At 41.4% G+C, this 72,089-nt stretch overlaps 4 protein-coding genes across 4 annotated transcripts; all 4 read left to right on the top strand.

Moving 5' to 3' along the window:
- Positions 1–12,465: 12,465 nt before the first annotated feature.
- Positions 12,466–13,548, top strand: LOC127213662 (speckle-type POZ protein). The gene has a single exon (XM_051174119.1). It carries the CDS (start codon positions 12,466–12,468, stop codon positions 13,546–13,548), a length of 1,083 nt encoding a protein of 360 aa, XP_051030076.1.
- A 3,825-nt stretch (positions 13,549–17,373) lies between these two features.
- Positions 17,374–18,456, top strand: LOC127213659 (speckle-type POZ protein-like). Its single transcript, XM_051174118.1, has one exon. The coding sequence runs from the start codon at positions 17,374–17,376 to the stop codon at positions 18,454–18,456; it is 1,083 nt and encodes a 360-aa protein (XP_051030075.1).
- A 3,821-nt stretch (positions 18,457–22,277) lies between these two features.
- Positions 22,278–23,360, top strand: LOC127213658 (speckle-type POZ protein-like). Its single transcript, XM_051174117.1, has one exon. It carries the CDS (start codon positions 22,278–22,280, stop codon positions 23,358–23,360), a length of 1,083 nt encoding a protein of 360 aa, XP_051030074.1.
- A 3,819-nt stretch (positions 23,361–27,179) lies between these two features.
- On the top strand, positions 27,180–28,263 carry LOC127213657 (speckle-type POZ protein-like). Its single transcript, XM_051174116.1, is given in 2 exon segments — positions 27,180–27,353; positions 27,355–28,263. Coding segments are annotated over 2 exon segments (1,083 nt in total).
- The last annotated feature ends 43,826 nt before the right edge of the window (positions 28,264–72,089 follow it).

The raw sequence follows: 72,089 nt of genomic DNA, 5'->3' as shown, positions 1-72,089 counted from the left end.
TTGTGTTTGGAAAGAATGTTATATAGATGTCTGTTAAGCCCAGTTGAGACATAATTTCTGTTAGTTCTTTTGTTTCTTTGTTGTGTTTCTGATTTGTGGTCCTGTCTAGTGTTTAGAGTGGTGTTTTGAAGTTCCCCACTATAAGTGTGTGAGGTTTTATGTGAGCTTTGAAGTTTAGTAGGGTTTCTTTTACGAATGTGGGTGCCTTTGTATTTGGGGTGTAGATGTTCAGAACTGAGACTTTGTGTTGATGGATTTCTCCAGCAATGAATACGAAATGACTGTCTTCATCTCTTTTGATTAATTTTGGTTTGAAGTCTAACTTGTTAGCTATTAGGATAGCCATGCCTGCTTGCTTCTTGGTTCCATTTGATTGGAAATTCTTTTCCCAACCCTTTACCCTTAGGTAATATCTATCTTTGAAGCTTAGATATGTTTCGTGTATGCAGCAGAAGGATCGATTCTGTCTTCGTATTCATTCTGTTAGCCTGTGTCTTTTTATAGGTGAGTTAAGACCATTAATGTTGAGGGTGAGTAAGTACCATTGATTGTTGATGGTTGTTTGTATTAGGTTTGTTGTTGGCAGTGGTATTGTGAATATATTTGGACTGCTTTACCCTTGGTTTCTGATGTAGTGGAATTATCTCTTGCCTACATTTTTGTGGGCATAGTTACCTTACTTGGGTTGTACTTTTCCTTCCAATACTTTCTGTAGGGCTGGACTGTAGATAAGTACTGGGAAAATCTGGTTTTGTCATTAAATATCTTGTGTTTTCCGTCTATATTTATTGGGAGTTTTTCTGGATATAGTTGCCTAGGGAAGTATCCATGTTCTCTTAATACATGTAGAACATCTATCCAGGATCTTCTGGCCTTGAGTGTTTCCATGGAGAAGTCAGGTGTAATTTTGATAGTCTGCCTTTTATGTTACCTGTCCTTTTTCCTTCACTAATCTTAACATTCTTTCTTTATTTTGTATGCTACATGTTTTGATTATTATATGTTGAGGAGGTCTTTTTTCTTTGTTCCAGCCTATTTGGGGTTCTTTCTGCTTCTTGTACGTTCAGGGGCATATTCTTCTTCAGATTGGAAAAGTTTTCCTGGATGATTTTGTTGAATATGTTTTCGACACCTTTGAGCTGGGCTTCCTCACCTTCCTCTATGCCTATTATTCTTACGTTTGACCTTTTAACGGTGTCCCACATTTCCTGGATGTTTTGTGTTCAGGATTTGTTGGATTTATAATTTTCTTTGGTTGATGAATCTATTTCTTCTAGTTTATCTTCTGCACCTGATATTCTCTCTTCAATCTCTTGAATTCTGTTGGTTATGTTTGCGTCTGTAGTTCCTGATCATTTGCCCAGTTTTTCTATTTCCAGTATTCAGTTTGTGTTGCCTTTATTTTCTCTATTTCAGTTTTCAAGTCTTGAACCATTTCCTTCATCTGATTAATTGTTTTTTCTTGGCTTTCTCTACTTTGTTTATGTTCCTTAAGGAATTTTTTCATTTCTTCCACTTTTTTGTGTGTTTTTTCTTCCATTTCTTCAAGGGATTTCCTCACATCTTCTTTGAGGGCCTCTATCATTTTTATGATGATAATTTTTAAGTCATTCCATTCTATATCCTCTCCTTTGTTGTTGTGTTCTGTTCTAGTTGGTGTAGATTCCCTAGATTCTGGTTGTGTCATGCTTGTCATTCTGTTTTTAGGTGATTTCTTGTATTGCAGTCTTCTTATAGCTTCTTCCAGTAGGTGTTGGTGGGGTCTCCCCCTCTCTCTATGGTACTTCCCCTGTGGTATTATGTGGGTCAGAGATTCAATATCTGTAGCTCTGTATGGTCCAAGTTCTATAGGAGGTCTCTCTGCAAAGAGGACCCAGGGATGGAGTCAGGGCTGAGAATCCAGTAGAAGATGCCACTAGCTGGTGGAAGAGGACAAAGGCTGAGCTGAAAGTTGGGAAGTTTCTGCATGATAGTCTGATCTCACTGGAAAATGGCACTCTCCAGCTGAGGTCTCTTTCTTTAGCATAGGCCCTGCTTTGGGGGTCAAAGATCTTGCCGGCAGGAACTTAGAGTAGACCCGTAGAGATAGACAGATACCTGTGAGGGTCCGAACTCCAGCAGAGGACTGCAGGTGGGGTCAGAGACCAAGCAGGTTGAAATTACGGGTGGTCCAGTGTAGATAGGCAGGTCTCCTTTGTTCAGATTTGGTCCAAGTAGTCTTGAAGTAGAGTGGACTGTTGGCTCTACCCTCTGTCCCAGTGCGCAACCAGAGCGGGTAGGGTACAGGGTATGGGGACAGGTTCACATTGGGGATGGGTGGGGGTATATCAGAGCTCCAAGGGTGCTCTGGATGGGGACAGAACACAGGAGCAGTGGGATCAGGGGCCAATCCAGGGAGTTCGGGGTTGGGAGAGATTGTCTGGGAGCAGCCACCCCGATTGGGCCCAGACTCACCTCTCCTGGAAAAGATTTTCACCAATCCTGTTACTGACAAAGGGCTGATCTTCAAAATATACAAAAAAAAATTCTAGAAAGTAGTCAGCAGAAAATCAAATAACCTTATTAAAAAATGGGGTATGGAACTGAAGAATAACTTCTCAATAGAGGAAATCAAAGAGGCTGAAAAACACTTAAGAAAGTGTTCAACATCCTAAGCGATCACGTAAATGGAAATAAAAACTACTTTGAGATACCATCCTACTCCTGCCAGAATGACTAAAAATTAGAAACACCAATGACAATTTATGCTGAATACTTAGTTGAGAAAGGGGAACACTCCTTCACTGCTGGTGGGAGTGCAAACTTGTACAGCCATTTTGGAGGTCAGTATGGTGGTTCCCCAGAAAAATGGGAATTAATTTACCACAGGAACCAGCACTCCCCGTCTTCATCATATACTCTAATGATTCATATCCATGCAACAAAGACACCTTTTCAATATGTTTATAGCAACATTATTTGTAATAGCAAGAACCTGACAGCAACTTAGATTCCCCTCATCTGAAGAATGGATAAAGATTTGGTACACCTACACAATGGAATAATACTGTGCAGAAAAAAAAAAAACAATGGAATCTTGAAATTCCCAGGCAATTGGAAAGGCTACCATAAATGCCATTCCCAGATAGTGAGGTCACCAACTAACTCATCCACCATCATGGAGCCCTCATCTAGTACTTGTTGGAAACAGAAGCAAACACCCATATCTAAACACTGAGTCAAACTAGAATCCAGATGCAGAGGGAGAGGACATACTAGGTTGAAGAAACACAGAGACAGGTGACCTGAACAAGGAGGAGCTAATGGGCCGCCAGACTGATAGGTGGGAATCTGGCATGGGACTCTGAATATGGGTCTCAGCCTTTAACTGAGCAGTCTAAGGGACCTCAGACAGGGGAACCAGGATGTATTCCTGGTGCACAAAAGGACATTGCAGACACATCTCCTCACCTGCTTTACTATTGCCCTAATGACTTCCTTCCCTTACGGGAGGAAAGGGACTGCTATCCCCTCCCTAGGCAGTGCAGAGAGCCTATTTCTGCCCTCATCATCTCTCTTCTCCTCACCCTAGGTGACATTTGAGCTAGGACAGGCATTTATTCCCTTGTTTTATCCAGCAAAAGGTATTCTGAACTATGCTTCTCTATCAACGAAGATGTCCAGCGACTTCAAGATGGTATAGATTACCTTGCAGTCTCCCTTGATTCCCTTCCCGAAGTTATCCTCCAAAATAGGAAGGGACTTGATCTCTTGTTGTTGCTGCAGGGAGTTGTCTGTGCTGCCCTTAAGGAGGAATGCTGATTTTATACCAGAAAGACAGGAGAAGTAAAGGACAGTATGAGAAAATTAGAGAAGGTTTAGAAAAAAAGAAAAAGAGAGAGCAAGCAACAAGAAAGCTGTTACAAAAATGGTTTCTCTACCTCCTCTTGGTTATCCACTTCATTGCCTAGTATTCTGGTCCCCTTTGTGGGTCATATATTGCTTTTTTTCTTTTGTCGCATGGGCTGTTAGGCATTGGACAGATCTTATCTAGCAACAGATAGATAGCCTTGCCACAAATCCAATTCAAATTCACTATCAGAGGCTTGCCATGAGTGAAGGTGACAATGGGGAAGGTTACATTCGCCTGATGCTCCCAGTTAACCCTTAGCTTAAACAAGCATTATTGTTCCCCTGAATCAAAATGGCCTTCAGACCAAGACCCTTGAGCAGCCCCAGCTGGGGACTTAGGAAGGAACCTTCTCACATAAAAATGAAGATCTTTGTCCCAGGGGAAGCTCGCAAAACACGGGTACATTTCTCAGCCTCCACCCAATTAAGACAGGAACTTTGAAGGCTGTCAAAGATATCCAGAGACAGTTAGTTGGAAAAATATAGCTTAACTCGCCAATGACCACAGGAAGCTAAAAGTTTAGAAATATTATCTAAAAAGCCCTAAAATATTCAAATTCCAGACCCTGTCCTCTGCCAGGAAATAGGCAAGTTCACGCTCCTTGCTGTTTACACAGACAAGCCCTTGAGTACATAATCATATCCTAGTAAGATAACAGAAGATCAGCTACCTAACTGCTTACCTGAATGCATGAACTGCTTGTGAAACCACTACCCGAGGGACCTATGTGTGGGATTTGTTGTAAACTTATGAAAACTGTATCAATTCTGCCCTGGAGGTCCTCAGTCTTATGACTGTGCACTCCAGTGCACTTGGAATAAAAATTCCTCATGCTATTTGCATCAAGACCACTTCTAGTGAGTGATTTCTGGTATTGCCTTTCCTGAGTGTGACATTCAAGGTATGCTCTGTGTGTCTTTCAGATGTATCTCTGTTAACCAACGACAATATGCAGTGTGTAAAATTTTAACAGTTATTTTATTAATTCAATGGTGTTTTTCTTTGATGAAGCCTTTTGTACTCCATCCACCTCTGCTCTGCTTTGGGGGTTTAGGCAACATCCTCAGTGCCTCACCGGTCTACAGAGCCATTACTCCTCTGTCATTGCAGTTACAGTTTGCATAGCAGATGACATCCACCCCACATGCTCATGTGGAAAAGGAGATGTGGATGTCAACGGGGAAGAAGGTTCTTGCATCTGACTGTGTCATTTATAATCTGTACTTTGGAAAAGATTTTGTAAAAGAGAAGCAAAGTGATTAATTGGGAATCATTATTTTCTCCCCCTGAACTGTGGGTCTGACTTTAGATATTGGAAAAATTATTCTTTCCTCAACCCCACCATGGTCATAACAGATTCAATGGCTTGGTCTTTGTCTTTCTTCACGTATCCTCCTCTCTGACTCTTTTGGTTCTCCTTTGACAACTCCTTACATTTTACAGTGGAGTCATAGATGTAGATGTTATTCTCAACCAAGATTCCCAGTTGATTTAGGCCCCAAAGATTGATCTCCATGTGTGTACTATAAATATTATAAATATTATAGTGGTTGGGTAATAAGTCCTTTAGGCCTACTCCAGGTGCTACATTGTCAAATTATTAGAGATGATTGGAGGTTACCACAGTGTAATCTATGTATATGAGAAAGACACAATTAGACCAGGAATGAGGCACATAACACAACTGGAGTAAGAGAGCCAAAATGGGTAGGACACTTAGTGAAGGAGAGTAAGGCCTCCACCCCTATAATTTGAATCAAATTATGAAAATTAATTTTCCACCACATTTGTGGTTTGAGGGAAATCAAGAATATGGGAATCTTGGGGTTTTAATAACCCCCAAAATATAAAGCTAAGTGTTTACCAAGGATTGTGGTTATTCTAGGGGTGATTTGTTAATGTAAGAACTTGGCTGAACTTTCTGACCAGGAGCCAATGAAAACCAGTAATTCTGTTTTACAGGTGCCTGACTGAGCAGATTGAGAAAGCAAAGATTACCTGTCAGTTCATTAATGTTGATCAGAACTCCAAAGACTTACATTTGGGGAAAGACTCTGGCTACAGTAGTGTCATGTAGCCAGACACAATCCTCACAGCAGTCAGAAACCATATGTCACGCTGTTCCCAGGGGCAGCACAGGCCTCTTAGAATGGCATGGATCCTGTATGTAGATTTGAGTCTTCCCATTTGATTCATGCCAACACCATGATATTTTATTATGTTTATCATATCTTTGAATTACAATTTTAGTGGGGAATGATGTGACCTACAGAGTTCCTTTTATTGTTGAGGAGTGTTGTATCCATCCAGGGCTGCTGGCAGCTGTAGAATAATATTTTAGTGTGTATTACTATTGTTTAAGTTGCATATGTTTAACTTTGTGAAGGTTTTTTTTTTCTGTCTAAACACCTGGTCTTCTAACAAAGAGTTGAACAGCCAATAGTGAGACAGAAGACAGAGATAGGTTGTGTTGGTAGGCAGAGAGTATAAATAACAGAAGAAGAAATCTGCAAGAGGGTAGGAACAAGAGAAAAAGGAAAGGTGGTAGGCAGGGGCCAGCTACCCTTCTATACAGCCACCCAATTAAACTACCATGTATAGCGTACCAGGGAAAGTAAGATACACAGAAGTAAGAGAAATATCAAAGTCTAGAGACTAAAAGTAGATGTGAAAATTATGTCAAGAATGCTTGTCTAGGAACAACCCAAGCTAAGGCTGGACAGTTGTAAAAAAATTACACTCTGTATGATTCATTTGGTAGCAGATTGCCAGACGCTCCTAAAAGAATGAATGAAAATAACATGATTATTTAATTGCAAATGAAGCTGAGGATGGACTTTAAAAGATATGTAAAAAAAATATGTTTAAAAATCTAAGCAGAATGCTTTTAAACCAGGTTGCTTTTAGAAAATGTCCTTTTTTAGATGTTGTTATGTTTGTGTGTTTATGTGTTCCCCTACTTTTTCATTTATTGCTCTGAGATTATTTATTCCCTGCATTATTTATGGTTGTATTGAATCCCCTTAGTATGGAGTTTTCTTTCTAACATTTGCTGTAGACCTGGAGTAATACTTATATTAGCCTTTATTGTGGAATGTCGTCAATATCAATATTGAAAATATTGATGGGCATAGTAGTCTAGGTATGCATCGGTGGACGCTTATAGTCTACTGCACATCCGCATAGGCTCTTTTGACTTTTAAAGTATCCTCTACACCAGACGACATCAGGCTGCCTGAAAATAGTTTTGTAGTTTTTAGTAAGATTGCAGAGAGAAGACCTTGAGACACCAGTGTTCTCAGTGCATTTCAAAAAAAAAAAAATGAGATTTTCTTTAGTGAACTTTAGGAATGGCACCACCTGAGTTTCAGGTCCATAAGACAAACTCTGCTCAGTTTCTGCATGATGCTTTGGAGTAATTTGATACCAACACCTGGTCTGTCACCTCTGAATGAGGAATCTCATTGACTATTTGATAAGTAAAAAGATCCTCTTGTAGAGAGCAACTCTGGTGATATAATAAGCCAATCAAGCCTAATGGAAGCACAGGTTTCAAATTGAGTAAAGCATTTTGGTGTAGTCTCAGGAAGGAGAGGAAGTCATGAGCCTGATTTTCAGGAGGTACCCTTGATTGCCCTCTGGGAGAAGAGTTCCTACTTGATGGGCTTTCCCAGTGGTAGGATCTGGAAAGAGACAGAGAAATGGAGCAGATTTCGGGCTTCGAACTAAACATTACTTACTTCATATATTTATAGGAACATGTTCAAGTCTGGATATTACTGTGGGTGTAGGATGTGGTGGCAATGGGTATTCAGGAATCATGAGTCATTGGGCTCATGCTCAGAGGGCGGTATGGGTGAAGGAGCAGTTGGTTAGCTGCTGTTCTGGAGACATCAGACATCTATTCATTGAGGGAATAGAGAAGACAAGTTGCCAAGACCAAAAATGTAACAAACAAAAAGACCCAGATTATTCACCTATGAGCAGGTCTAACCTTGGGGAAAGTAATGGCTGCCAGAAAGAAGGAAAAGGGGATGTGCACTGGATACTCAAATAGACAAGGGTGAATTAGGAAGATTTGAGAGCAGATGTGCCCTTCATTGGGACATATTGAAAAGCATGACTCAGTTGCTGTATAGGTGCCCACTTGAGCCTATAGCTTGTGTGGATGGGACACCAAAAGGAGGGATGATATGTTTCAGGAGTACAGGATACATGACAGCTGTTCTTTTTCTGGAGATGGGAAATGTCACACTTTCTAAACTGTAAAAGTGTCCACAAGTAATAAGAGATGATGGAATATATGCTTGAGTAAAGTCAACAGCCAATTCTTACAAAGTTGATTTCCTTGAAGCTAGAGCAGGGGCTAGCATATCTGGAGGGTCTTTTGCAGGTTCAGCTTGACACCCTCATCCCAGAAAAATTCAGGTAATTTTAAGTTGTTGACATAAATTTTTACTTAGGTATCATAACAAAAGGCTATGGCTTTAGTTCAAAAGTGCATATTTCCGAAGTTCAGGGTTTATTTTAATGAAACACAACTTTAAATCTATGCTTAGAAGAAAACCTGGGGAAATTGACCGAATTGAAGAGGTTGAGTGAGTGAAGGCAGAGGTGAGAACTGAACACACCTGCAGCCTTCTATCCTCTTCATAATGGTTTCCTGTCTCAAAAAGCTGGGACCAGTGAATTCCACAGAATTTTAAAGGCTCTTGAAAACTCTTCACAGACAGACATACATCAGTTCATTAAAAGTGCATTCATTAATGCTAAATTCTGAATCTCTGAAGTAACATCTTAAACATGTTTATCTGGTACTATGATGCTTGTGAACAAAGCATAACTTTCTGTGTCATTAACAGGGAATTTAAGGATTAACCAATGATCTCAAAGGCTGTGTTACTGGTGTTATGTTCAGGAAGTGGTCTCCTATAAATTTTTTCTCCCACTTTCTCTTCTTAGAGGTTTAATGTGGCTGGAGTTTTGTTGATGTCTATGATCAATTTGGACTTAGTTTTGTGCTCTTTTTACAAGGCTGCAATTACATTAGTTCCCAAGTTACAGAAAGACATAACTAAGAAGGAGAACTACAGACCAATATCCCTCATGAATATTGATGCTAAAATACTCCACAAAATACTGGCAAATTGAATCCAAGGTCACATCCAAAAAATCATCCCTCATGACAAATTAGGCTTCATCCCAGAGGTGCAGAGATGGATCAACATAAGAAAATTCATCAATTTAATTCACCAGGTAATACCCTAATTCCGGGGTCCTGTTGGGTAAATGGGAGTGCCCCGTGACACAAACACAAAAACCAGGAGATGCAACAAGCAAGAGGTGTTTATTGAACGAGTGTGCACTTTGGTGTCAGCAATCTTGGGGAAAGCTGCACACCCCTCAAAGGGTTCAGGCTCTTTTTATAGAGAAAGACTGCAAATCAGCATACATGCATGGGTACAAGGTGATTGAGTACAAAGTATGATATTATGTTTGAGATATCACCCAGGTGTGTCATGTTCTTCAAAGGATTAACATAGAATGTACCTTGGAAAGTCTCCAGACTGTCAGTTGGCCAGGTGTGACCTAGAAAGTGCTGTTTATCTGGAACCATTTGTTCCAAGGTTGTGGCCTATTTCCTTGTAGTGGGACAAGACCTGTGAGAAACTTCTTATCCCTTTTATTCTTTGCAAGCTAAAGTCTTTTATATTCTGGCTTTCTCTCAGCTCTACATTTAGAGACCTCAGGTATTCCACGAAGGTGTGATGATTCAGTAATCAGCCCCATTTAACAAGATCAGCCTACCATATAACCACTAGCCCCATCACCATAGTAATAGTTCTTGTTCTCATAATTCCTGATCTTTCCACACATGTCAACGTACATTCTTTGTGAATTTCTATATTCTGCTTGTAAGAACTATTCTCCTGCCCCTTTCCTACATCCTTGCTCTGCAAACTAAAGTCTTTCAGATTACTTCTGTGATCTCCAAATTTTGAACTTGAAGTCATATGTTGCATTCTATAAAATTGATGGAGTTTTTTTTCTTCCAGTAGAATTAATGAACAGTTATTGAAGGGGCAATTTTAGATGTTTCTTCTTCAAAATATGTCCTGTAAAATGTCATAATCTTTCAACTCTCTCCTGTTCATCATGCCTGAAGGTTGCCACTAAGCATAGAGGACATGATTCAATCAACTGAGCAATTCCAAGCCTACTTATCCAGAAAGATTCTCTCTTGTGGTGCTTCTCTCTCACATGGGAATAAAACATGACCATATTCCTAGAGAGTGTACTCAGTGTCTCACAAGAGACCTGAGATTCCCAATAGCAAGATCACTGTTTTTTTTTCATACAATTCTCATTTTAGAAATAATAGAGTTAGAGCCTTCATTTGGGGTAGGTAATTCTGTGGTTAATCTAACAGATTATCGAAGTTATTCAAGTACCCAACACCAGTTGCTACAGGATTTTGTTAGCAAAAGTGTCCTCATAATAGGGAACGCTACTGGTCATCACAGGAAAACAAATGGACAAGATCACATAAGAACAGGTGAAGGCAAACAAATACATACAAATATGTGGAACAACTTAGGTAATTACATAGAAAGAGACAGACGAAGAACAATGGAAAAGAAAGGACAGAGAACGAGAGACAGAAAGACAGGCACATAGGCCAAGACAAAGATAGATGGAGAAAGTGAGAGAATTACAAAGAATCAGAGGGAGACAGAGACTGAGAGACAGAGATAATTAGACAGAATAAGACCGTCAGAATTGGCCACCACCACATATTCATATACCTGAATAGACAAAAGAATTTAAATCTCTCAATAAAAATGCTTGTGGCTCATTATTAGAGTGACTTACACCATGTGATCCAGCTAATCCATCAATTACTGGTTGTACAAAGAAATTCCATAACCCTAATATTGCACAGTTTATAATTTGTGTTGCCTCAGGTGTTCTTGAGTAAATACTGGATTCCTAAAGGACAAGCCTATAGTTCCAATGAAGGCAAGCATGCCTGCAAATTTACTAACAAGACATAAGCAAGTAGCAAAAATTTATCTTCCATGCTTTTCTTTTTTCTTTTTTTATATTTATTTATATTCTTAGTTTGCACATCATATCCAGTTCCCTCTCCATACTTCCATCCCGCTCGCCCTCTATACATTCTTCTATCACTCCCTCTCTCAATACCCCAAGTACCCACTTGCCCTTTCATCCCATATTATCCCCACTCACCTGACTTCATGTGCAATAAACTAACATCTTGACATTGAGATCATTGCACTGGGAAATACTCTGCTGCAGGTGAATTAGGTAGCTAAACTTGCAGCAGGAACATTGGAGACCCAGGGACAGACCCACCCTAACCCTCATCTTGAGGCCAGAAGACCGATAATCCTCTAATCCTCTCCTTGGGCTTTAATGAGGCCACGCCCTCTGGGAGGAGCCCATAAAGGGACTTACACAGAGGAAGGTCTTCCTCTTTGCCCAGTGTTCTGCGCCTTGAAGGAAGTCTTTTCCCTCACTGGCATTAGCTACTAATTTTCTGAATTCCTGCAAATACTGAAGACCAGCAGACAAGGTAGGTCTACCCCAGCCTTACTGAGTAAGGACTGCATTTTAGACTTACAGCCCGGGGTCCTCTTAATGAATCCCTTTTCTTCATGCAGGCAGAGATCCCTTCTATATATAACCTCCTGCCCTAGAGAAGCTCTGTACAACACATTTGATTTATGAAATGCTAGGAGCCATTCAAAGCCGAGTATGACCCAAGATTCAATATAGACAAGAAAATGGAGAGATGTGACTCTCCCAAGTAGCTTAAAGTGTCTTCTCTGAATCAAACTTTGGGGTCCGGGCAGAAAATTTCAGACATCCCCGACTCTCCAGCCCCAAGGTGGTGGGAACAGAGAGGGAAGCAGAAAACAGAAATCTGAAAGCTATCTGTGGCGATAAGTGGTGGAGGATTTACTGAAGCCATGCAGGTAGTTTACGGATTCCTAGAGCGATGAAAATGGCAAAGCAGCTGTACTAGTGAGGCATGGAAGCCAAGCAGACCACATTCATCTGAACACTCGGGAGACAAAGCAGATAGATGGTTCTCTCTTTGTTCAAGTACAAGCAGGGCTACGCCCGAGATGGAACGTGTCTAAAAGGGTAGGAGAGCTCTTGTGCTTCATCACTGAACTAGAGTTGTAGAAAACATAGGAGCGGTGTCTTGTTTTTTCAGTCTCAGTCTCAGGATTATCTCCAGGGTCTGAGGAGAGGAAGCATTCTGATGCTTGGGGAGAGCTCAGAGAGACTGAGGTAGGCAAGGGATAGTGGCTTGGTGGCTTTGTCTCCCCTGCTTTACGCTCGAAGCTCAAAACCCAATATCAGTGTCTAGCTCTTTTATTTATTTATTTTGTTTGTTTGTGTGTGTGTGTGTGTGTGTGTGTGTGTTGTAGATATGTGTATTTGTGACTTCCCACACCACAGCTTGAAGACGAAAAGTCGTACTTCTTCATTTCGTATCTAGGTTAACCTTCAAAGGACCACAAGCAAATAAGTCCGCGGACATGGCAGCCGAGTGCCAGAGCTGGGGCTACACAGAAATCAGCTTCCTGGAATTCTGCTACAGTTGGACCATAAGCAACTTCCGTTTCTTCCTGCGGGAAAGCAGCGAAGCCATTAAAAGCCCAACCTTCTCCTCGGGAGCCAGTGACAAAAACCAGTGGTGTCTGAAATTACACCCGAACGGGGTCGATGAAGAAAGCCAGGATTACTTGTCGGTTTACCTATCGTTGCTCAGCTGCCCAAAGAGCCCAGTATGGGCAAAATTCCACTTTTGGATCATCAATTCCGAAGGAGAGCAAACCCAAGGTATGACGAGCCTAAGATTCTATATGTTCCAGCAACATCAACACTGGGGATTCAAAAAGTTCGTCCGTCGAGATTTCCTTCTTTCCAGGGAGCCTTGGCTCCTGGAAGACAATGAGCTGAGCCTCCGGTGCCGGGTGACTGTGGTCAAAGACACCTTCGACATCCCTGATGAGGGCACGAAGCCAGAGTTCCAGACGCCAAGGTGCACGTTGGCAGATGAGTTAGGAGAGCTGTGGGAGAAATCCCTCTTCACAGACTGCTGCCTGGTGGTAGCTGGCCAGGAGTTCCAGGCTCACAAGGCCATCTTAGCAGCTCGCTCTGCGGTTTTCAGAGCCATGTTTCAACATGACTTGGAGGAGAGGAGAACAAACCGCGTTGAGATCCACGATCTGGAGCCCCAAGTCTTCGAGGCAATGATGGGATTCATGTACACCGGAAAGGCACCAGCCCTCCAAGGCATGGCAGAAGCTGTGCTGGCAGCTGCAGACAAGTACGGCCTGGATCGGTTGAAGGTCATGTGCGAGGATGCCTTGGGCAGGGACCTCTGCGTGGAGAATGCTGCCCAGACTCTCATCCTGGCTGACCAGCACACTGCAGGGCAGCTGAAAACCCAGGCACTGCATTTCATTACAGCTCATGCTTCCGAGGTCTCTGAGACCTCAAGCTGGAAGACAATGGTGGGCTCATTTCCCCATTTAGTGGCTGAAGCATACAGCTCCCTGGCTTCAGCTCACTGCTCCTCACTGGAGCCCCCTCTCAAACGCCTCAAGCAATCTTAGGATCCACTCCGCAGTGACCTACAGGTGCATTGGAGAAGCAGCAGCCAGAGTTGGTACCAAGGACACCCGGGTAGAGCTCGGGACATCTGTAGCATTCACTGACAATCTTGGGAAAGACAGCATGTGGGATCAGGACTTTAATACCGCACTACATGATTTCAAAGGCAGGTTGTGTAAGGGGGGAGCACCGTATTCTTGCATACTCTACCCACTTGCTGTACTGCTTTGCTTTGTCTTCAACATTTCCATACTGGGGTTTTGCTAAGTTCCTGACCCCCACCCCCCTCCCAATCAGTGTCCTTGGAATACACCTGTGTGGGCTACAGTTTACAGAACATGTGATCTAGGATTTAGAGGAAAGGAGGAAGCAAATGTGAACATTTGCTCATAAGAGACATGGATGAGCAAGAAGACACTTTTTCTTTTTCTTTTTCTTTTCTTTTCATTTCATTTCATTTCTTTTCTTTTCTTTTCTTTTCTTTTCTTCTTCTTCTTCTTCTTCTTCTTCTTCTTCTTCTTCTTCTTCTTCTTCTTCTTCTTCTCTCTCTCTCTCTCTTTTGTTCTTGTTTAAATTCAGGCGATCAGACCAGAGGTTTTAGTAGGCTGCCCAAGCAATTGACTCTGCTGCAGAGGAGTAGTTCATGAGTTCAGCTCTCGATATACATGGTTGACTTCTCAGTGATCTCCAACTGGGGACCCAGAGGATTGAAGCCCTCTCTCTATCTGTGTGGTTGTATGCATCACTGTTCACCAAAGGGCTATATATATTGTGAATAAAAATTGTACAATCAGTATGTGTTTTCCATGCTGTTTCTGTTAGCTAACGGCCGCTTTAGTCCATTCAACTGTGCTAGGTAGTGGCAGTTTGGGAAGCATCCTAAGAGTCACACCAGGCTCCAAAGTGCCCATTCCCCTTCCATTGCACTTAAAGTTTCCCACTGAGGGTCACTCCATTGTTTACATGTACCACATTTTCCCAGTCCATTCTTCCCTTGAGGGGCAATTAGGTTGTTTTCGGGGTCTGGCTTTTACACATGCTGATGCTGTATGGTGTGTCTGTGCATCCTGTGGGCATATGCCCAAGAGCACTACTGCTATGCCTTGAGTTAGATCCATTTCCCCTTCTCCAGAAATGCTTATCCAGACTTCCACAGTGGCAGTACAAGTTTGTGCTCCCACCAGCAGTGGAGCAGTGCTCACCTTACTGCACAACCTCTCCAGCGTAAGTGTACGATGATATCTGAGAGGACGTTTGATTTGGATTTCTCTGATGGCTCAGGATCTTGGATCCTGATCGCTTCCTTATTGGCCTTTTGGTCCTCTGAGGTTCTTGTGTTGGAATTCTCTGCTTAGCTCTGTATCTCGTGAATTCACTCACAAGAGGACAAGCCAAGGCCAAGCAGCCTATACTCCACAAACACAGAGAAGCCAGGAAAGTAGGAGGGCCTTAAGACAGCCCTACTTGTACACTCCCTGCCCAGAATGTGGAAATGGACAAGATCTCCTGAGTGAAATAGGCCCAAGGGTGTTAGGGGAGTGCACAGGGGAAAGGGGGAGCAGAGTGTAGATCAGGAGGGTCTGGGGATTTCAACTTGGGGCAAGGCAAGAGAGGAACTGAGCAAGAGAAGGGATACCTCGATAGAAGGAGGGAGATGTTTTGGGGTGAAACCGAGCCCAGGCTCTCGGGAAATTCCAATGAATCCACAATGCAGAGCCCTGCTCAGAACCTAAGCCTCAGGGGATAGGGTGTCTTAACTGCCCTTGCCTTGTAATCAGCTTGATGACTCCCTTCTTTGTCAATGTCGAAACTTCATCCAGTACCTGATGGGATCTGATGAAGAGAAGCACAGCTAAGCACAGGCCAATCTCCTGCAGTCCAGTCTTACAGAAGGAGGAGGAGAGATAAAGTGAGCAAGGCGGGTAAAGAAAGGCCTTGGCCTGGATACACAAAGAAACAGCAGACCCAAGCAAGATTCGAGTGGGAGGTCACTGCCTAAGGGCTGCCAGCTGGAGAGCTTCCTAAAACTGAAGACTGAACTTGGCCTCGGGAGTATGTATGACATTTGGGTGTCTTGGGCAGTTTTGGGCACCACAGCTGGCAGGAAACAGAGCCAATTCCCTGTGGAGAGATCCCTTCCTAAGCCTAGGTATAGGAGGGAAACTCTTTATCTGGTCTCAAGTGATGTCAATTACTATGCTGATTCCCCATGTGGGAATTCCCCATCCAGATGAGTGAATTGGGCTTGGGGTTGGGAGAATGTGGGCATTCCTGCGGGATTGAGAGGCAACTGGGATTGGGATGTAAAATGACATAGGTGTAAAAAAAAATTTAAAGACAATATGAGAACAATAACTTAGAGGAAAACAAGTGAAATGCCCAGTATTTGGCGAGTAATTGAGAAACGGGAATCTACTCTGTCAGCATGAACGGATCGAGAAGAGTTTCGGATCTTCGTTTCTTCACTTGACACAATAGATACTCCCGGTTCCTCACCTGACTTCATGTGCAATAAACTAACATCTTGACATTGAGATCATTGCACTGGGAAATACTCCGCTGCAGGTGAATTAGGTAGCTAATCTTGCAGCAGGAACATTGGAGACCCAGGGACAGACCCACCCTAACCCTCATCTTGAGGCCAGAAGACCGATAATCCTCTAATCCTCTCCTTGGGCTTTAATGAGGCCATGCCCTCTGGGAGGAGCCCATAAAGGGACTTACACAGAGGAAGGTCTTCCTCTTTGCCCACTGTTCTGCGCCTTGAAGGAAGTCTTTTCCCTCACTGGCATTAGCTACCAATTTTCTGATTTTCTGAATTCCTGCAAATACTGAAGACCAGCAGACAAGGTAGGTCCACCCCAGCCTTACTGAGTAAGGACTGCATTTTAGACTTACAGCCCGGGGTCCTCTTAATGAATCCCTTTTCTTCATGCAGGCAGAGATCCCTTCTATATATAACCTCCTGCCCTAGAGAAGCTCTGTACAACACATTTGATTTATGAAATGCTAGGAGCCATTCAACAGCTGAGTATGACCCAAGATTCAATATAGACAAGAAAATGGAGAGATGTGACTCTCCCAAGTAGCTTAAAGTGTCTTCTCTGAATCAAACTTTGGGGTCCGGGCAGAAAATTTCAGACATCCCCGACTCTCCAGCCCCAAGGTGGTGGGAACAGAGAGGGAAGCAGAAAACAGAAATCTGAAAGCTATCTGTGGCGATAAGTGGTGGAGGATTTATTGAAGCCATGCTGGTAGTTTACGGATTCCTAGAGCGATGAAAATGGCAAAGCAGCTGTACTAGTGAGGCATGGAAGCCAAGCAGACCACATTCATCTGAACACTCGGGAGACAAAGCAGATAGATGGTTCTCTCTTTGTTCAAGTACAAGCAGGGCTACGCCCGAGATGGAACGTGTCTAAAAGGGTAGGAGAGCTCTTGTGCTTCATCACTGAACTAGAGTTGTAGAAAACATAGGAGCGGTGTCTTGTTTTTTCAGTCTCAGTCTCAGGATTATCTCCAGGGTCTGAGGAGAGGAAGCATTCTGATGCTTGGGGAGAGCTCAGAGAGACTGAGGTAGGCAAGGGATAGTGGCTTGGTGGCTTTGTCTCCCCTGCTTTACGCTCGAAGCTCAAAACCCAATATCAGTGTCTAGCTCTTTTATTTATTTATTTTGTTTGTTTGTGTGTGTGTGTGTGTGTGTGTGTGTGTTGTAGATATGTGTATTTGTGACTTCCCACACCACAGCTTGAAGACGAAAAGTCGTACTTCTTCATTTCGTATCTAGGTTAACCTTCAAAGGACCACAAGCAAATAAGTCCGCGGACATGGCAGCCGAGTGCCAGAGCTGGGGCTACACAGAAATCAGCTTCCTGGAATTCTGCTACAGTTGGACCATAAGCAACTTCCGTTTCTTCCTGCGGGAAAGCAGCGAAGCCATTAAAAGCCCAACCTTCTCCTCGGGAGCCAGTGACAAAAACCAGTGGTGTCTGAAATTACACCCGAACGGGGTCGATGAAGAAAGCCAGGATTACTTGTCGGTTTACCTATCGTTGCTCAGCTGCCCAAAGAGCCCAGTATGGGCAAAATTCCACTTTTGGATCATCAATTCCGAAGGAGAGCAAACCCAAGGTATGACGAGCCTAAGATTCTATATGTTCCAGCAACATCAACACTGGGGATTCAAAAAGTTCGTCCGTCGAGATTTCCTTCTTTCCAGGGAGCCTTGGCTCCTGGAAGACAATGAGCTGAGCCTCCGGTGCCGGGTGACTGTGGTCAAAGACACCTTCGACATCCCTGATGAGGGCACGAAGCCAGAGTTCCAGACGCCAAGGTGCACGTTGGCAGATGAGTTAGGAGAGCTGTGGGAGAAATCCCTCTTCACAGACTGCTGCCTGGTGGTAGCTGGCCAGGAGTTCCAGGCTCACAAGGCCATCTTAGCAGCTCGCTCTGCGGTTTTCAGAGCCATGTTTCAACATGACTTGGAGGAGAGGAGAACAAACCGCGTTGAGATCCACGATCTGGAGCCCCAAGTCTTCGAGGCAATGATGGGATTCATGTACACCGGAAAGGCACCAGCCCTCCAAGGCATGGCAGAAGCTGTGCTGGCAGCTGCAGACAAGTACGGCCTGGATCGGTTGAAGGTCATGTGCGAGGATGCCTTGGGCAGGGACCTCTGCGTGGAGAATGCTGCCCAGACTCTCATCCTGGCTGACCAGCACACTGCAGGGCAGCTGAAAACCCAGGCACTGCATTTCATTACAGCTCATGCTTCCGAGGTCTCTGAGACCTCAAGCTGGAAGACAATGGTGGGCTCATTTCCCCATTTAGTGGCTGAAGCATACAGCTCCCTGGCTTCAGCTCACTGCTCCTCACTGGAGCCCCCTCTCAAACGCCTCAAGCAATCTTAGGATCCACTCCGCAGTGACCTACAGGTGCATTGGAGAAGCAGCAGCCAGAGTTGGTACCAAGGACACCCGGGTAGAGCTCGGGACATCTGTAGCATTCACTGACAATCTTGGGAAAGACAGCATGTGGGATCAGGACTTTAATACCGCACTACATGATTTCAAAGGCAGGTTGTGTAAGGGGGGAGCACCGTATTCTTGCATACTCTACCCACTTGCTGTACTGCTTTGCTTTGTCTTCAACATTTCCATACTGGGGTTTTGCTAAGTTCCTGACCCCACCCCCCTCCCAATCAGTGTCCTTGGAATACACCTGTGTGGGCTACAGTTTACAGAACATGTGATCTAGGATTTAGAGGAAAGGAGGAAGCAAATGTGAACATTTGCTCATAAGAGACATGGATGAGCAAGAAGACACTTTTTCTTTTTCTTTTTCTTTTCTTTTCATTTCATTTCATTTCTTTTCTTTTCTTTTCTTTTCTTTTCTTCTTCTTCTTCTTCTTCTTCTTCTTCTTCTTCTTCTTCTTCTTCTTCTTCTTCTCTCTCTCTCTCTCTTTTGTTCTTGTTTAAATTCAGGCGATCAGACCAGAGGTTTTAGTAGGCTGCCCAAGCAATTGACTCTGCTGCAGAGGAGTAGTTCATGAGTTCAGCTCTCGATATACATGGTTGACTTCTCAGTGATCTCCAACTGGGGACCCAGAGGATTGAAGCCCTCTCTCTATCTGTGTGGTTGTATGCATCACTGTTCACCAAAGGGCTATATATATTGTGAATAAAAATTGTACAATCAGTATGTGTTTTCCATGCTGTTTCTGTTAGCTAACGGCCGCTTTAGTCCATTCAACTGTGCTAGGTAGTGGCAGTTTGGGAAGCATCCTAAGAGTCACACCAGGCTCCAAAGTGCCCATTCCCCTTCCATTGCACTTAAAGTTTCCCACTGAGGGTCACTCCATTGTTTACATGTACCACATTTTCCCAGTCCATTCTTCCCTTGAGGGGCAATTAGGTTGTTTTCGGGGTCTGGCTTTTACACATGCTGATGCTGTATGGTGTGTCTGTGCATCCTGTGGGCATATGCCCAAGAGCACTACTGCTATGCCTTGAGTTAGATCCATTTCCCCTTCTCCAGAAATGCTTATCCAGACTTCCACAGTGGCAGTACAAGTTTGTGCTCCCACCAGCAGTGGAGCAGTGCTCACCTTACTGCACAACCTCTCCAGCGTAAGTGTACGATGATATCTGAGAGGACGTTTGATTTGGATTTCTCTGATGGCTCAGGATCTTGGATCCTGATCGCTTCCTTATTGGCCTTTTGGTCCTCTGAGGTTCTTGTGTTGGAATTCTCTGCTTAGCTCTGTATCTCGTGAATTCACTCACAAGAGGACAAGCCAAGGCCAAGCAGCCTATACTCCACAAACACAGAGAAGCCAGGAAAGTAGGAGGGCCTTAAGACAGCCCTACTTGTACACTCCCTGCCCAGAATGTGGAAATGGACAAGATCTCCTGAGTGAAATAGGCCCAAGGGTGTTAGGGGAGTGCACAGGGGAAAGGGGGAGCAGAGTGTAGATCAGGAGGGTCTGGGGATTTCAACTTGGGGCAAGGCAAGAGAGGAACTGAGCAAGAGAAGGGATACCTCGATAGAAGGAGGGAGATGTTTTGGGGTGAAACCGAGCCCAGGCTCTCGGGAAATTCCAATGAATCCACAATGCAGAGCCCTGCTCAGAACCTAAGCCTCAGGGGATAGGGTGTCTTAACTGCCCTTGCCTTGTAATCAGCTTGATGACTCCCTTCTTTGTCAATGTCGAAACTTCATCCAGTACCTGATGGGATCTGATGAAGAGAAGCACAGCTAAGCACAGGCCAATCTCCTGCAGTCCAGTCTTACAGAAGGAGGAGGAGAGATAAAGTGAGCAAGGCGGGTAAAGAAAGGCCTTGGCCTGGATACACAAAGAAACAGCAGACCCAAGCAAGATTCGAGTGGGAGGTCACTGCCTAAGGGCTGCCAGCTGGAGAGCTTCCTAAAACTGAAGACTGAACTTGGCCTCGGGAGTATGTATGACATTTGGGTGTCTTGGGCAGTTTTGGGCACCACAGCTGGCAGGAAACAGAGCCAATTCCCTGTGGAGAGATCCCTTCCTAAGCCTAGGTATAGGAGGGAAACTCTTTATCTGGTCTCAAGTGATGTCAATTACTATGCTGATTCCCCATGTGGGAATTCCCCATCCAGATGAGTGAATTGGGCTTGGGGTTGGGAGAATGTGGGCATTCCTGCGGGATTGAGAGGCAACTGGGATTGGGATGTAAAATGACATAGGTGTAAAAAAAAATTTAAAGACAATATGAGAACAATAACTTAGAGGAAAACAAGTGAAATGCCCAGTATTTGGCGAGTAATTGAGAAACGGGAATCTACTCTGTCAGCATGAACGGATCGAGAAGAGTTTCGGATCTTCGTTTCTTCACTTGACACAATAGATACTCCCGGTTCCTCACCTGACTTCATGTGCAATAAACTAACATCTTGACATTGAGATCATTGCACTGGGAAATACTCCGCTGCAGGTGAATTAGGTAGCTAATCTTGCAGCAGGAACATTGGAGACCCAGGGACAGACCCACCCTAACCCTCATCTTGAGGCCAGAAGACCGATAATCCTCTAATCCTCTCCTTGGGCTTTAATGAGGCCATGCCCTCTGGGAGGAGCCCATAAAGGGACTTACACAGAGGAAGGTCTTCCTCTTTGCCCACTGTTCTGCGCCTTGAAGGAAGTCTTTTCCCTCACTGGCATTAGCTACCAATTTTCTGATTTTCTGAATTCCTGCAAATACTGAAGACCAGCAGACAAGGTAGGTCCACCCCAGCCTTACTGAGTAAGGACTGCATTTTAGACTTACAGCCCGGGGTCCTCTTAATGAATCCCTTTTCTTCATGCAGGCAGAGATCCCTTCTATATATAACCTCCTGCCCTAGAGAAGCTCTGTACAACACATTTGATTTATGAAATGCTAGGAGCCATTCAACAGCTGAGTATGACCCAAGATTCAATATAGACAAGAAAATGGAGAGATGTGACTCTCCCAAGTAGCTTAAAGTGTCTTCTCTGAATCAAACTTTGGGGTCCGGGCAGAAAATTTCAGACATCCCCGACTCTCCAGCCCCAAGGTGGTGGGAACAGAGAGGGAAGCAGAAAACAGAAATCTGAAAGCTATCTGTGGCGATAAGTGGTGGAGGATTTATTGAAGCCATGCTGGTAGTTTACGGATTCCTAGAGCGATGAAAATGGCAAAGCAGCTGTACTAGTGAGGCATGGAAGCCAAGCAGACCACATTCATCTGAACACTCGGGAGACAAAGCAGATAGATGGTTCTCTCTTTGTTCAAGTACAAGCAGGGCTACGCCCGAGATGGAACGTGTCTAAAAGGGTAGGAGAGCTCTTGTGCTTCATCACTGAACTAGAGTTGTAGAAAACATAGGAGCGGTGTCTTGTTTTTTCAGTCTCAGTCTCAGGATTATCTCCAGGGTCTGAGGAGAGGAAGCATTCTGATGCTTGGGGAGAGCTCAGAGAGACTGAGGTAGGCAAGGGATAGTGGCTTGGTGGCTTTGTCTCCCCTGCTTTACGCTCGAAGCTCAAAACCCAATATCAGTGTCTAGCTCTTTTATTTATTTATTTTGTTTGTTTGTGTGTGTGTGTGTGTGTGTGTGTGTGTTGTAGATATGTGTATTTGTGACTTCCCACACCACAGCTTGAAGACGAAAAGTCGTACTTCTTCATTTCGTATCTAGGTTAACCTTCAAAGGACCACAAGCAAATAAGTCCGCGGACATGGCAGCCGAGTGCCAGAGCTGGGGCTACACAGAAATCAGCTTCCTGGAATTCTGCTACAGTTGGACCATAAGCAACTTCCGTTTCTTCCTGCGGGAAAGCAGCGAAGCCATTAAAAGCCCAACCTTCTCCTCGGGAGCCAGTGACAAAAACCAGTGGTGTCTGAAATTACACCCGAACGGGGTCGATGAAGAAAGCCAGGATTACTTGTCGGTTTACCTATCGTTGCTCAGCTGCCCAAAGAGCCCAGTATGGGCAAAATTCCACTTTTGGATCATCAATTCCGAAGGAGAGCAAACCCAAGGTATGACGAGCCTAAGATTCTATATGTTCCAGCAACATCAACACTGGGGATTCAAAAAGTTCGTCCGTCGAGATTTCTTTCTTTCCAGGGAGCCTTGGCTCCTGGAAGACAATGAGCTGAGCCTCCGGTGCCGGGTGACTGTGGTCAAAGACACCTTCGACATCCCTGATGAGGGCACGAAGCCAGAGTTCCAGACGCCAAGGTGCACGTTGGCAGATGAGTTAGGAGAGCTGTGGGAGAAATCCCTCTTCACAGACTGCTGCCTGGTGGTAGCTGGCCAGGAGTTCCAGGCTCACAAGGCCATCTTAGCAGCTCGCTCTGCGGTTTTCAGAGCCATGTTTCAACATGACTTGGAGGAGAGGAGAACAAACCGCGTTGAGATCCACGATCTGGAGCCCCAAGTCTTCGAGGCAATGATGGGATTCATGTACACCGGAAAGGCACCAGCCCTCCAAGGCATGGCAGAAGCTGTGCTGGCAGCTGCAGACAAGTACGGCCTGGATCGGTTGAAGGTCATGTGCGAGGATGCCTTGGGCAGGGACCTCTGCGTGGAGAATGCTGCCCAGACTCTCATCCTGGCTGACCAGCACACTGCAGGGCAGCTGAAAACCCAGGCACTGCATTTCATTACAGCTCATGCTTCCGAGGTCTCTGAGACCTCAAGCTGGAAGACAATGGTGGGCTCATTTCCCCATTTAGTGGCTGAAGCATACAGCTCCCTGGCTTCAGCTCACTGCTCCTCACTGGAGCCCCCTCTCAAACGCCTCAAGCAATCTTAGGATCCACTCCGCAGTGACCTACAGGTGCATTGGAGAAGCAGCAGCCAGAGTTGGTACCAAGGACACCCGGGTAGAGCTCGGGACATCTGTAGCATTCACTGACAATCTTGGGAAAGACAGCATGTGGGATCAGGACTTTAATACCGCACTACATGATTTCAAAGGCAGGTTGTGTAAGGGGGAGCACCGTATTCTTGCATACTCTACCCACTTGCTGTACTGCTTTGCTTTGTCTTCAACATTTCCATACTGGGGTTTTGCTAAGTTCCTGACCCCACCCCCCTCCCAATCAGTGTCCTTGGAATACACCTGTGTGGGCTACAGTTTACAGAACATGTGATCTAGGATTTAGAGGAAAGGAGGAAGCAAATGTGAACATTTGCTCATAAGAGACATGGATGAGCAAGAAGACACTTTTTCTTTTTCTTTTCTCTCTTCTTTTCATTTCATTTCATTTCTTTTCTTTTCTTTTCTTTTCTTTTCTTCTTCTTCTTCTTCTTCTTCTTCTTCTTCTTCTTCTTCTTCTTCTTCTTCTTCTCTCTCTCTCTCTTTTGTTCTTGTTTAAATTCAGGCGATCAGACCAGAGGTTTTAGTAGGCTGCCCAAGCAATTGACTCTGCTGCAGAGGAGTAGTTCATGAGTTCAGCTCTCGATATACATGGTTGACTTCTCAGTGATCTCCAACTGGGGACCCAGAGGATTGAAGCCCTCTCTCTATCTGTGTGGTTGTATGCATCACTGTTCACCAAAGGGCTATATATATTGTGAATAAAAATTGTACAATCAGTATGTGTTTTCCATGCTGTTTCTGTTAGCTAACGGCCGCTTTAGTCCATTCAACTGTGCTAGGTAGTGGCAGTTTGGGAAGCATCCTAAGAGTCACACCAGGCTCCAAAGTGCCCATTCCCCTTCCATTGCACTTAAAGTTTCCCACTGAGGGTCACTCCATTGTTTACATGTACCACATTTTCCCAGTCCATTCTTCCCTTGAGGGGCAATTAGGTTGTTTTCGGGGTCTGGCTTTTACACATGCTGATGCTGTATGGTGTGTCTGTGCATCCTGTGGGCATATGCCCAAGAGCACTACTGCTATGCCTTCAGTTAGATCCATTTCCCCTTCTCCAGAAATGCTTATCCAGACTTCCACAGTGGCAGTACAAGTTTGTGCTCCCACCAGCAGTGGAGCAGTGCTCACCTTACTGCACAACCTCTCCAGCGTAAGTGTACGATGATATCTGAGAGGACGTTTGATTTGGATTTCTCTGATGGCTCAGGATCTTGGATCCTGATCGCTTCCTTATTGGCCTTTTGGTCCTCTGAGGTTCTTGTGTTGGAATTCTCTGCTTAGCTCTGTATCTCGTGAATTCACTCACAAGAGGACAAGCCAAGGCCAAGCAGCCTATACTCCACAAACACAGAGAAGCCAGGAAAGTAGGAGGGCCTTAAGACAGCCCTACTTGTACACTCCCTGCCCAGAATGTGGAAATGGACAAGATCTCCTGAGTGAAATAGGCCCAAGGGTGTTAGGGGAGTGCACAGGGGAAAGGGGGAGCAGAGTGTAGATCAGGAGGGTCTGGGGATTTCAACTTGGGGCAAGGCAAGAGAGGAACTGAGCAAGAGAAGGGATACCTCGATAGAAGGAGGGAGATGTTTTGGGGTGAAACCGAGCCCAGGCTCTCGGGAAATTCCAATGAATCCACAATGCAGAGCCCTGCTCAGAACCTAAGCCTCAGGGGATAGGGTGTCTTAACTGCCCTTGCCTTGTAATCAGCTTGATGACTCCCTTCTTTGTCAATGTCGAAACTTCATCCAGTACCTGATGGGATCTGATGAAGAGAAGCACAGCTAAGCACAGGCCAATCTCCTGCAGTCCAGTCTTACAGAAGGAGGAGGAGAGATAAAGTGAGCAAGGCGGGTAAAGAAAGGCCTTGGCCTGGATACACAAAGAAACAGCAGACCCAAGCAAGATTCGAGTGGGAGGTCACTGCCTAAGGGCTGCCAGCTGGAGAGCTTCCTAAAACTGAAGACTGAACTTGGCCTCGGGAGTATGTATGACATTTGGGTGTCTTGGGCAGTTTTGGGCACCACAGCTGGCAGGAAACAGAGCCAATTCCCTGTGGAGAGATCCCTTCCTAAGCCTAGGTATAGGAGGGAAACTCTTTATCTGGTCTCAAGTGATGTCAATTACTATGCTGATTCCCCATGTGGGAATTCCCCATCCAGATGAGTGAATTGGGCTTGGGGTTGGGAGAATGTGGGCATTCCTGCGGGATTGAGAGGCAACTGGGATTGGGATGTAAAATGACATAGGTGTAAAAAAAAATTTAAAGACAATATGAGAACAATAACTTAGAGGAAAACAAGTGAAATGCCCAGTATTTGGCGAGTAATTGAGAAACGGGAATCTACTCTGTCAGCATGAACGGATCGAGAAGAGTTTCGGATCTTCGTTTCTTCACTTGACACAATAGATACTCCCGGTTCCTCACCTGACTTCATGTGCAATAAACTAACATCTTGACATTGAGATCATTGCACTGGGAAATACTCCGCTGCAGGTGAATTAGGTAGCTAATCTTGCAGCAGGAACATTGGAGACCCAGGGACAGACCCACCCTAACCCTCATCTTGAGGCCAGAAGACCGATAATCCTCTAATCCTCTCCTTGGGCTTTAATGAGGCCATGCCCTCTGGGAGGAGCCCATAAAGGGACTTACACAGAGGAAGGTCTTCCTCTTTGCCCACTGTTCTGCGCCTTGAAGGAAGTCTTTTCCCTCACTGGCATTAGCTACCAATTTTCTGATTTTCTGAATTCCTGCAAATACTGAAGACCAGCAGACAAGGTAGGTCCACCCCAGCCTTACTGAGTAAGGACTGCATTTTAGACTTACAGCCCGGGGTCCTCTTAATGAATCCCTTTTCTTCATGCAGGCAGAGATCCCTTCTATATATAACCTCCTGCCCTAGAGAAGCTCTGTACAACACATTTGATTTATGAAATGCTAGGAGCCATTCAACAGCTGAGTATGACCCAAGATTCAATATAGACAAGAAAATGGAGAGATGTGACTCTCCCAAGTAGCTTAAAGTGTCTTCTCTGAATCAAACTTTGGGGTCCGGGCAGAAAATTTCAGACATCCCCGACTCTCCAGCCCCAAGGTGGTGGGAACAGAGAGGGAAGCAGAAAACAGAAATCTGAAAGCTATCTGTGGCGATAAGTGGTGGAGGATTTATTGAAGCCATGCTGGTAGTTTACGGATTCCTAGAGCGATGAAAATGGCAAAGCAGCTGTACTAGTGAGGCATGGAAGCCAAGCAGACCACATTCATCTGAACACTCGGGAGACAAAGCAGATAGATGGTTCTCTCTTTGTTCAAGTACAAGCAGGGCTACGCCCGAGATGGAACGTGTCTAAAAGGGTAGGAGAGCTCTTGTGCTTCATCACTGAACTAGAGTTGTAGAAAACATAGGAGCGGTGTCTTGTTTTTTCAGTCTCAGTCTCAGGATTATCTCCAGGGTCTGAGGAGAGGAAGCATTCTGATGCTTGGGGAGAGCTCAGAGAGACTGAGGTAGGCAAGGGATAGTGGCTTGGTGGCTTTGTCTCCCCTGCTTTACGCTCGAAGCTCAAAACCCAATATCAGTGTCTAGCTCTTTTATTTATTTATTTTGTTTGTTTGTGTGTGTGTGTGTGTGTGTGTGTGTGTTGTAGATATGTGTATTTGTGACTTCCCACACCACAGCTTGAAGACGAAAAGTCGTACTTCTTCATTTCGTATCTAGGTTAACCTTCAAAGGACCACAAGCAAATAAGTCCGCGGACATGGCAGCCGAGTGCCAGAGCTGGGGCTACACAGAAATCAGCTTCCTGGAATTCTGCTACAGTTGGACCATAAGCAACTTCCGTTTCTTCCTGCGGGAAAGCAGCGAAGCCATTAAAAGCCCAACCTTCTCCTCGGGAGCCAGTGACAAAAACCAGTGGTGTCTGAAATTACACCCCGAACGGGGTCGATGAAGAAAGCCAGGATTACTTGTCGGTTTACCTATCGTTGCTCAGCTGCCCAAAGAGCCCAGTATGGGCAAAATTCCACTTTTGGATCATCAATTCCGAAGGAGAGCAAACCCAAGGTATGACGAGCCTAAGATTCTATATGTTCCAGCAACATCAACACTGGGGATTCAAAAAGTTCGTCCGTCGAGATTTCTTTCTTTCCAGGGAGCCTTGGCTCCTGGAAGACAATGAGCTGAGCCTCCGGTGCCGGGTGACTGTGGTCAAAGACACCTTCGACATCCCTGATGAGGGCACGAAGCCAGAGTTCCAGACGCCAAGGTGCACGTTGGCAGATGAGTTAGGAGAGCTGTGGGAGAAATCCCTCTTCACAGACTGCTGCCTGGTGGTAGCTGGCCAGGAGTTCCAGGCTCACAAGGCCATCTTAGCAGCTCGCTCTGCGGTTTTCAGAGCCATGTTTCAACATGACTTGGAGGAGAGGAGAACAAACCGCGTTGAGATCCACGATCTGGAGCCCCAAGTCTTCGAGGCAATGATGGGATTCATGTACACCGGAAAGGCACCAGCCCTCCAAGGCATGGCAGAAGCTGTGCTGGCAGCTGCAGACAAGTACGGCCTGGATCGGTTGAAGGTCATGTGCGAGGATGCCTTGGGCAGGGACCTCTGCGTGGAGAATGCTGCCCAGACTCTCATCCTGGCTGACCAGCACACTGCAGGGCAGCTGAAAACCCAGGCACTGCATTTCATTACAGCTCATGCTTCCGAGGTCTCTGAGACCTCAAGCTGGAAGACAATGGTGGGCTCATTTCCCCATTTAGTGGCTGAAGCATACAGCTCCCTGGCTTCAGCTCACTGCTCCTCACTGGAGCCCCCTCTCAAACGCCTCAAGCAATCTTAGGATCCACTCCGCAGTGACCTACAGGTGCATTGGAGAAGCAGCAGCCAGAGTTGGTACCAAGGACACCCGGGTAGAGCTCGGGACATCTGTAGCATTCACTGACAATCTTGGGAAAGACAGCATGTGGGATCAGGACTTTAATACCGCACTACATGATTTCAAAGGCAGGTTGTGTAAGGGGGAGCACCGTATTCTTGCATACTCTACCCACTTGCTGTACTGCTTTGCTTTGTCTTCAACATTTCCATACTGGGGTTTTGCTAAGTTCCTGACCCCACCCCCCCTCCCAATCAGTGTCCTTGGAATACACCTGTGTGGGCTACAGTTTACAGAACATGTGATCTAGGATTTAGAGGAAAGGAGGAAGCAAATGTGAACATTTGCTCATAAGAGACATGGATGAGCAAGAAGACACTTTTTCTTTTTCTTTTTCTTTTCTTTTCATTTCATTTCATTTCTTTTCTTTTCTTTTCTTTTCTTTTCTTCTTCTTCTTCTTCTTCTTCTTCTTCTTCTTCTTCTTCTTCTTCTTCTCTCTCTCTCTCTCTTTTGTTCTTGTTTAAATTCAGGCGATCAGACCAGAGGTTTTAGTAGGCTGCCCAAGCAATTGACTCTGCTGCAGAGGAGTAGTTCATGAGTTCAGCTCTCGATATACATGGTTGACTTCTCAGTGATCTCCAACTGGGGACCCAGAGGATTGAAGCCCTCTCTCTATCTGTGTGGTTGTATGCATCACTGTTCACCAAAGGGCTATATATATTGTGAATAAAAATTGTACAATCAGTATGTGTTTTCCATGCTGTTTCTGTTAGCTAACGGCCGCTTTAGTCCATTCAACTGTGCTAGGTAGTGGCAGTTTGGGAAGCATCCTAAGAGTCACACCAGGCTCCAAAGTGCCCATTCCCCTTCCATTGCACTTAAAGTTTCCCACTGAGGGTCACTCCATTGTTTACATGTACCACATTTTCCCAGTCCATTCTTCCCTTGAGGGGCAATTAGGTTGTTTTCGGGGTCTGGCTTTTACACATGCTGATGCTGTATGGTGTGTCTGTGCATCCTGTGGGCATATGCCCAAGAGCACTACTGCTATGCCTTCAGTTAGATCCATTTCCCCTTCTCCAGAAATGCTTATCCAGACTTCCACAGTGGCAGTACAAGTTTGTGCTCCCACCAGCAGTGGAGCAGTGCTCACCTTACTGCACAACCTCTCCAGCGTAAGTGTACGATGATATCTGAGAGGACGTTTGATTTGGATTTCTCTGATGGCTCAGGATCTTGGATCCTGATCGCTTCCTTATTGGCCTTTTGGTCCTCTGAGGTTCTTGTGTTGGAATTCTCTGCTTAGCTCTGTATCTCGTGAATTCACTCACAAGAGGACAAGCCAAGGCCAAGCAGCCTATACTCCACAAACACAGAGAAGCCAGGAAAGTAGGAGGGCCTTAAGACAGCCCTACTTGTACACTCCCTGCCCAGAATGTGGAAATGGACAAGATCTCCTGAGTGAAATAGGCCCAAGGGTGTTAGGGGAGTGCACAGGGGAAAGGGGGAGCAGAGTGTAGATCAGGAGGGTCTGGGGATTTCAACTTGGGGCAAGGCAAGAGAGGAACTGAGCAAGAGAAGGGATACCTCGATAGAAGGAGGGAGATGTTTTGGGGTGAAACCGAGCCCAGGCTCTCGGGAAATTCCAATGAATCCACAATGCAGAGCCCTGCTCAGAACCTAAGCCTCAGGGGATAGGGTGTCTTAACTGCCCTTGCCTTGTAATCAGCTTGATGACTCCCTTCTTTGTCAATGTCGAAACTTCATCCAGTACCTGATGGGATCTGATGAAGAGAAGCACAGCTAAGCACAGGCCAATCTCCTGCAGTCCAGTCTTACAGAAGGAGGAGGAGAGATAAAGTGAGCAAGGCGGGTAAAGAAAGGCCTTGGCCTGGATACACAAAGAAACAGCAGACCCAAGCAAGATTCGAGTGGGAGGTCACTGCCTAAGGGCTGCCAGCTGGAGAGCTTCCTAAAACTGAAGACTGAACTTGGCCTCGGGAGTATGTATGACATTTGGGTGTCTTGGGCAGTTTTGGGCACCACAGCTGGCAGGAAACAGAGCCAATTCCCTGTGGAGAGATCCCTTCCTAAGCCTAGGTATAGGAGGGAAATTCTTTATCTGGTCTCAAGTGATGTCAATTACTATGCTGATTCCCCATGTGGGAATTCCCCATCCAGATGAGTGAATTGGGCTTGGGGTTGGGAGAATGTGGGCATTCCTGCGGGATTGAGAGGCAACTGGGATTGGGATGTAAAATGACGTAGGTGTAAAAAAAAAAAATTTAAAGACAATATGAGAACAATAACTTAGAGGAAAACAAGTGAAATGCCCAGTATTTGGCGAGTAATTGAGAAACGGGAATCTACTCTGTCAGCATGAACGGATCGAGAAGAGTTTCGGATCTTCGTTTCTTCACTTGACACAATAGATACTCCCGGTTCCTCACCTGACTTCATGTGCAATAAACTAACATCTTGACATTGAGATCATTGCACTGGGAAATACTCCGCTGCAGGTGAATTAGGTAGCTAAACTTGCAGCAGGAACATTGGAGACCCAGGGACAGACCCACCCTAACCCTCATCTTGAGGCCAGAAGACCGATAATCCTCTAATCCTCTCCTTGGGCTTTAATGAGGCCACGCCCTCTGGGAGGAGCCCATAAAGGGACTTACACAGAGGAAGGTCTTCCTCTTTGCCCACTGTTCTGCGCCTTGAAGGAAGTCTTTTCCCTCACTGGCATTAGCTACCAATTTTCTGATTTTCTGAATTCCTGCAAATACTGAAGACCAGCAGACAAGGTAGGTCTACCCCAGCCTTACTGAGTAAGGACTGCATTTTAGACTTACAGCCCGGGGTCCTCTTAATGAATCCCTTTTCTTCATGCAGGCAGAGATCCCTTCTATATATAACCTCCTGCCCTAGAGAAGCTCTGTACAACACATTTGATTTATGAAATGCTAGGAGCCATTCAACAGCCGAGTATGACCCAAGATTCAATCTAGACAAGAAAATGGAGAGATGTGACTCTCCCAAGTAGCTTAAAGTGTCTTCTCTGAATCAAACTTTGGGGTCCGGGCAGAAAATTTCAGACATCCCCGAGTCTCCAGCCCCAAGGTGGTGGGAACAGAGAGGGAAGCAGAAAACAGAAATCTGAAAGCTATCTGTGGCGATAAGTAGTGGAGGATTTATTGAAGCCATGCAGGTAGTTTACGGAATCCTAGAGCGATGAAAATGGCAAAGCAGCTGTACTAGTGAGGCATGGAAGCCAAGCAGACCACTTTCATCTGAACACTCGGGAGACAAAGCAGATAGATGGTTCTCTCTTTGTTCAAGTACTAGCAGGTCTGGGGTTTATTTTTTTCTTCATACTTGGGACACAATAATAGACATGGCTTAGAGTTTTAGATTATGTTTCCTATATGTTACCACTTCTCTAAGGCTGCAACCTGGATATATTTGGAATGTTCAATGCAGATTTTAAGATTAGTTTCACATAAGACAGTAAAGCCTGCTAGGCATTGCTAGATCATTCCATTTTCTAGATTGAATCCACATCAATAGGTATCTAATTTTGACGAGTTTGGAACTTTTGAATAGTTTGGAACATTTTGTACACTTATGAGAAAATGAGGAAAAAAATGTCCTTTGGAGTAACAGAACAAATAGAATTAATCTCTCCATATATGAAGAAAGCATACTCATTAGAATGACTTTCGGTTACAGTTCTGCTAATCCCTCTGTGCCTAGCTGTGAAGGGGATGTGCAAGAATGCAGTACTTACTCAGTCTAGAGGGTGGCAATAGTCAGCTGGTCTTCAGCAGTTGTTGGAATTCAAATATTCTATAAGGTCAGTTGGTGCTTGGATGAATTTGCTACCAGGTGAGTGCAAGCAGAGTGCTAAGGCTTCCTTCTTCCTTGTTCTTTTGTATGTTTCTAGAAGGTTTGTCCCAATTTAGGATGTGCCTCCCAGCCTCCGATCTGTATTAAAAATGTGTGTGTGTGTGTTCAGATCTTGTGATCTTAGCCAAATGCTCTTGTATTTTGCCCTGAGAGTCTGCATTTCATATGGATCTACCCGCTCAAACTCATGCAAATTTTTCTCAGAATTGTGACCTCCATTTTAAGGTATTATTCCAGGTGTGGTGCACTTGAGAACCAAGAATATCCATCACAAGTGATCACTGCTTACTGGAGTTAATCTTCCATGAATAAAGGAATGGTGGTCATTCCTACACATTTGTTATTTATTCTTCTCCTGTTTTTAGAAGTATTACTATTGCTGGGCATTGGTGCCACATGCCTTTAGTCCCAGCACTCAGGGGGCAGAGGCAGGCAGATCTCAGTGAGTTGAGTCTAGTGTTTTCTACAGAGCTAGTTGTAATACAGCATTTAAATAAGACAGAATAAGCCAGTCTTAAAAGAAAAAAAAAACAGAAAAGAAAGACAAAAAAAAGATAAATAATTTTTTTCTATCACTCCACTGTAATGGTACATACCTTTATTCCTAGCAACTGGGAGGCTTAAACAGACTGGTTGCTTTGAGCATAAGGCTAGCCTGGTATGCTGAGGTATTGGAAGGACAACTAGAGCTGTTACACAGAAAACTGTCTCTCCTTAAAAAAATAATTCTTCCCATAAACATTATCCAGGAAGTGGTCATTGTCTTCCCTCCCAGGTCTGTCTCAGTGTTCACAATATGGGGGTCAGGGTGAAAAACTTTATTCCTGGTGCCTATTAAACAGAGCCAGGTAGGACCCTCTGAAAATGGCTGTCTTCTCTCCTGATTTTTATTCCATTCATAATAACAGTCCCAGGGATGGCTCCACCAAATTTCCTTGGTGGTCTTGCCTGCCTTTCTCAGTTAATCCTCCTGGAACTCACCATTCATTATACACTTCAGGCTGTAATGTAAAAGGATACTAAATACCTCTCAATTTTCATGCTGACTGCCAAGATTCAGCTACTCATTTCCTTATAATTTTCATCCTTTACTACTGAGTTCTGTCCTCTTTAATCTTTGAATGTCCAGGCTTATTCTGCTGGACTTAACATTGTAGGAGCATTCTGGTTTGCAAAGGGTGCAGAATATATTCAACAGTCATTGAAGAGCATCTTCTAATGTGGAATGGAGTATGGAAATTAACAAGTACAATACCTTCAAATGAGATATTTCTAGTATTTGCTACCTACCGCCCTGACCATGAAACAACCTGGTGAAGAATCCACTTCCAATAAATCAAAAAAAAAAAAAAAAAAAAAAAAAAAAGGAAACCAAACGGAAGAAAAATATCAAATAATCAAAATAATTGATTGAATGATAATCTCCTGCTGAGAGATAAGTAGTGTTGTATCCAGACTTCTAGGAGATGAAGACTTGGAATGGCTGAGCTGATTGAATTAGTGAACTTATTTCCTTGTGTTCTAGTCTTAGAGAGTCTCTCCAAGACAAGACTAACTGGAGAGACATGACATATAGGGAGAATTTTCTCATCACACTAGAGAGGGGGATCCATCCTAAAGCCCATCCCTCTAGATTTTCTGTTGAATATAGTCTTATTTCATGGAAATAAGAATTATCTCTCAGTTTGATGGACCAGCAGAATAATCAATGCATTGCTGAGGTTGAAGTGAACAGAACCCACCAGGTGAGGAGGGAGAATATGAGCTACTTTGAATCAATCTAAATGATTGACTGTTGAACCCTAATTCTGGGGTACTGGTGGCCCAATTGGAGAGCCCTGGAACACAAACACCAAAACCAGGAGATGCAACAAGCACAAGGTGTTTATTGAATGAGTGCATTCTGGTGTCAGCAATCCAGGGAAAGCTGCACACCCCTCAAAGTGTTTATGCACATTTGTTATAGAGACACACTGCAAATCAGCATACATGCATGGGGCATAAGGTGATTGATTACAAAGTATGATCTCATATTTGAGAGACCACACAGGTGTGACCTGTTCTTCTTCAAGGGAAAAACTATAAAATGACTTGGAAAGTCCCCAGAATGTCAGGTGTGGTCAGGTGTGTCCCAGACAGGGCTGTTCATCTGGAACCATTTGTTCCAGGGTTGGGGGCCTATTTCCTGTTGGCCAAGACACGTGAGAAACTTCTTTCATACTCTGGCTTTCTCTTGGCTGTACATTTAGAGCCTTCATTTATTCCACAAAGTTTTGATGATTCAATAACTAGCCCTATTTAACAAGATCAGCATAGCATATAACCATTAGCCCCATCACCATAGTAATCTTTCTTGTTCTCATAATTCCTGATATTTTTCCTCCCATGTTAATGTTCATTTGTCATGATTTTCTAAATTATGCTTGAAAGAATTATTTTCCCTCCTACATCCTTGCTCTGCAAACTAAAATCTTTCATTTCCCCATTTCTTTTTGTGAGGTTTTAATCTTAAAACTTAAGGTCCCGCTCCTTGTTTGAGGGACTGATATTTGTGGGTACAGGGCCCAAATTAAGCAGGGGCACCAGGATTGTGGTGACTATCCTGGGTCCGGCAGGAGGGTGGAAAAGTTCAAGGAGGAAAAACTCCTCTTACCAAATCAGGTTTATGATAGGAACTGATGTAACACTTTAAGAAGAGTAAGTAAAAGCTGTGCTAACATGGGTACAAAGCTTTCTTTTATGGAAGATTAACCACAGTAAGAAAAATACACTTGTGATTTTATTATCGACTCCCAACTTAACTACATCTAGAAATAAATTAACTAAAAAAAGGAAGGCAAAATTGTGAGAAATTGTTTGCTTAATTTGACGTAGATAGAGCATCTTCCATTATGAATTTTGGAGGTCTAAACACTGTATTAACCATTTGTGGTAATCCCACGTGGTGTGGTCAGTCACTCTGTAGTAAAATATGTTTGCACCTGAGAAGAGGGTGTGGATTAAAAAAATTGCAGGTAAAGACATTAAGGTATTGACATAAAGGCAGAGTAGAGATAGGAGAGTACTTCAGTGAATAATGAATGCCCCAAGTTTATATTTCAACTTTCTTAATACCCAAACACAAAAGTGGGAATTGGCATAGGACTTTTTTTATCAAAATACAAGGAAGAAACAGACTTTCTCCAATTCTCCAAACATTTGATAACTACATAGTATACTAAATCTATTTTTATCTGGCCATGAGTGTTAGGACTAACCACACCACAGACCAAGTCTTTTGTTATTTAGATTAGATATCTGTGCCTAAGACCAAACATCTTATAGTAGCCACACCTTAAACATTATGGTCTTATGACTTTAACTTTGGAAGAGTAAGGATAGTTTGAAGTCTTTGAACTTAAGCCAAGATTAACCAAAGCCATTTTTATGCCCCCCACAACAAAAATCCCACACAACCATTTAGTCCTGTCTTTGAAGCCTGTACACACACACACACACACACACATACACACACACACACACACACTTTTAATCCAGATTTTGATCTGAGAAGACACACCTTTAATTGGGCCACACCCTCCAGAGTCTGAGTATAAAACACTATGAAAGAAGAGAGCTGTTTCTCTTTGACTGCTTCCCCTAACCATGAAGGAAGTCTATTGCTTCACTCGCATTAGAGAATACTTATTCTTACTTTCAAAATTAATGAACACCAGCCAACAGACACATATAACCCCCTAGACTGAGTAAGTACTTGATCCTTTGTCTTTTCCTTCACAGCTAGCCATTGTGTTATCACAATGACCCCAGGAATACGTCTTTGTAATGAATCCTATTTTTTTCACATAAAGAGAGATTCATGCCAAGTGTTCTGTTACTTAGAGATACTCATTACTACACATTTCCTATAAAAATTTATAAAATGTTATATTTTTTTCAAAAGTTGTATGTAATTGTCAAAATTGAAGTAATTTACTAAGATTAAATCTGGAGAAATGGAGTTATATAGCAGTTTCCAACAGCCTAGACTGCCTACTCTGAAACCTACATTTCAAACAGGAAAGAAAACTTTAGAGAGATCCAAGATTTCAGACCAATGGAAGAATGAATAGAGAGAAAAATAGAAACTAAAAAATTAAAAATTATCTCGGATTGTGACCCCCAGGTTGTAAAGAAAAAATCCTAGCTCTTCATTTTGTGTTGAGGTTAACCTTCAAACTATCACAAGCAGATATGTCAGTGGAATTGGCAGGGGAGAGCTGAGGCTACACACCAATCAATATACAGAAATTCAGCTGAAAATGGACCGTTAGCAACGTTAGTTTTTGCTTGGAGCAAATGCAGGGGAAATACATTAGAAGTCCCACTTTATCATCAGGATCCAATGACACACATAAATGATGTTTGAAAGTACAACCGAACGGGATCAATGAAGAAAGCAAAGATTACTTGTCAGTTTTCTTAGGGTTCCTTGGCTGCCCAAAGAATCCAATATGGGAAAAGTTCAGATCTGTATCATCAGTGCTGAAGGAGAGAAATCCCTAGTCATGTAGAGCCCATCATACTTCAGGTTTCTGCAAAACCAATACTATGGATTCAAAAAATTCATCCTTCAAGATTTCCTTTTGTCCCAGGAGCCATGGCTTTTCCAAAACTACAAACTCACCCTCCTCTGCAAGGTGAACATGTTCCAAGGCTCCTTCAACATCTCCAACCAGAGCATGATTCCAGAGATCCAGGTTCCAAGGTACACGATGACAGATGAGCTAGGAGACTTGTGGGAGAAATCCTTCTTGCCAGACTGCTGCCTGGTGGTAGCTGGCCAAGAGTTCCGGGCTCATAAGGCATTCTTAGCAGCTTGCTTTCTGGTTTTCAGAGCCCTGTTTCAACATGATATGGAGGAAAGTAAAACAGACCACTTTGATATCGATGATCTGGAGCTGCAAGGCTTCAAGGCAATGGGCTTCATTTACAAAGGAATGTAACCTGACCTCCATTGCTGGGCAGATGCTATACTGACAGCTACTGACAAGCATGGCCTGCAGCATTTGAAGGTCATGTGCGAGGATACCCTGTGGAGGGTTGTCTGCGTGAAGAATGCTGCCTACACTCTCATCCTGCTGACCTGCACACTGCAGGGCAGCTGAAAACTCAGGCACTGGATTTCATTACAGCTCATGCTTCTGAGGTCTCTGAGACCTCAAGCTGGAAGACAATAGTTGGCTCATATTCCCATTTGGTGGATGAAGCATACGGCTCACTGCCTTCTGCTCATTGCTCTTTCCTGGAGCCCCCTCTGAAACGCCTCAAGCAATCTTAGTATCCTCTCACCTGTGACCTACAGGTGCATTCCTGAAGCAGCAGCCAGCTTTGATACCAAGGACACCTGGGTAGACTGCCGGACATGTGTAGTATTTCCAGAGAATCTGGGCAAAGACAGTATGGGGGCTCAGGCATTTATTACCACTGTAAATTACTTGAATGACAGGTTGGGTAAGGGGGAGGAATGTATTGTTGCATACTCTACCCAGTTGCTGTACTGCTTTGTTTTCTGTCCAGTGAGTGGAATACTGGGATCCAGTACAGTTGTTGGCCCCAAGCACATTTTACCAAGTTTCTTTTTGGAGGATCCTGTGTAGTTTATACTGATCAGAACATATGATCAAGGATTTACAAAAAAGGAGGAAGCAGACATGAAAGTTTGCTTACAAGAGTCCTGGACCAGCAGGAAGACATTTTTCTTTAAATCATCCACAATTAGTGTGTTGGGACTGTAGTGTTGACTCGGTTGGTCTTCCTCCAGAGCACCAGTTCATTAGTTAAGCTCTCAGTATACATGTGTGACTTCTCAACCTTGTGTAACGGGAGACATAGAGGATTGAAGGTATCCTCTTATCTGTGTGGGTGCATACATCTCTGTTAACGAAAGACAATATACATTGTGAATAAAAATTTTACAATAAGTTTTTGGATTCAGTTCTGCTTCTGTTTGAAGAAGGCCCTTTTAGTCCATCCAACTCTTCTAGGCCCTGGGAGTTTGTGCAAAGTCCTCAGGACCACACCTGTCCCGAAATTCCTCACACCCCTCCATTTGCACTTACAGTTTTCTGTGGCAAAAGACATCAGCCCCTCATGCTCTTATGGAAAATGAGATGTGGGTGCCAAAGTAGATGTAAAATGCATCTGGCAGATTCTTTGGAAAGACTGGTCTTTGCAAATCTTTATTGGTTTTGAAGAAGGAGAATGAAGTTGCTTCATTGAGAATCCATACTTCCCCACCTCAATCCAAACATTAGATATTGGGAAAATGATCCTTCCCTCTCCACCACTGTCAGATATGCAAACTTTTCTTTAAACGGATTAATGGCTGTATCTTTGCCTCTCCTCACTTGTCCTCCTCTGCCTGACTATTTTTGTTCTCCTTTGACAACTCTTTCCAAATTAGATTGGAGTTATAGATGTAGAGATTAATCCAAACCAAGCTCCCTGTTGATTTATGCACCAAAGATTGATGACAACATGTGCATGTGGGTGTTGTACTAAGGTTATAAACATTATGATTGTTGGGTTATAAGTCCTTTAGGGCTTCTCCTGGTGCAAAATTGTCCAATTATTACAGATCTAATCTACGTATATGAGAAATGCACGGATAGACCAGGAAGGTGAATATATATTACAAATCAAGGAAAAGAGCCAAAATGGGTAGTACTATTCTTATTGAAGGAGTGAAAAGCCCACCACCCCAAATATTTTGAACTTCCAAAGTATGGAAGTTTAATTTTCCACCATATTTGGTTTTCTCCCTAATGTGGTTTGAGACAAGCCAGGATAATGGGAGAGTTGTCCATTGTTATCCCTCAAAATGCAAAGGTAATTATTTACCATGGATTGTGGGTATTACAGGGGAAATTTGGTTATGTAGGAACTTGGCTGAACTTTCTTACCATGAGTCAATGACAAACAGTAATTCTGTTGTACAGCTTGCCTGACTTGGCAGATGGAGAAAGCTAAGATTACCTGTCAGTTCATTTAGTGTTCCTCATCTCTCCAAAGAGTTACATTAAGGGAAAGACTCTGGGTAAAGCAGTATAGTGGAGCCTGACATAGCCCTGGTAGCAGTCAGGAACCAGATGTCATCCTGTTCCCTGTGGCAGCACAGGCCTCTCAGACTGGCATGACCCCTTTATGTAGATTTGAGCATTCCATTTGATTCAAGCCAATACTTTTATTATATCATTTAAGTACTGCCACACAAAATTCAGTAGATTCTGTGTTGTAACTTCCCCAGACTGAGGTGGCAATTTTAAATGCCAGAAGTCTCTTGGAAATAGTTGTGGAACACTTGGCCCTAGGAAAATTCTGAGCCGTAGGTTTCTTGGCAATCTTTGTTCCTCTATTCTTTTTCTCATATTATCAAAATGCTCCTGAAAGCCTATGCTGACATTTTAAACAAAAGATACAAAAGAGTAACTATCCCTTGAGATGTGGTCACTGACCATGACCTCATCTCCAGGTAAACCAGCACTTTTCAAATCATTCACGTCATTCACATAAGGACAAATACTATTCATGAAAACTTTCCCAACAATCAAACTTCATATGGCTGTACATGTGTAATTGAGAGTAGGTTTAAACCTTTTGTAAAGAAAGTCTTTTGATAAAAAGAAGTCAAAACAGTTCAATATTTCAAAGATTCTTAGAGCTAGGCAACAAATATTAAACACTATCTGATCATAAAGATTTATTAACCTGATCTTAGATAATAGGTTGTTAGTGATGGCTAGCCTTGGAAGATTTTATGATTTGAATAAGTTGTAGGTTACTGTACATAACAACATTGATGTCATTTGTACTATCTGGATTTGCTTCAATAAACACAATCTCTGAGAATGTATTCTTTATCCTGGACAAAAAGCCTTGCTTGAAAGCTACAAAATACACTCAGATTCAAACTACAGCTGTGTTTGTTTCTGTTTGTCAACATGGAATCCTTAACCCACCTATTCTTTGAGAACACTTGTTCCAGGTAAACCCGTACCAGGCTAGGGTGGTCCTTGGAAAAGTACAACTTGAGTCAGAAATTTTGATACATTTTGTGGGGGTTATTTTACTGTTCTGGAGTGTTTGAACTATCCATGGCCACTGTAAATATTACTTCAATGTGTATTACTTTTGTGTATGTTGCATATGTTTAAGTATTTCAAGGTATGTTTTTCTTTTTGTCTAAAACACCTGGTGTTCCAAAAAAAGAGCTGTACTTTCTGTAATTGCAAATGAAGCTGACAATGGACTTTAAAATATATGTAAAGAATTGTGTTGAAACTTTGAAGTAGAATGCTTTTAATCTGTAGATTTCCTTTAGAGGAATGTCAAATTTTATATGTAATTGTTAATGATCAAGGAGCATGGGAAATATGTCCTTTTTCTGATATCTCCTAAATTGCTTCATCAAAGACTTGACATTTTTAACTTTCAAGCCTTCCACTCATTTTGTTAGTTCTTAGATAATGATTTTTTTCAAGCAAATTTGGTGAATGTGTATTAGCTACATGAATTTCCCTGTGGAATTGTTTACCTAAATTTTGTGTATTATGACATCTACAAATAATATTCTTTTTTCTTCCTTTCCAATGATTACCCCTTTTTACCGTCAGATGTCTTATTGATTTTCTTAAGACTAGAATTATTATAGTCAATAGATATGTGGAAACCCCATACATATTACATAGGTAAATCCCAGGACAAAACATTATGAACACTGATGCAAGAATAATCATTAAGTAATTAATTTTGAACTGAATCATAGGATTTTCAAATATATTTCATCATGATAAACTAGGCTTTTGAACTGGAAACACCAGGAAGGCCTAATATACAAAAAAAAAATGTAATGGACCATATAAAACCCAAATGACCATACCACAAAGAGATATAAATCACATAAATTCAATACAACCTCATGAAAGAAGGCAAGGAGGGCAATAGATATGTGGAAAGTGAAAACCCCAGTATTGGTCAAGATTTCGTGTAATTGTGTAAGGAGTATGGTTTTTCTGCCCTCTGCCAGTCTTGTCCCACCGCAGCACCAGCCCCAATTAACACACCAAGACTCTGTATTTGATAGAATTCTGTTGGCCCCTTACTAGTTTCTTATCGGCTAGCTCTGTCTTAAGTATTAACCCATTTCTGCTGATCTATGTATTTTCACGTGGTCTTCTCTTACCGGGGAGTGGGGCAGGCGTCTGGTCTCCCCAGTCTCTCCCTCTTGGCTCTGCTTACTACTTCCTCCTTCTTCCTTGTCTTCGAGTCCCGCCAATCTTGCTTTCCTACTGGCCAACAATGTTTTATTCATTAACAGGTAGGAGAAACATAGATACATAATGGCATCTCCCATCAGAATTGTTTAAGTTTATTTCCATTTATGCTGATGTGGACTATGGAGTCATTTAAAACTGCCATTAGTATATTTACCTTACACTTCGGTGCTTGTCCCTCCTTGCCTTCTTTCATGAGGTTGTATTGAATTTATGTGATTTATATCTTTTTGTGGTATGGTCATTTGGGTTTTATATGGTCCATTACATTTTTTTCTTTGATTTTTGTATATTAGGCCTTCCAGGTGTTTCCAGTTCAAAAGCCTAGTTTATCATGATGAAATATATTTGAAAATCCTGTGATTCAGTTCAAAATTAATTACTTAATGATTATTCTTGCATCAGTGTTCATAATGTTTTGTCCTGGGATTTACCTATGTAATTTTAGACTCTTAAAATGAATTAGACAATGATCTATTGTTTATAATAGCTGGAATAATTTGAGGATGATGGGCAATGACTCTGCCTTGAATGTCCAGTGATAAGTGTGCCAAAACTATCTCACACAGGTTATTGTTGATGTTGGTTTTTTTTGTTTGTTTGTTTGTTTTTGTGAGGAGTGTTTTTGTGATTATTCTATTTTAATAGAATTGATCAGTCTGTTTAAAATACATATCTGGTCTTGATTCATTTTACTAAGTGGGAACTTTTTGTTTTTGATTTTGTTTATGTTTGTGTCCTTGATGAGTATGTATCTTTACCTATTCCTTTTGATTAGCTCTTGGCTGAAAACTACTTTGTTAGATATAAAAAGGATTGCACCAGCTTACTTTACAAGTACATTTTCTTGCTCATTCCATTTCTAGTCCTTCATTGTGAGGTAATGTCTATGATTTTGTATTTTAAAGTGGATTCATGGTTCCAGCAGAAATAAGGATAGAACCTCTTTGTGCATTCATTCAGTTAGTCTGTGAGTTTTCTCTGGGGAGTTAAAACCAACAGACAATGATAGATACCAATGATCAATGAAGATTGATTCCTAATAGTTTGTTTTTGACCATGATTTGAAAGGTGTTATGTTTTTGAGTATCCCTAGTTTTGCATTTATTGTTCTGAGATTATTTACTCCCTGCATTATTTATGATTGTACTGAATCTACTTAGTATGGAGTTTTCCTTTTACCACTTCTTGTAGAGCTGGATTTGTACATAAATAATGCTTAAATTTGTCTTTATTTGGAATATCTTAACATTTCCATTTATGGTAACTGAAGGTATTGATGGGCATAGTAGTCTAAATCTGCATCTGTGGTACCTTAGAGTCTACTGCATATCTGTATAGGCAGTTTGGGCTTTTAAAGTATGCTCCACAGCTGAAAATATCATTCTTCCCCCAATAATTATGTACATTTTAGTGAGATTGCAGAGAGAAGACCTTGAGACGCCAGAGTTCTCAGAGAATGTCAGAGAAAAAAAAAGAGTGAGCTCATTTTGAACTTTAGGAATGGCACTGTTCAAGGTCCTTAAGAACTCTCTGCTCAGATTCGGACTAATGCTTTGGAGGAATTAGATACCTCCACCTGTTCTGTACATCTGTATGAGGAATCTGATTGACACATTTGATGGGTAAGAAGATTCTCCTGTAGAGGATAACTTTGCTGATACAATAAGCCAATCAAGACAAATTAAAGGCCAGGTTTTAATTTGAGTAAAGCATTTTGGTGTGGTTTCAGGAAAGAGGGGAAATCATGAGGCTGCTGCTGAAAAGGGACCCTTGATTACCCTCTGGAAGAAGAGTTTCTGCTTGATGAGCTTTTCAATTGATAGGATCTGGAGAGAGAGAGAGAGGGAGTGAGTGAGAGAGAGAGAGTTAGGGCAGGGTTCAGGCTTCCACTTAATTATTTCAGACTACTTGGGTAAATGGGCACAGGAGTTCGTGTGGAATAATAGGGATTCAGGAATCATGAGTCAGTGGGCTCATGTTCAGAGGGAGATATGGGTGAAGAAGTATTTTGTTAGCTGCCATACTGGAGACCTTAGGTGTCTATTCCATGAGGAAGTCGAAGAGGTATGTTGCTAGGACAAAAAGCTAACCAAAACAGATTATTCACCTATGAACAGGACTAGGCATAGGGAGAGTGATGGCTGCCAGAAAGAAGGAAATCGACATGTGCCCTGGATACTCAAAGAGACAAGGGGAATGAGGAAGATATGAGAGCAGATATGCCCTTCATTAGGACATATTGAAAAGCATGACTGAGTTGTTGTATAGGTGCTCACTTGAGCCTATATCTTCTGGGGATGACATACCAAATGGAGGGATGATGTGTTTCACGTGTACATGAGTCATGACAACTGCTCTTTCTCTAGAGATGGGAAATGCCTCTTCATGCATCCTGTAAATTTTTCACCAGAATTAAGAGATTCTGGAGTGTGTGCGTGAATAAAGTCAATCTGACAATTCTCACCCAGTTGACTTCCTTGAAGCTAGTGCAGGGGCGGGCATATCTGAAGGGTTCACTGAATGTTCAGCTTGACACTCTTTTCCCACGAAAATGCAGATAAGTGTAAAATTGTTGTAGTAAATTTTTACCATGGTATTATATCAAAAGGCTATACCTTTGTTTTAAATGTCATAGACATATTTTCCAAGACCAGGTTTTCTCCCAATGAAACACAACTTTAAGTAAATACTTTTCTCACAAAAGTGGGAATCTATCTATCTCAAGGCACAGCAGTAATACTCTTGGGCATATACCCACAGGATGCACAGTCATACCACACAGCATCAGCATTTGTAAAAACCAGAACCCAAAAACAACCTAGGTGATCCTCAAGTGAAGAATGAATAGTGAAGATGTGGAATGTATAAACAACGGAGTAAGCCTCAGGGGGAAATGCTAATTGCAAAGGAAAGGGAATGGGGGTTATGGTGCCTGGTATGACCTGAGGATGCTGCCCAAACTGCCACTGCCTAGCAGAGTTGGATGGACTAAAACGGCCTTCTTCAACAGAAACAGCACAGGATCCACAAACTTATTGTATAATTTTTATTCTCAAGGTATATTTTCTTTGGTGAACAGAGATGGATGCACCCACACAGATTGAAAGAGGGTTTCAATCCTCTGAGTCTCCAGTTGGAGATGATTGAGAAATCACCCATGTATACTGAGAGCTGAACTTATGAACTGGTCCTTTGCAGGAGAAACAACGGCTTGGCCAACTGAGTCAACCCTCCAGTCCCATCACCTTAATTTAAATTAGAAAAAAAAATTAATGTCTTCTTGCTTGTCCAGATCTCTTGTAAGCAAACATTCATGTCATTGAATGAACAGACTTGCTTCAAGGTGAGGGCCAGTGGGCAAAGAGGAAAAGCATCCTCTATGCTTGTTCCTTTATAGGTTCCCCCCAGAGGGTGTGGCCTCATTAAAGATCAGGTAGAGAATTAAAGGTGGGTCAGTCTTCTGGCCTCAAGATCAGGATTTGTTTGGTCCTTCCCTCTGTCTCCAATGTTCTTTCTGCAAGTAGAGCTACCTAATTCAATCTAAACAGAATATTTGTCACTGCAGTGCTCTATATGTTATTATGTTAGTTTATTTCAGATGAAGTCTGGTCAGGAACCAAGAATAACCATCATAATTCTGTTTTTTTTTTTTTTTTTTTTTTTTTTTTGCTAAATGAAGATCCTTAATTCTTCTCAGTTCAGTCATGTTGACAAGGTAGGTTCCCACTACTCAATTCCTGATATTTGGCCTGTTTTGCCTGTAATATTCATCATTTACAATTTTTATTCATATATTTTTGACTATTTATTAAGTATCAGAGAATTGTTGCCTTCACTGTACTTACTCCAGCAACAATGACACTAGCATACCGCTGTTGGAAACATTTATTCTGAAGACATATTTTTATGTAGATGGGTGAGGAAGTGTTAGTAATTAAAGGCATGAGTATAGGATATGTTGAAACATGTTCAGAAAATTATATGATCTAATTTATTTTTCAAGGTTTAACAATTATGCAACATGTATAGTTTACAGAAGATGAAATTGGAAATACTGTATTGACCTGAAATCCTAAAAATAATAAAGAACAGACATAGATTTGGAATTGTGAAACATCAAAGATTTTGGTATCATTCATGTATCTATAACAGTCCCATTCATTCATGCTTTCTTGTACTAATGACAATGGAAAATTAAATACTTTAGTTTATCAACCTATTGCTTGGATTTTGTTTGAAACATGAGTTCTGACAGTTTGGCATATTTTGTTGAAGTGTGCACTGCCACACTTACATTTTTCTTGTTACTGTAATATTTTGCCAGGCTATCTCCCACTTCTCCATTCCTACTGGACAATATCTGGGAAAACTTGTTTTCAAGTGCTGTTATGGGTATCACTGCTTTAGACCCACTCCTGTCCTATATCACTTTCTGGTAAGTATCTAGTAACTCCCTTTATACTGACTTAAAATAAATAGACATATGTCCTCATCATAGAGTGTGGTCTACATAGGAATCTTGTTTTAAATGATTATGAGAGAATTGCATGAGTGAATTCCTTTGGTTCACTTATATAATAAATTATTCTAGACTGATGTTTTTAGTAATTCTGGACTTAAAAGAATATTAAGACCACTCCATATCTCATCTGGAAGGTGAAAGAGGCAGCATAGAAGCAGTCTGGACGATGAGGAAATACTTTGGGAACAAAAACTGGATGAACCTTCAAATACAAATTGCACCTTAGTCATAGAGCACTGACTAGTACTTAAATCCCAAAGACATTTTCTTTCTCATTTAGGAGTCTATACGGGAGGAAGATTGTGTACAACTCCAGAAACTAGAGTGTAGTGGTTAGGAACCTAGTTTGTTCTCAGTATTGCTACAGAAAATTAACGTTTATTTTTCCATATGGAAGAAAAGAGAAGTACTGAGCAAACTCTACATTAAACACTTCTGTGTTTAGTTGCCTGAGATTAAACAATGATATCAAAAATGACAATGTGGCATAGGAAGTACATTTCAAACATTTTGGACTACTGAGAACAATATATTGAAGAAAAAATTACCAATTATTATGAATTTTAACTTTTGTCAGCTATTTAACAAAGTGACAGTGAGGAAAGGCATTAGAGTTTGCAGTCTGTCAGTGTTCAGTAACCCAATATCTGTGCTATATGCAAGTATCCAGTCTGATTTGGCTACACTGGGACAGCTTCAAATCCCTAAGGAGAGAGAAAGTAAAGTAGCAATGGAGGGGCAGCCCTGGGCTTGTACAGGTTCTTGTTTATGTGCTCAAACTAGTCTTTTTATGTATGCAAAATGTTGATCATGGTATCCTGAAGGTGGGTTTTATTGACATCCCAGTGCCTGAGCAATTGAATGGATGCTATTTGGGCACTCACCTCACCTGTGTGTCTTGGGTCAGAGATACTTCAACAGAAGAGCCAACTGTTTCAGGATGGAAGACTGATCTCTCCATTGTCTCTCTTTCCAGCAGATTCTGTAGTACCTGGTACATTCACTTGGTACCTTAGCACATATATGAAGGGAAGAAAGAAATTCCAATTAATACATTGAAAGGCTTGCAGGGAGACTAAATTATAACATTATGTTTATGCAATAGTTAAGAAACCGAAGAGATTAAGACTCATTATGTTTCTATATTCTTATTAAAAGTTATATTCTCCAGACCACAAAATAGAAACCATCAAACTTTAGGATACTTTATTAGAACAAAAATTACTTGAGTCTAAGAAGAAGGATATTATATATTAGTTATGTTAGTTTTCACTATTAAAACCAAACAGGCAAGATGAAATAATTTGGGCAAATTAGAGTAATATAAAACCTGAAATAACACCAATGCATTGCTTGCTTGTTCCAACAAAAGTCTAAGACTTATATATCAACTGACAAAAGAAAAATAATAACATCATCATCTTGGTATTAAAAAGAAGAGAAACACCTTTTCTGTAAAATTAAGCTTTGCATTATGTGTCTAGAGGATTGACTAGTATAAATCCAAATGTTTTTGACATTGTAATATAAGATATTCAACACAATGACGTCACTAATGGTATAGATGTTAGATCCTAACCAGTAAAACAATAGCACTGAGGGTTGGCCCTCATGATTACTTACAAGCTGTGACTTCAATGTTTTATTTTCTCTGTGTTATTAGTTTCATCTCGATTTATGTATTCTTTGGATGCAATCTAGGAATTTGAAGATGGAGTATCAGATACCACTATTAGTTCATATTTACTTGTTTATTTCCAATATTGTGATTTTTAGAGGCACATGGATTTAATATGCATACTTTAAAGTGACGGTATTTGTTGCTAGTATTTTTTTAAATAATAAATGTTTCATCTCAGATTTTATGCCAGTTTTAATAAGCAAAGAGACTAATTTCCTAGCCCCAAAGGAAATGATCCAATGATAGTGATATTTTTCAATTAATTAATTAGTTAATTAATTCTGAGAGTGTTTCTCTGTGCATAGCCTCAGCCGGCCTGGAACTTGAACTTGCTTTGTAGACTAGGATTGCCTCGAACTCACAGAGTTCTGCTTGGCTCTGCTTCTCAAGTACTGGCATTAAAGGTTTTCAGTACCACTGACCAGTCACAATATTTTTTAACAGCTCCCTTTAAATCCTTATTTGATATTACACAAGTAATATACCTCCATCTCAGACTTCAACTGGAAACTATTCTCTGCTAGTGCTTCAACCCGTGAGACTTCAATCTAGAACATAAAAACCCAAGAAGGGGCTGGAGGATCAAGATCCTCTGGGGAATTGACCAAAAGTTGAGATTCTGATCAAAAGGAAAACTTTGTTTTTCTACCGGAGCTTATATAGTCAGTAGAGCAAGGATGTAGGAAAAGGGGTAGTGGAGGTAAGAAGAATAGTTGAGGACCAGGTGTTCTTGCAAGCAGAATATGGACAAAGAATCAATGTTTACATGGGGGGGGGAAATATCAGGACTTATGAGACAAAGAAAGGTTACAATGGTGATGGGGCTTCTGATTATATGCTAGGCTTATCTTGAAAAATAGGGATAGTGACTAAATCCTCAAACCTTTGTGGAATACCTGAAGGCTCCACTATTTGGTGTTTGGTATACTTCTTGGTACTTTCATGGGCATGTCCTTCTTCAGATTGGGAAAGTTTTCTTCAAAGATTTTTTTTGAACGTTTTCTGTATTTTGAGGTGGGCTTCTTTGCCTTCTTTTATGCCTCTTATTCTTAGATTTGGCCTTTTCATGGTGTTCCACGTATCCTGTATGTTTTGTGTTAAGGATTTGTTTGATTTAAGATATTCTTTGGTCAATGAATCTACTTCCTCTAGTTTATCTTCCATGCCTGAGATTTTCTCTTTCATCTGTTGTATTGTGTTGGTTATGCTTGTGTCTGTAGTTCCAATCGTTTGCTCGGTATTTCCATTTCCAGCATTGTTTCAGTTTGTGTTGTTTATTGTCTCTATTTAAGTTTTCAAATCTTGAACTGTTTCCTTCACTTGCTTAATTATTTTTTTCCTTGGCTTTCCCTAATTTCTTTAAGAGACTTCTTCATTCATTACAATTTTTGTTTGTTTTTTCTTCCACTTCTGAAAAGGGATTTTCTTACATCATCTTTGAAGGCCTGGGTGTACTTTTATCCCCTTAGGTGGAAACCAATTGCTGTGTTCATATAATTTTTCATCCCAATAATGCCTCAGGTGGAGGTTTTATTTTGAGTGGTTGGTTTTCTGGGTGACATGATAGAGCCAAAGCTTTCAGGTCCCCCACAAGATGAGGTACTGGTCTTGAATTACTGCAGGCTCCTCATGCAAGAGAAAATCCCTTGTCACTGCAGAAAAACAACCTGACAGAAATACATAGAAACAAATGCAGACACACTTGCACACATTCAGATGCGGTAGAGACAGTTAAAGCTGCAGAGACTTAGAGACACAGAGGGAAGTGCAGACCACACAGAGAGACAGAGAGAGAGAATGCCACAGATAAACAGTGAGCAAGAGAGAAAGAGAAGGAAAGAGGGTGGCATACAGTGACACGGAAAAGGAGACTGACACCAAGAGAATGTGACAAAGAGACATATAGAGATAAAAGAGAGAGATGAGAGTGTAGTGAAGAGACAGGCAGACACACAGATACATTCATACACTCACTTGAGTGAAGTGAGATAGATGATCTAGAGACATGCACATAGACAGAGGTAGAGAACCAGATACACATATACAGAGAGATGCTGTGTCACAGAGATAGAAAAAAAAGAATCACACTTTTACCCTGAAAGAGACACAGAGTGAGAGAATGAAAGAGAGACAGATAGACATAGAGAGATATCAAAACACAATTGAGGAATACAAGAGAGAACTAGAATAGAGATCCAACCTAAACTGCTATATAAATGCCTAGAAGATTTTTTTCTGTAGGAAGATGCGCTCCTGTAACTTGGCAGTCTATTACTGAAGAGCGATCATGTGGAAAGAGTAAGTCAATCTGAGCTTGAATTTCCTTTTGCTTTTTAAAAATTATCTGACTCCCTTATTTTTGTTTAACAAGAAGTGCTAGAAATAATCATAGTCTCCCATAAAAGCAAATTACAAATATAGCCAAAGAAACAAGGAAAGCAATTTTCTTTCTGCCTAGTGGGTGTGATTTGACCCTAACATGGGTATAACACACACATGGATATGTTGTATTCAATCATTGGTGCCTAAATCAACAGTAATCTTGGTTGGGATTATCCTCTACATCTATGGCTGCAGTATAATTTGGAAAGAGTTGTCAAAGGAGAGCCAAAATAGACAGGCAGAGCAGGACAAATGAGGAGAGGCAAAGATGCAGCCATTGAAATGTTTCCAGAAAAGATTTCATTTATGACAATGGTGTGGAGGAAAGAGTTATTTTCCTCACTTCTAAAGTCAGACTCACAGTTGAGGTAAAGAAGTATGGCTTCTCAATAAATTCTGTTCTCCATTTTCAAAACGAATAAAGTGTTTTGGAAAGAGTCATCATTTCATTTCATAAGTTTCCTCTTAAAGACACAGAAGAGTCTGCCTAGTTCCCAGGCTTCATAGTACAGAAAAACATGGGTTTTAAATGTAACTTCAGAGGTTCAGAATTTTGCATTGATAAATGCACTTTAAACTGATAGAGCACTGTCTATGAAGAGTTTTCAGGATTCCATAATTTCTGTGGATTTTACTAGTCCCAGATTTTTCAGACAGGTTGGCATTACAAAGGACTTGGAAGCCTACAGGTATGATGAATTCTCTACTCCTTCACTCACTTAACCAGGTCAATTCAGTCAATTTCGTCAAATTGTCTTCTAAATATACACTGAATGTTGTGTTTCATTGGGATGAAATAAGACCTTGGGGAAAATGTACATGCCCTTTGACATGGAGCCATAGACTTTTTCTAAAATACCAAGGTAAAAATATACTCAAATAAATTTTCAGTTACCAGCATTTTCCTGGTAAAAGAGAGTCAAACCCAACCTGCAGGTGGCCCTGCAGATATGCTAGCCACTGCACTACTTTCAAGGCAATCAACTGGGTGAGAATTGTCAGGTTAACTCACCCATGAACCCACACCAATATCTTTTAATTCCTGTGGACAATTTAACAGGATGGATAGAGAGGCATTTCCCATCTCCAAAATAAGAGCTGTTGTGATGGCTTATGTTCTCCTGAAACACATCATCCCTCCATATGGTGTGCCGTTCACACAAGATAGAGGCTCAAGTGGCACCTATACAGCAACTGAGACATGCTTTTCACAAAGAAGTCCTGAACAGTCTAAGGGACCTCAGTGGAACCAGGATGTATTCCTGGTGCACAAAATAGCCTTGCCTGCACATACCCAATGGAGGGATACTCCCTTAACATTGAGACAAGACAGAAGTCCTACTTCCTGCTTCAAATGACTTGACACATTTAGATGACCCCTCCTGGTTGGCAGCACCCTACATGTGGAGTAGGGGTTGGATTGGAGGGGACGGTGGTTGGAGTGCAATAATTCAATAATGCAATGTTATATATTACAATTAATTCCTAAAATAAATGAAATTGAACGTGATCAATATGTATTGCATTTGTGTATAAAATTCTTGAAAACAAATTAAAAATAAAAAATAACAGTAGATAGCCACATAAATAAGTGTGTAATTAATTTCTATTTATTAAAATACTTTGCACAAAGTTTTGAATAAATTATTTGAACTGAGACATTCTTATTCACTTACTTTGCTTCCTTACATTTAAATATGATTCTAAAAATGTCAGAGAAATTATGTGGACAAGGAATGTCAAGCATCAATGGCCATAATATTGCTACATAAATATGATGTGTTGTTTTAATAATGTAATATCTCTGAGAGAGCCTTATTTCACACGCATACACATGGTAGAGATCTGTGTTCATCTGTGTATTATTTATTTGGTATATTAGAAATAAATCTTCAAGTAAAAATAATGTTTAATGATGAACATTTAAAAAAAGAATATCTTTATTTATTTATTTTTCTTATTTCACATATCGATCCCAATTCCCTCTCTGTCCCTCCTTTCCTCTCCCACTCCCTTCCATATCCCTGCCCCCCCAACATGCTCCCATTCTATTCCAACCCAACATTCCTCATGGAGGGTGATGCCTTCCAGGAGAAATCCACAAATTCTGTTTAGTCATTTGAACTATGGACTAGGGCCTCCCTCATGCCTTTAGGTTAAGGGTGTATCCGTCCATGGGGAATATGCTCCAAAAATCCTGACAAAAGAATATCATAAGTCCAACAAATCCCCAACACAAAATCCAGGAAGTACAGGAAACCATGACAAGGCCAAACCTAAGAACACTAGTTAGAGAAGAAGATGAAGACATCCAACTCAAAGGTGCAGAAAATATATTCAATGTAACAATAGGAGAAAACTTTCCAAAACTAAAGAAAGACATACCAATGAAAGTATAAGAAGAATACAGAACACCAAATGGAGTGGACAACAACAACAAAAGTCCCCCTGCCACATAATAATCAAAACACAAAACATACAGAATAAATAAAGGATATTAAGAGCAGCAAAGGAAAAAGGCCAAGTAACATATAAAGGTAAACCTATCAGAATTACACCTGACTATTCCACAGAAACTCTGGAGGACAGAAGGTCCTGGATAGATATTCTACCAAAACTAAGAGACCATGGAAAACAGCCCAGACCACTATACCCATCAAAATTCTCAATCATTATAGATGGAGAAAACAGGACATTCCATGACAAAACCAAATTTAAACAACACTTAATAATGAATGCTGTCCTTCAAAAAGTTCTGGAAAGAAAACTCCAACCCAAGGAAATTAACTATACCCACAAAAACATAGAAATGATAATCCCACTTTACTAACAACCAAAAGAAAAAATGGGGATAAATCCACACACAATACCACCACGAAATCCAAAGTAAACAAGAATTAAAAAGCAGTGGTCATTCTAAGGGACCTCTGAGTGTCAGAGGTTCCTTAGACTTTCCAGTACTTCTGACTGAGACACAAGTTCAGGGTGTCAGGGTCATTCCAGTGCTGGTTTCACAACTGTCAGTCTTGGGGTCCATCATCTCCCCCCTTGTTCAGGTCAGCTGTCTCTGTGGTTTATGTTTCCTTGCCTTGCCACCATTTTCTCATCACTCTCCTCCCTCTCTGCATCTGGATTCCAGTTTGGCTCAGTGTTTACTTGTGGGTATCTTCTTCGGTTTCCATCCAATGCTAGATGAGGGCTCTATGATGGTAGAGAGGTTGTTCATCAGTCTCAAACAGAAAAGGGCATTTAGGGTAGCCTTTACACTATTGCTCATACTTTTAGCTGGGGTCATCTTTGTGGGACTCTGGAGGTTTCACTAGAGTCAGATCTCTCTTCCACCCTATGGTGGCTCCAAAACATACAAAGAACACTGGAAGCTAGTTACCAAAATAGAAAATAATCTAATTTAAATGGGGGTACAGAACTGAATAAAAAATTCTCAATAGAGGAATCTAAAATGGCTGAAAGACACTTAAGGAAATGCTCAACATCCTTATCCATCAGAGAAATGCAAATCAAAACAACTCTGAGATACCATTGTCTGAATGGCTAAAATGAAAAAGCATAGTAGACAGTTTATGCTGAAGAGGATGTGGAGAAAGGGGTACACTCCTCCACTGTTGATGAGAGAGCAAACTGGTACAGCAACTTTGAAAAACAGTGTGGTGGTTCCTCAAGAAACTGGGTATCAGTGTATCTCAAGATTCTGCAATTTCACTCTTAGACATAAAGACAAAAGATGCACATTCATACAATAAGGGCATCTGCTCAACTATGTGGAAAATCACAGCCTTATCTGTAATAGCCAGAAACTGGAAACAACCTAAATGCCCCTCCACTGAAAAATGGATGGAGAAAATATAATACATGTACAAATGGAGTAACTCAGCAAAAACAAACAAACAATGGAAACATGAAATTCATAGGCAAATTGATCTAACTAGAAGAAACAACCCTGTTTGAGGTAACCCAGTCATAAAAAGACAAACATGGTAAGTACTCACTCATATGTTTTTTAGACATAGAACAAGGGATTACAAGCCTACAATTCACACCACCAGAAAAGCTAGGAAACAAGGAGGTACCTAAGAAAGACATACATGTTCCCCTTGAAAAGGGGAAAGGGACAAGATCTCTTACACAAATTGGGAGCATAAGGGTAGAGGAATTAGGAGGAAGTAGAGGGGAGATGTGAGTATGAGGGGAGAAAGACTGACTTGAGAAAGTAGAGAGGAGTGCAAGAAAAGAGATACCATAATAGAGGAAGCCATTATAAGTTTAAAGAAAATCTGGCACCAATGAAATGTCCAGAGTTCTACAAGGAAGACCTCATTGAACAATTTGAGCAATAGTGGAAAGGCTTCCTTAAATGTCATTCCCCAATAATGAAACTGATAACTACCTTATATACTAGCTTTTATCTAGTAGATGATGGAATCAGAAGCAGAAATCCACAGCTTAACACTGAGCCAAACTCCTGAAATACAGTAGCAGAGAGGGAGGATTGATGAGTAATCAAGTGGTATCTCTTTGACTGCAGTCTGATTGCTCGGAAGACAGCAAAGGACCTACAAACCCGGCTGAATGTGGGTGTTAGTTCAGATGACTGGAAATATATGGGGAATTCGGTAGTGGATCAGTATTTATCACTTAGAAAAGGCCTAAGCATAATACGTATAGAATAAGATGAAGAAACCCAACTCAGAGGTGCAGAAAACTTATTCAACAAAATCAGAAAAGAAAACTTTCAAAGATAAAGAAAGATATGATATTGAAAATAAAAGAATATTACAGGACATCAAATAGTTGGACCACCAAAGGAACTCCCCTCTTCACATAAAGATTAAATCACCAAATGATATGGTCCTGGATAGATACTCTATCAACACAAAAAGTCCACAGATGCAAGCACAGACTACTATACTCAGCAAAGCTTTCAATAATTATGGATGTAGCAAACAAGATAATCCATGAAAAAACCAGAACGAAACAAAACAATGCATATCCACTAACCCAGCCCTACAGAAAGTAATGGAAGGAAGACTACAACTTAAGGAAGTTAAGTATACTCACAAAATCATAGGCAATAGGTAATCCAACTTTATCAAAACTCAAAAGAAAAATCAGGGCAAATCCACATACATTACCCCCACCACCAACAAATCCAAAACAAACAAGAATTACCAATCAATGATCCTTAATTTCCCTCAGTATTAATGGTCTTAACTTGCCTATACATAGACACATGCTAACAGAATGGATACAAAGACAGAATCCATCCTTATGCTGCATACAAGAAACACATGTCAACTTCAAGGACAGATGCTTACACAGAGTGGAGGGCTTGGAAAAGGTTTTCCAATCAAATGAAGCCAAGAAACAATCTGGTGTAGTTATCCTAATATGTAACAAATTACCCTTTAAACTTAAAGCAGTCGAGAGATGAAATGGGTCATTTCATATTCATCACAGGAAAAAATCCAACAGGATGAAATCTCAATTCTGAATATCTATGCCACAAATACAAAGGCACCCACATTCATGTCAGAAATACAAAGGTAATCAAATTCATAAAAGGATCATTATTAAATTCAAATCACACATAAAACCTCATACACTTATACTGGGAGACCTCAACACCTGATTCTCACCACTAGACAGGACCACCAAATAGAAACTGGATAAAAAGACAAAGGAAATAACAGGCATTTTTGATCCAATTTGGTTTAACAGACATCTAGACAACATTCCATGTAAACACAAAATATTATAGAGTTCTTCTCAACTCTACATGGAAGCTTCTCTAAAACCGAGCACATACTCCGCAATATAGCAAACTTTAATACAAAGAAAAATAATTGGAATAGCAACCTGTATCTTATCAGACCATCATGATTTCTTTTTTTTATTTAATTTTATATAACAGAGTCCAATTAAATGAAAACAAACATTTATACACAATATTTGGGAATTTGGGCATCGTTCTTTCCAAACTACTTCCTGCTGGTAAGGGGCGCTGTCATGGGGGATTCGAAGAAGATTCAGATATCCTGGCTGTAGTCTGTAGGGCTGTTTTGACAGCTGTTTTGAATGTAGGATCACCTTGTACTCTGTTTCAGGCGGTCTGGCGTTATCAAACCACATTAGTCTGGAAGGAATCCACATCTTTTCATTTTCTGTGGAAACAAAAATAGAAATCCTTTTCCCCAGTAACTTGTCCTTCAACTTAAATTTTGGAGTCAAAGCATTTTTTTTAAATTTATTATTTTACACGTCGATCCCAGTTCCCTCTCCCTCCCCTCCAGTCCCCCTCCCTCCCTCCAGCCCCCCTCCCTCCTTCCCTCCCTTTTAACCTCTCTGCCCTCTCACATGCACTCTAAACACCCTCCGCTCCCATCCCCCCCACAATTTCATATGTAGGGGAATGCCATCCAGTTGGGGTCATGTAGATCTGACAGGTCCTGTGAAGTAAGGACTAGGGCTTCTCTCCTGTCTCTAGGTTAAGGCAGTTATCCCTCCAAGGGGGATATGTTCCCAAAGTCCTTTTGTGCACCAGGGATACATCCTGGCTCCACTGTCTGAGGTCTCTTAGACTACTCAGTCCTTCTGGCTGAGACCCATATTCAGGGGGGCCTGAGTCAGTCCCATGCTGGCTTCCCAGCTATCAGTCTAGTGGCCTTTAGCTCCTCCTTGTTCAGGTAAGCTGTCTGTATGTGTTTCTGCGGCATGGTCTTGTCCTCTCCATCTGCATCTGGGTTCTAGTTCAACTCAGTGTTTATGTATGGGTGTTTGATCCTGTTTCCAACAGGCATTAGTTGAGGGCTCCATGGAGAAGTTAGTTGTTGATCTCACTCTCCGGGAAGGGCATTTATGATAGCTTTTCCACGGAAGCTGAGATTGTTAGTTGGGAGCAGACTAGTAGTTCTCTAGACCTTTCTTTGTGTTCAATTTTATCTTCAAACAAATATTGGCTCCCTCTTTTATGTTCTCTCACTCTCTCTGTCTCTGTCTCTCTCCCTCTTTCCTATCTTGTATCCCTAACCAGGCTCAATCTTCCTGGTCGCACATGTTTTCTTTACCTCCCCCTCATTTTCTCCTACTTCTCTCTACATTCGCTGCCCCCCCACTTCACCTGAGCTCTGGGGGACTTGTCCCTGCCCAGTTCTGTGAGGGACTTTATATCAGTCTCTTAGAATAAACCTTGTATCCTAGTTCCTCTGGTGGTATGAATTATAGGCTGGTGATCCTTTGATCTAGGTCAAAAATCCATATATGAGTGAGTACATACTGTGTTCCTCTTTTTGTGACAGGGTTACCTCATTCAGGATGGTTTCTTCAAGTGCCATCCACATGCCTGCGAATTTCAAGGTACCATTTTTTTTTTCTGCAGAGTAGTATTTCATTGTGTAGATGTGCCACATCTTCATTAACCATTCTTCAATTGAGGGGCATCTAGGTTGCTTCCAGGTTCTTGCTATTACAAATTGTGCTGCTATAAACATAGTTGAACAGATGTCTTTGTTGCATGGATGTGAATCCTTTGGGTATATGCCTAAGAGGGGGATTTCTGGGTCCTGTGGTAAACTTATTCCCATTTTCCTGAGGAACTGCCATACTGATCTCCAAAATGGCTGTATGAGTTTGCACTCCCACCAGCAGTGGAGGAGTGTTCCCCTTTCTCCACATCCTCTCCAACATAAGTCATCACTGGTGTTTCTAATTTTAGCCATTCTGGCAGGGGTAAGATGGCATCTCAAAGTTGTTTTGATTTGCATATCCCTGATGGCTAAGGATGTGGATCATTTTCTTAAGTGTCTTTCAGCCTTTTTGATTTCCTCTATTGAGAATTCTTTCTTCAGTTCTGTACCCCATTTTTAATAGGGTTATTTGGTGTTGTGTTGACTAGTTTCTTGAGTTCTTTGTGTATTTTGGAGATCAGCCCTTTGTCGGATATAGGATTGGTGAAAATCTTTTCCCAGACTGTGGGCTGCCGTTTGGTCTAGTCCACTGTTTCCTTTGCCTTACAGAAGCTTCTATGTTTGAAGAGGTCCCATGTATTAATTCTTTCTCTCAGTGTCTGTGCCCCGGAGTTGTGTTCAGAAAGCGATCTCCTATACAAATTTGTTCAAGGGTACCTCCTACTTTCTCTTCTAAGAGGTTCAATGTGGCTGGATCTATGTTGAGGTCTTTGATCCATTTGGACTTGAGTTTTGTGCATGGCGACAGACATTGGTCTATCTGCAGTCTTCTACCCACCCTCATCCAATTGTGCCAGCACCATTTGTTGAAGATGCTGTCCTTGCCCCATTGTATAATTTTAGCTGTTTTGTCGAAAATCTGGTGTTCATAGGAGCCTGGATTAATATCAGGATTTTCAATTCGATTCCATTGGTCTACCTGTCTATTTTTATGCCAATACCAGGCTGTTTTCAGAACTATAGCTCTGTAGTAGAGCTTAAAGTCAGGAATGGTGATGCCTCCTGACGTTCTTTTATTGTATAGGGTTATTTTGGCTATCCTGGGTCTTTTGTTTTTCCGTATAAAGTTGATTATTATCCTTTCAAGGTCGGTGAAGAATTGTGGTGGGATTTTAATGGGGATTGCATTGAATCTGTAGATTCCTTTTGGTAAGATTGCCATTTTTACTATGTTAATCCTTCCTAGCCAAGAGCATGGGAGATCTTTCCATTTTCTGGTATCTTCTTTAATTTCTTTCTTTAGAGCCACAAAGTTCTTATTATATAGGTGTTTTACTTGTTTGGTAAGCGTTACACCAAGATACTTTATGTTGCTTGTGGCTATTGTAAAGGGTGATGTTTCTCTGATTTCTTTCTCTGTCTCTTTGTCTTCTAAAAAAAGCAAGGCTACTGATTTTTTTGAGTTTATCTTGTATCCTGCTAGTTTGCTGAAGGTGTTTATCAGCTGTAGGAGTTCCCTGGTAGAGTTTATTGGGTCGCTTATGTAAACTCTCATATCATCTGCAAATAGAGACAGTTTGACTTCTTCGTTTCCAATTTGGATCCCCTTGATCTCCTTTTGTTGTCTTATAGCATTAGCTAGAACTTCTAGTATGATATTGAAGAGATATGGAGAGAGAGGACAGCCTTGTCTTGTTCCTGATTTTAGAGGAATTGGCTTAAGTTTCTCTCCATTCAGTTTGATGTTGGCAGTTGGTTTGCTGTATACTGCCCTTATTATGTTTAGGTATGTTCCTGTTATTCCTGACCTCTCCAAGACCTTTATCATGAAAGGGTGTTGGATTTTGTCGAAGGCTTTTTCCGCTTCTAGGGAGATAATCATATGTTTTTTCTTTTTCTGTTTGTTTATATGGTGGATCACGTTGATAGATTTTCGTATGTTAAACCATCCCTGCATTCCAGGGATGAAGCCTACTTGATCATGGTGGATGATTTCTCTGATGTATTCTTGAATTCGGTTTGCCAGTATTTTATTGAGTGTTTTTGCATCGACATTCATCAGGGATATTGGTCTGTAGTTTTCTTTCTTAGTTGTGTCTTTGTGAGGTTTGGGTACCAAAGTTATTGTGGCCTCATAAAAAGAGTTTGGCAATGAACCTTCTGTTCTTATCTCGTGGAACAATTTGAGGAGTAGTGGTATTAGTTCTTCCTTGAATGTCTGGTAGAAATCTGCGCTGAATCCATCTGGCCCTGGACTTTTTTTGGTTGGAAGGCTTTTGATGACTGCTTCTATTTCATTGTGAGTTATAGGTCTATTTAAGTTGTTTGTCTGTTCTTGATTTAATTTTGGTAAGTGATAGTTATCCAGAAACTTGTCCATTTCCTTTGAATTTTCAATTTTTGTGGAATACAGATTTTCAAAGTATGACCTTAAAATTGTCTGGATTTCCTCTGGGTCTGTTGTTATGTTCCCCATTTCGTTTCTGATTTTGTTAATTTGCATGTTCTGTCTCTGCTTTTTCATTAATTTGGATAAAGGTTTGTGTATCTTGTTGATTTTTCTCAAAAAACCAACTCTTTGTTGCATTAATTTTTTGTATTTTTTTCCTGGTTTCTATTTTGTTGATTTCAGCCCTCAAGTTGATTATTTCCTGGCGTCTACTCCTGCGGGGTGAATTCGCTTCTCTCTGTTCTAAGGCTTTCAGTTGCGCTGTTAATTCTCTTATGTGACTATCCTCTGTTTTCTTCATATGGGCACTTAGTGCAATGAACTTCACTTGTAGCACTGCTTGTGTCCCACAAGTTCGGGTATGTTGTATCCTCATTCTCGTTGAATATTAGAAAGTCTTTAATTTCTTTCTTTATTTCTTCTTTGACCCAGGAGTGGTACAATTGCACATTGTTAAGTTTCCATGAGTTTGCAGATTTTCTGCTATTTGTGTTATTGCTGAATTCCAATTTTAAAGCATGGTGGTCCAATAAGATACAGGGGACTATTCATATTCTCTTGTGTCTGTTGAGGTTTGTTATGTCACCTAGTATGTGGTCGATTTTAGAGAAGGTTCCATGTGGAGCAGAGAAGAAGGTATATTCTTTTGACTTTGGATGGAATGTTCTATAGATGTCTATTAACCCCAGTTGAGACATAACTTCTTTTAATTCTTTTGTTTCTTTGTTGAGTTTCTGATTTGTGGTCCTGTCTAGTGTTGAGAGTGGTGTATTGTAGTCTCCCACTATAAGTGTGTGATGTTTTATATGAGCTTTGACTTTTAGTAGTGTTTCTTTTACGAATGTGGGTGACTTTATATTAGGGGCATAGATGTTCAGAACTGAGACTTTGTGTTGATGGATTTCTCCTGATATGAATATGAAATGACCATCTTCATCTCTTTTGACCAATTTTGGTTTGAAGTCTAACTTGTGAGATATTAGGAAAGCTACGCCTGCTTGCTTCTTATTTCCATTTGATTGGAAAATCTTTTCCTAACCCTTTACCCTGAGGTAATGTCTATCTTTGAAGCTTAGATGTGTTTCTTGTATGCAGCAGAAGGATAGATTCTGTCTTCGTATTCATTCTCTTAGCCTGTGTGTTTTTATAGGTGAGTTAAGACCATTAATGTTGAGGGTGAGTAAGTACCATTGATTGTTGATGCTTGTTTGATTTAGGTTTGTTGTTGGTATTGTGAATATATTAGTTCTGCTTCACCCTTGCTTTCTGGTGTAGTTGGATTATCTGTTGCCTACATTTTTGTGGGCGTTGTTACCTTCCTTGGGTTGGAGTTTTCCTTCTAATACTTTCTGTAGGGCTGGATTTGTAGATACATATTGGGAAAATCTGGTTTTGTCATTAAATATCTTGTTCTCTCCGTCTATATTGATTGAGAGTTTTGCTGGATATAGTAGCCTAGGCTGGCATCCGTGTTCTCTTAATACTTTTAGAACATCTATCCAGGACCTTCTGGCCTTGAGGGTTTCCATGGAGAAGTCAGGTGTAATTTTGATAGGTCTGCCTTTATATGTTACCTGTCCTTTTTCCTTCGCTGCTCTTAATATTCTTTCTTTATTCTGTATGCTAAGTGTTTTGATTATTATATGTCAAGGGGTCTTTTTTCTTTGTTCCATCCTATTTGAGATTCAGTATGCTTCTTGTATTATCATGGGTATGTCCTTCTTCAGATTTGGAAAGTTTTCCTCAATGATTTTGTTGAATATGTTTTCGGTACCTTTGAGCTGGGCTTCCTCACCTTCCTCTATGCCTATTATTCTTAGGTTTGGCCTTTTCATGGTGTCCCAGGATCATTTTGACTGTGCCAAGTCCCCCAGATAAGCACCTGCCTGAAACAAACTGGCTGTTTGAAGCCCTGTCTCAATGAAGAAATACCTTCCTGAGACAATATAAAAGCAGAAGGGCCTTGGTCCTGCCTCAATTGATGAGGCACACCTTTGTTATTTCTAATGGAATGACTCATCCTCTCTGAGGAGTGCATGGGGGTGGTGGTATGGTGGAGAGAAGGTGGAAGGGGTGGGCGTCATGGAAGGGAAAGAGAACTGGTATGTTAAATAATAATTGTTTAAAAAAATTTAAAAGAGGACTGCCATGATTATTGTACTAGTCCTTAAAATGAGAGGTTTTCATATTCCACATTCCAACCTTCAACAGAAATGGTAGAGAAATGGATGGATTGCATGTGATGGATACCCCTATGTGGTGTGGTGAGCAAGCTGCTCTGTCCATCTCACGTCTCTCTGGTCAGTCCTTGGAGAGAGTCTCAAAGCCTAGAGGACAGAGAAATGAGTACATTCATTCAGCTCGAGTATTTCATGTCTGTCTCTCCTGTAAGTGAGAAACCAACAATGCAGCCAATGTCAATATAGTATAAATCAATCAACTGATTTTGATTGCTTTATTTTTGATTCACCTAGCAGAAGTGTGGGGATTTTGGATTAGTAGCAAAGGTGATTCTGCACCTGGCAAGTGCAGAGTCAGAGTGGTAGTTATCCATCCTAAAATCATCCATTTTAAGGATTTGTAAGTGATTATTGAAATGCTCATTGTTTTTATGCAATTTGCTTTAAATTGTGGTTGGATCCTGCAATGGGCATTCTCCTGTATGGCAGGTGTGACTTGTCACAGAGTAACTGAAAAGCCCTACATCAGGAAGGTTAGGCAAAAAATCACACCATTTCTAATTAATAGAGTGGAACGAGCCAGTGCTTTCTTTTCAACCTGTTGGTGGGAGCTTCATAGAGGAACATGACAGGGCCAAAGTGTTAAATCTTGAGGTGGATGTACTCCTACGTAAGAAATCAACAGGTCAATGATGGATAACAGAACTGCCAGAAACACACACAAACACCCACACACACACTCACACACACACACACATACACACACAAAGATAGACAGACAGGCATATAGAGATAGAGATGAAGAGAGAGTGAGAGGGGGAGAGGTTGAGAAATAGAGAAAGAGAGAGAGAAGAACACAGGACCTATTTGTACACCTGACCAGGCTAGGGAAACCAAGTGAAGTTTCACACAAAATCTAAATCATGGAGAGCAGTCCCATGACACACCATTCCAATGTTTCTACCCTGAAAGTGCTATAACTAAAAATTCTTCCAGACTTTAGGGACCAAAGGACTTTCAAATCTGTTTTTTTTTTTTTTTCTGCGTGGAAATGTAAGCTTTTTGTGAATTGTAATTTGGAAATTGATCACAGGGGCATTAGGTGACTGGATATCAGGATGAACACATACAAGTACCTCAGGATTCAACAATTCCACTCTTAGCCATACACACAAAATATGCATATCCATGCTGATGGGAGATGTCATTCTGTAAATATATTTCTCATACTGGTTAATGAATAGAGCACTGTTGGCCAATAGGAATGCAAAATAGGTGGGACTAGGAGAAAAGGAGGATTTGAGGAAGTAGTAAGGAGGAATCCTCATATAGAGACTGGAGAGAGCAGAACACTGGCCCCACTCTCCAGTAAGATGAGACTATGTGGAAATACTTAGATTAATAGAAATGGGTTAATATTTAAGACAGAGTTAGCCATTAAGAAATTAGTTCCTGGTCGAAAGATTTATATCTAATACAGAGTCTCTGTGTGTTGTTTGTGGCTGGGGCAGCTCTGGTCCCAGGACAGCAGGGGAAAACCATACTCCTAACATATGGTACCACATACTCCTAACATATGGCTTATCATATGGCACCACAATGTGGCTAATAAGAACTTCCATTTGAAACTTAACAGAAGCTTTAAAAAAGGGTATAAGAACCCCCCCAAAGGAAAAAAAAACAAACAGAAAAGCAAGGCTTCTTGGTAGCAGCATTTTTCTTGGGTGGACTCTGTTTTGCTAAATTAAGCAGAAATTTGCATTGGTACTTTAAGGGAGAATTTCTGATTCAGTATAAGTGGCAAAAAACTGCAAGGCTTTTAAAGAGCTCTGTTAACAATTCATTGGTGTGTACTAGAGCTGCCAATGGCAGTGACTACAACTCCTAGCTGGCAGCATGGTGCTTGATGGCAGCGTAGATGAAGGCAGTGAGAACAGCTTTCAGTTCTGGCAGTAAAGGTACCCGTCATCTTGGATAGACAATAGCCGAAACAACTGTGACTTTCACTTCAGCAATGTTGTTTCTTTTTTTTTTTCCCAGATAAAAGACTCATGGCCAGAAAAGGAAAAAGATTTACAGTGAAGACAGATTCACATTAAGAAAACCTCTAAGGGTCTCTAAGGGTTTACAGTGTGTTTTAAAACATACGTAGGCTTGGGAGAGAAAAAGGATAAAATGGTTTTAAAAAGAGAGGAGTTGGGTGTGTTGGTAAATGCCTTTAATCCCAGCACTCAGGAGAAAGAGGCAAGCAGATCGCTGTGATTGCAAAGTAAACTTGGTACGCAGAGTAAATTCCAGGACAGATAAGAGTTACAGAGAGAAACACTGTCTCAAAAAATGAAAAAATAGAAATAAAAGAAACAGAGTAATAAAAAAAAGTCACAAAATGATTGAGATAATCTGGGTACTGTACAGTATAATATGGTCTTTGTATCATTTGACTTCTGAGAAAATAACAACAGTTAAAAACATGCTGCTGGATCAATCCAATTTACATATTTTAAAAAATGGGTTTGGCTTCAAAATTTAAGTCTAAAGAAGGTTACTGGAGAAAAGAATTTCTATTTTTGTTTCCTCAGAAAATGAAAAGCTGTGGATTCCTTCGAGACTAACATGATTTGATCAACCAAGACCCCCTGAAACTGCGTTCCAGGTGATCCAACATTCAGAACATTTGGGACAAGACAGCTATGCAGACTACAGCCAGGATTTCTGTGTCTTCTTAAGATATCCAATGACAATAACCCCTACCAGCAGAAGCAGTTTGGTAAGAATGATGCCCAAATACCCAAATATTGTCTATAAATGTTTTTTCTTATTTAAATGGGGTGGTTATAAATGGTTAATGTCTACAACTAATCATTTTACAGGTAAAAAGAGAATTATGATATAGATATGAATACTTTGTTTTGGAATGTATTTTCATTTATTGATATAACTTAAGGTCAATTTTGTGATATGTATATTTCTCCTCTTGTTTAGGTATTGTGTTTATATAGCTCATTTAGAAATGTAATGCATAAATTAGCACAGATTATAGATAGTTACCTATGGTAGTCAAAACATAGAGTTAAGTTAGTTAGGTTTTCAAGATACACAGAGATGTATTTTACATGGATAGGCACTCTTAAAACCTTTCAAAAACCTACAGAATATGCCATTTAAAATGGATTCGGGTTTTTCTTGACAATGAGGCACAACTGCTCCTGGCAACACCACCTGCATCAGAAAGGAAGATGGATCAAAGAAACACATTATGGAGTTTTCTTTCAATATGGCAATAGTACCCATTTGGACAAGATACTGCTCTTGTCCTGTCTGTTTGACATTATGCTGTATAAATGAGACATACAGGATACCAGGAACGTGACTGCTGATACATGAGGAACAGTACTACATGGATCCTGCTTCAAGAAAGTGTCTGCCAGACATTCAGCAAGACACAGAGAAAAGTGACTGACAAATTGCCAATACAAGAAGACAGTTTAAAGTTCCCTGCTTTGCTGAGGATTCTGCCAGACACACTATGGCCTATGGGCTGATGATGGAAGATTACAGAAGAACTTCAGGTGATTAACCAGGCAGAGAGTTGTCTTTGTCATTTCTAGAGTCTATATATTATCCTTTTGTGGTGTTTGAAGGAATAGAAGACAGATATTTATGGTTATAGTTTTCCTTAGTTAGGATTAAAGATAAGTTACATATAGGACTTTAGATTCACAAAGATAGAATGGATGATGGAATACTTTCTTAAATTCTTACTAAATGTTAATGGACTGTGATCCTTATTTGATAACTGTTGTGTGATATATTTTGATATGTTAATGTTAAAACCCTTCTTTTTTTTTAGACAGGAAAGAGGAGATGATGGGTGATATCATTCTGTAAATAAGTTTCTCATACTGGATAATGAATAAAGCACTGTTGGCCAATAGGAAAGCAAGGTAGGCGGAATAGGAGACAGGGAGGATTGGAAGAAGTAGTAAGGAGGTTTCATCATGTAGAGATTGGAGAGAGCAGAATGCTGGCCCCACTCTTTGGTAAGATGAGACCACGTGGAAGTACTTAGATTAATAGAAATGGGCTAATAATCAAGACAGAGCTAGCCGATAAGAAACTAGTAACTGCCTACAGAATTATATCAAATATAGAGTCTCAGTGTATTATTTGTGGCTGGTGTGGCAGTGGAGTCAGACCAGGGTGGGGGTGGAGGGGTGGCTTACTACTAACATCACATCAGAGGAGTAAAGGCTAGGAAATAACTCAATTGAGGGCTGACATCAATAAAGTAGAAACAAAGAAAATAACTCAAGTAATAAATGCAACAAAGAGTTGGGATATTTGGAAAATTGATAAGGCAGTTAAACCTTTATCCATAATAACCAAAAGACAGAGAGAGAACAATCAAATTAACAAAATGAAACTTGTTCAATTTTTAAAAATATGTTGGATGCCTTTCCAGAAGGCTGGCAATTAATTATCTGCATTCACAGGACAGCTGACATCATCAATAACTCCATTTATCCAGGTCATCCAAAAGCCTCATTCGCCTCTGACAGCACCATAGGCTCCAAGCTGTTTAACAGGGGCTGAACACACATAAGCACAACTGTCTCCCTGATGGAAGTACCATCTGAGGTGTAAAACCAGCCCTTGTGTACAAAATAGGAACCTCTGACATAAATAAAACAAAGTTTAATCCACCAAAGTCTGGGAATAACTCTAAATGTTCAAACCTTGCTCAAAATATACCAACATTTTGGCTTTTCTAGTGCCAGTTCTGACTAACTCTTCCTGTTAAGTGGAGCATGTCAAGCCAGAATATGGATTTTGTGCTTACGAGCTCTCCATGAGAAAGGGTAGTTACTGAAGAACAACCCATGTAGTTGGCAGCTATGTAATAAAGATTTTATATTGGCTTAAATCAGTGGTCAAGAAGTATACCATTTATACTGTTTGTATATCTCTGCTTCTGTGTGTCTGTCTGCATGTCTTACTCTCTCTCTGCTCTCTGTTTTGCATGTTCTTTTGCATTTGTGTGCATTTGTATGGGATTCAGTTTCTTTGATTTCCAATAATGACCAAAGGCTTTCCCTGGTAATAAGGACACTTGTGTCTATTAAAACTTATTTGAAACCAGGATCATTTTGACTGTGCCAGGTCCCCCAGATAAGCACCTGGCCAACAGCATTATATCTAATATAGAATCTCGGTGTGTTAATTGGGGCTGCTGCCGTGGTGGGTCCAGGCCGGCAGGTGAAAATCTACTCCTAACACCATGCAACAAAGACATCTGTTCAACCATGTTCATCGCAGCATCATTTGTAACAGACAGAAAATGGAAACAACTTAGACGTCCCTCATCTGAGGAATAGTTAAAGAAAATATGATACATTTTTACAATGGAATACTAGTCCTCTGTAAAAAAAAATACATCTTGAAGTTTTTAGCAAATGAAAAGAACTAGGATAAACAAACCTGAGTGAGGTAAACCAGTCACAGAAAACCAACATGTTATGCACTCACTCATCTATGGATTTTAACATAGAGCACTGGTTCACAAGCCTATAATTTACAATGCAAGAAGAAGTAGGGAACAAGGAGGACCCTAAGAAGGAACACATATGGTCCTCCCCAGAAGGGGAAAGGAACAAGTTCTCCTGAGCTAATTGGTCGCAAGAGCGGGCAGTGGTTGGAGTGGAAGTTAGCAGAAAGATATAGGAGATAGAGGAAGGACGTAGAATACATGAAGTACCAGGAAGATTGAATGGGGGAAGAATAGAGGAGAGCAATAAAAGATAACATAATAGAGGGAGATAATATAGGCTTAAAGAAAAATCTTGTACTAGGGAAATGTCTGGAAAACTACAACAATGATCCCAACTACGAATCTGAGCAATAGTAGGAAGGGTACTTTCAATGCCTTTCTCTAATAATGAGATTGGTGACTACATTATTTGCCATCCTAGAGCCTTCCTCAAGTAGCTCATGAAAGCAGACGCAGACACGACACTGAGCCCAATGCTGAGAATTCAGTTTCAGAGAGGGAGAAATGATGAGTAAAGAGCTCAAGACCAGGCTGGAGATGCCAAAAGAAACAGGTGACCTGAGCAAGGAGAGCTCCTGGAACCCAGACTGATAGCTGGGAAACCAGCATAGGGCCAAGACAGAACCGCAACTTGGATCTCAGTTACCATGCCTGGGAAATCTATGGAACCTCAGACAGTGGAATGAGCATGGTTATCTCTGGTGCACAAAAGCACTTTGGGAGCACATTTCTCCAAGGAGGGATACTCCCTTAGCCTAGAGAAACTACAGAGAACCTAGTTCCTTCCCCAAATTTCTTCACCAGTTTTGATGATTCCTCCTGGAAGGTAACAACCTCCATTAGTAGTAGATGGGATATGGAAAAGAGGTGTATTCTGGGGGAGGTGGGCATGGAAGGATAAGAGTGAGAGGACCTGGCATCCATTTGTAAAATAAAAATAACAAAAATATAAATATAAAAGAAAAGAAAGAAACAAAGCTTTGTTGTTTAGCTGTTGTCAAGTCCCTGCCCAGACTGTAAATGGGAAGAACACTTGAGATTGCTTAATCTGCTTCGACAAGAAGAGGTCACTCTCCCCAAATCCCTACCACACAGGAAAGTATGTAGGATCTTCTGTGCTGAAGACTGGAACTGCTGTCTCCCAGTGACTGCACAGACTTCTGGGATATCTTCCCTAGGAAACTGGAAAGCTGTCTCACTTTTGCTTGTATTCATCTTTCTCAGAGTTTGTGGATTTTCATGACTAGTGTACTGAGAGTCTCACCAATTAACAGCTTTCTCTCACATCCACAATGCTACAATCACTTAGGGAGCTCCTTAGTCATCCCTTAAGTTCCCTCTTAAAGACACAGACAAGTCTGCCTTATTCACAGGCTTCATATTACAGGAAAAAAAGTTTCAGATGTAAACTCAGAGGTTCAGAATTTTAGCACTGATAAACTGATAAAGCACTGTGTATGAACAGTTTTCAGGAGTCCTTAAATTTCTGTGGACTTTACTGGTCCAAGTTTTTGAGACAGGTTATTATTTCAAAGGGGTGGAAACCTGCAGGTGTTATCAATTCTTTACTCCTCATTCACTAGCTCAACTTGTTCAATTCAGTCAATATCCTCTGATTTAATTCTAAAGACTTAAAGTTGTGTTTCATTGGGATAAAACCAGGCCGTAGAAAATATGTTCATGGCTTTCAACCCTAAGCCATAGCCTTTTGCTATGAAAACATGGTAAAAATTTACTTCAACAATTTTACAGTTACCTTCATTTTCCTGTGAAAAGAGTGTCAAGCCTAACCTGCAGAAGATCCTCCAGATATGCCAGTACCTGCACTGGCTTCAAAGAAATTAACTGGGTGAGAATCGGTAGATTGAGTTTTAATTCACCCACAATAGCATGTCTTAATTCTGGTGGACACTTTTGCAGATTGGATAGAGAGGAATTTCCAGAGAAAAAAGCAGTTGTCATGTCTCATGCACTCTGAAACACATCCTCCCTCCATTTGGTGTGCCATCCACACAAGCTAAAGGCTCAAGTGTGCACTTACACAGCAAGTGAGACATGCTTTGCTTTTCAAGGTGCCCGAAAGAAGGGAATATCTGCTCTCATATCTTCTTCATTCCCCCTTGTCTCTTTGAGTATCCAGTGATACTTAAATCCCAGGACAAAACATTATGAACACTGATGCAAGAATAATCATTAAGTAATTGCAAACTGAGTCACAGGATATTTTGTATATTAGGGTGACCTAATATACAAAAATCAAAAAAAAATGTTATGGACCATATAGATCCCAAATAACCAAACCACAAAAAAAGATATAAATCACATGATCCCATGATTAAAGGCAATAAAAGTGATCTTCAAAATTCAATACCATATCATGAAAAAAGTCAAGGAGGGATAGGAACATAAGTGGAAGTCGGAAATATACTAATGGCAGTTTTAAAAAAGTCCATAGTCCACATCAGCATAAATGGAAATAGACTCAAACAATTCCATACAATCTTGATCAATTCTGGGGTTTTCACTTTCCACATATCTATTGAGTATAATAATTCCAATCTTAAGTAAATCAATAAGACATCTTGCCGCAGACTTTTCAGTGGGCGACGGGTCTGTGGGGAGACCAAGACTTGGATGAACAGATCAGGAGTGGCTTCGGCTTGATAGATAGACACAAACACACTTGAGGATGTTTGCAACTGCTACGATTTTTACTTCAGAGCATCGGGTTTTTATGCAGAAAGTACAAGGAACAGATATTTGGCCACAGTTTAAAATTTACAGACATACTATAGAAACATCAGCAATTACTTTGAAGCTTGAGATCATAAATACATTTAAGCAAGTGTGTACCCGGAACCTCTGTTTATTTTGGCCTGCTTGTGGTCAGCATACCAGGGATTTATTTTACTGAGTTTAGAGAATAATCATTGTCTCTGGTCAGTAAACTTGTAACAGCATTAATAAGAACTCTTGTACTGTTTTATTGATTTAGGGCCCCTAAAAACTCAGTAGTAAATCCCACAACAGCTTTGCTGCAGGCGGGCTAATTAGGCAGGGCCATCTTGTGGGCAAATTCCTATAGCGTTAGCTATGTTAATTTATTAGGCCTTGGGCTGACACCTGAAGTCTCAACTGGTGCCCTAGGATTTGTAGTTGAGGGCACCAAGGGCAACATCTATCTGTTGATTTCTGGTCTGTATCTCTTTTAGTCCCTGAAACTATATCATGTGCCTGTCCCTCCATGACTTTGTACATGATGGGGTATTGGATTTTGAAGAATAATTTTCTTGCAGTTAATCATAGGATCATGTGATTTATACCTTTTGTGGTTTGGTCATTTGGAATTTACATGGTCCTTTATATATATTTGATTTTTTTATGTTAGGTCATCCCAAGGTTTCTGGTTCAAAAGCGTAGTTCATTATGATAAAATATCTTTGAATATCCTGTAATATTGTTTGCAGTATCCCTCCCTCCCTCTCATCCACCCTCACTCCTTCCATCCCCCCATCTCTCCCCCATCACAAGAACTGCGACCACCCTCCCTTCCCATACCCCCTCACCCCACATGTAGGGTGATGCCCTTCAAGAGGGCATCTGTCAAGTCATTTGGAGTAGGGACTAGGACTTCTCTCCTGTCTCTAGGTTAAGGGAATATCCCTCCATGGGGATGTGCCCCCAAAGTCCTTTTGTGCACCAGGAATACATCCTGGTTCCATTGTCTGTGGTCCGTCAGATTGCTCAGTGCTTCTAGCTGAGACCCATGTTCAAGTGGTCTGAAACAGTCCCATGCTGGATTCCCAGCTATCAGTCTGGGGGCCCGTTAGCTCCTCCCTGTTCAGGTCAGCTGTGTTTGTGTTTCTGCAGCATGGTCTTGTCTTCCTCTCTGCATATGTATTCTAGTTCAGCTCAGTGCTTACTGTGGGTGTTTGCTTCTGTTTCCATCAACTACTAGATGAGGTTTCCATGACGGTGGATGAGTTAGCCATTGATCTCATTATCAAGAAAGGACATTTATGGCAGCCTTCCCATTGTTACTTAAATTGTTAGTTTGTTTCAGTCTTGTACATCTTTGGACATTTCTGTAGGTCCAGTGATCTCTTCAAACCAATAATGGCCCCCAATTTTATCTTCTCTCTCTCTCTCTCTCTCTCTCTCTCTCTCTCTCTCTCTCTCTCTCTTGCTCGCTCTCTGTCACTTTTCCCTTTTCTATTCCTTCCCTTACTCAATCTTCCTATTCACATGTCCTTTACTCTCTTTCCCTTCTCTTTCTCCTAGTTCCCTTTCAGCTCACTGCCAACCCCCTCTCCTCATGTGGTCTTAAGATCTTGTCCCTTTCTCCTCCTGTGAGGGACCTTACATGAATCTCTTAGATTCCTC

The sequence above is a fragment of the Phodopus roborovskii genome, unplaced genomic scaffold (genome assembly GCF_943737965.1).
Source record: "Phodopus roborovskii unplaced genomic scaffold, PHOROB, whole genome shotgun sequence".
NCBI classification, from domain to species: Eukaryota; Metazoa; Chordata; class Mammalia; order Rodentia; family Cricetidae; genus Phodopus; species Phodopus roborovskii.
Note: the sequence above shows the minus strand (reverse complement) of the source record. Positions and strands in the feature narration are given on the sequence as shown.

Bases quoted from the DNA above. Each gene is read 5' to 3' on its own strand.
- LOC127213659 (XM_051174118.1), top strand. From the start codon at position 17,374: ATGGCAGCCGAGTGCCAGAGCTGGGGCTACACAGAAATCAGCTTCCTG.
- LOC127213662 (XM_051174119.1), top strand. From the start codon at position 12,466: ATGGCAGCCGAGTGCCAGAGCTGGGGCTACACAGAAATCAGCTTCCTG.
- LOC127213658 (XM_051174117.1), top strand. From the start codon at position 22,278: ATGGCAGCCGAGTGCCAGAGCTGGGGCTACACAGAAATCAGCTTCCTG.